We start from the raw sequence: 72,089 nt of genomic DNA, 5'->3' as shown, positions 1-72,089 counted from the left end.
AACTCCTCTTTTTCCCTCTAGAGACACCATCAGAAACTCCTGCACTCAAAAACTCAAACTGAAATCAATATTCTTGTTATAGTAGAATAATATGAAAAAGTTTCAACTTTCATAAATGAATTTTTGAGAACCCAAGAACGCTAATAAAATGAGTCATAAAAGCTAACTTTTTCAAATAAATTATGAGACAATGACACATGCAAATTCATGCTATAATACTTCCTAGAGTATATAAGTATGGCTACAAAAATTTGGAATAATAGTAGAAAAAAATCAAGTTTGAGTCAAAAAATTCAAAATCAGAAAAGGCAAAAGTGAAATGTGATTTAGTTTTGTTTTAGCAAAGACAAAAATAATGTATAGTAAATCTTATGAAAAATGAAATATAGTATCAACTAAATTACAATTACAAGTAAAAATCGTCTAATAATTTTATACTTAAATGAAAATATATATAGCTTATACTAAAAAAAAAAAAGGCCCTCCCATTGATCATCGATTTGCTCGAGTGGGCCCAGTAACGTCTCCATTGGAGACTTTGTTGTTACTGTGTCTGGCATATCGAATACGTCACGGGGAGCTTGCCAGGCTCTGCCATGCGGGCGAGATACTCTCGGTAGCTTGCCGGGCTCTCCAAGAGGGGCAGAGGAATCGAACTCGGGTCGGCCATGTTGGCTGCGTGCAAGGCAAACGCCCTACCGCTGTGTTATCGCTCCAGCCCATAGCTTATACTAGAAAAGTTAAAATTTATGAAGTGAATAAATATAAAGACAAATAAAAGTTATAAGGCATCAGTATAATTTTTATATTAGATGGCACAATACTCATGAAAAAATACTCATTTTAATTCTAGTGGGCCAAATGCAGATATTCATAATGAGAAAATCTAAAATATAACCAAAACTACGTATGAAACACAGATATTACATAAATTACTGTCACTCTATTGTATCCAGAAAAGAAGATTCATGTGGGAACACTAAAATAAGAATTAGATGAACTATCTAGATAAATTAAAAAGTACATAAATTTTTAATGATCCTCACTATTGCTAGAATTTTGTTCCATTCCTTAAATATGAATTTAATATCGATTATTTTAAAATTAGTTGTTTAACTTAGTATATTTTATCTGAAATTTTCAGATAGTTACTATAAAGACAATATTATCTAATCTCAATGAGGGAATTGTCATAGTTATTATACATAGCACATTAAAAAGGAAATCCAATAAGTATTTATTCTAGAATAAAAAAATTGGTTCAAAACGTACTCTTTGAAATAACACACATGAGAAAATAGATGGTAATCTATAGAATTCAGTCAAAGCTGTGCGCAGTAAAAATGTGTGGCCCATGACTTTAATTAAGGCACAGTATTAAAAATAAATGGATTATGCATTTGACTTTAAAAGACAGACAGAAAATAATGAAAAACATATCAATGAATGTAAGTCAGTTCTGTGAGAAAGATCAACAGTTGGCCAAGAAGCACATGAAAAATCGCCATCATTTATTATGAGGGAAATCGAAATCAAGACAACAGTAAGATATCATCTTACACCAGTGAGAATAACACATATCAAAAGTACTGGGAAAAATAACTGTTGGCAGGGATGTACTAATAAAGGAACCCACATCCACTACATCTACTGGGGCAATATTGTCTGGTTCAACCCCTTGAAAAACAGTATGTAGGGTATTCTGTAAACTCAGATATGAATTCCCATATGACCCAGCAATTCAATTTCCAGGTATCTATTACAGAACAGAAAAACATGCATCCAAAAGAAAATATGCAAGCCATTATTCATTGCAGTACTCAGTAAGTACAATAGCTAAGGCTTGGAATCAACCTACATGCCCGATGATAGATAAGTGGATCTATACACAATGGAATACTCCATAGCTGTAAAGAATAATTAAATGATGCAATTTGCTGCAACATGGATGAACTAGAAGACATGTTAAATGAAATAAGAAGATACCATCCTGTGTTTAGTGAGAAGGTCAAGCACAGGATGATATAACTTATGTGTGGTATTTAGAATAAGTGGATGAGGGAATGCAGTATTTTAAAGGGGGGATGGCCAGATCAACTTTGGACCGAGAGTACAGAGAAAAGAAAGAAAGGAAGAAAGGAAGAAAGGAAGGAAGGAAGAAAGGAAGGAAGGAAGGAAGGAAGGAAGGAAGGAAGGAAGGAAGGAAGGGAGAGAGAGAGAGAGAAAGAAAGAAAGAAAGAAAGAAAGAAAGAAAGAAAGAAAGAAAGAAAGAAAGAGAAAGAGAGAGAGAAAGAGAGAGACAGAGATTGGAGGGGAGGGAAAGAAGAGACAGATGAGAGGAAAAATGGGGGCCAGGTCAGGCAATTCAAATAGAAAGGTGGTGGTAAGGAATGAAAGGGCTAAATATCCAAACCAGAGTCAACACGGAATTCAAGAGACAAAAACTTCCAGTGAACTTCGAAAGAGCTGTTGAGAGGGCAGCTGGGAGGGAAAATATGTGGGAACCTGGAAACATTGGTGGAGGGAAGCTGACACAGGAGGTTTATTGCTGCAGTATTGTATGTCGAAATGTCAACTATGAATAACACTGTAAATCATATGCTTTAATGAAAGTAAATTTTTAGAAATTGGTGTGAATTAAAAAATTAAAACTTGTTGAGTCAAATGGGAGCTCAATTTCTAATTTTTTGAGAATCGTCCATACTGTTTTCCAGAAGGGCTGAACCAGTCGGCATTCCCACCAGTAGTGAAGGATGGTCCCTTTCTCACCACATCCACGCCAACACCAGTTGATTTTGTTCTTTTGGATGTGGGCCAGTCTCTGTGGTGTGAAATGATATCTCATTGTGGTTTTGATCTGCACCTCCCTGATGATTAATGATGTAGAGCATTTCCTCATGTGCCTTTTAGCCATTCAGATTTCTTCTTTGAGAAAGTTTCTGTTAATTTCGTCGCTCCATTTTTTGATGGGGTTGGATATTTTCTTCTTGTGGAGTTCAACCAGTACTTTGTATATCCTTGATATCAACCCCTTGTTGGATGTGTATTGGGCGAATATCCTTTCCCATTCTGTAGACTGTCTGTATATTATGGTCACTGTTTCTTTTGGGGTGCAGAAGCTTCTTAGTTTAAGATAGTCCCAATTGTCTATCTCTGTTTTTACTTGCTTGGCCAGTGGAGTGACATCTTTGAAGATACCATTAGCTTAAATGTCATGGAGGGTTTTGCCAACCTTGTCTTCAATGTAATTTATCGATTCTGGTCTGATTTTGAGGTCTTTAATCCATTTTGATCTTATTTTTGTACACTCCTGGGAATATATCTCACAGAGGCAAAAATGTATAGTCAAAGTGACATCTGCACTTCTTTGTTCATTGCAGCACTCTTTACAATAGCTAGAATCTAGAAAAAACCTGAGTGCCCGAGAACAGATGACTGGTTAAAGAAACTTTGGTACATCTACACAATGGAGTACTATGTAGCTGTTAGAAAGGATGAAGTCATGAAATTTACATACAAGTGGTACTACATGGAAAGTATCATGCTAAGCGAAATGAGAAAGAAAGAGAGGGACAGACATAGAAAGACTGCATTCATCTGGGGAACATAAAGTAACAAAATAGGAGACTAACACCTAAGAATAGCCGAAATAAATACCAGGAGGTTTACTCCATGGCTTGGAGGCCAGCCACATACTGTAGGGGTAAAGGCAGCTCAGACAGAGAAGGGACCACCAAATAAAGGGTGTTGGGAAGATCCGCCCAGGATGGGAGATGACGTGCTGAAAGTAGACTACAGACTGAACACGATTGCCACTCAATTCCTCTTTTGCAAACCACAACACCCAAAAGGAGAGAGAGAGAACAAAAGGGAGTGCCCTGCCACAGAGGCAGGGTGGGATGGGGGGTTGGGGGGTGGGAGGGATACTGGGATTAGTGGTGGTGGAGAATGGGCACTGGTGGAGGGATGGGTACTCGATCATTGTATAACTGAAACCCAAGCACAAAAATTTGTAAGTCTACAACTGTACCTCATGGTGTTTCACTAATCAAAATTTTAAAAAAAAATTTCATCCAAATAAATTCTTCAGATCAAAAAAAATTAAAACTTGTTCAGGGAGCAGAGTGACAGTACAATTGCTAGTACTGAAAAAGCACTTGACCAACCCAGGTTTGATTTCTGGCACCCCAGATGGTCCCACCAGGCCCCACAAGTGATCCCTGAGCTCAGAGACAGGTGTAAGCCCTGAGTACTGAAGCGTGTTGCCCAAAACAAAAATGCGTTTATTATCAGGAAAATGAAAATCGGGTTGCAATGAGTTATCATCTCACACATGTGACAATGGTGTGCATTTAAAAGAATGGAAAGAATAGAACTGGTGTGTGGAGCAAAAGGAACTCTAATATATCTCTCACTGTTGGGAAGTGAATTCACTCAGAAACTACTCCTCGATCTCGATCACAGGAATAGAAAACACCAATTTAGATAGATAAAGTATATTTGTTTATTCCAATTCTATTTAAAAGAGGCAAAAAAATCTAGAAACCACCCAGGTGCCCCAAGTTCTATCCTTGGCATTGCATCGACCACAGATCATCAAAGGGGTTGTCCCAGTGGTCCCTAGGATCTCATGGTTATGTACCCAGTAGCCCCTAGCCAAATGCCTGAGCAGCACCATATCACTAAACCTGCAGGTAATGGGCCTGGCAAATCAGATCAGCAAGACTGACCCCTTGGCTTTCTTCATTACTGCTCCACTGAGCCATCAAGAAAGGGCAGAAAGACATTGCTTTTGGGTGAAGCTGAGGCCTGTTGTGGTTTTTGGTTTCAATTGAAAAAAATAATAATGTGAACTCCAAGGCATAACATGGATCTTTTGAGAAAAGGGCTTGAAGTTTTGGGGCCTCATTCACTTAACTAAGTAGACAAAGCCTGGAAAGGCTGAAAATCTTACATTGCCATTGAATGCTCTTACCCGATAACTTTGACTTGTAAATAAAATAATTTATCTTTACAGTGATATTAAAGTCTTTCTACAAATATTACCCATATTTTCTTAGTATTTTAAAAATATAAATGTAAGTCCATCATTTACTAATAAATCCCAATGAAATATGTTTGAACATGAAATAAGCAGCAAACTGTAAGCTACTACATTTTTTAAATATATGTCTACATTAAATTGAAAAATGATTACTCTGGGGAATTTTTGTGAGGGCTAGATCCCAACCAACATATGCATACCACTTTGGGTATGCGGAAAAACTGTTCCTTTATACCACAGCATGAGTCTAATAATTCTAAGTAGTAACTTAGGTAATTAATAAGTTCAAATAACAAGCTATAAATTTGTATACTGTGCCTTAACATTGCTTTGTTTAAAACTGAGCAAGTACCAATGATAATTAACCATTTTGAGTGTGGCTATTGCCACATTGCCTAACTTTATTCTTTAATACTCTTAACACTTTTTGAAGCAAGGACTTCCAAGCTTCAACATATAAAAAGTACAATTTCCAAAGAGGAAATCTGCATTTAAGTCACCCATACGAGGGATCTTAGCTCATAGGTACAAGGCATGTCAGTGATGGTAGTCTCTTCTGAAGGAGATTGTACCAAAATGATAATGAATACGGTCATGTCAATGCAACCACTTCATTGACTCTAAACTTAGTGAGCTAGAAATTTGAAATGGCTTTATTTCTCCCTCTCTGCCTTTCGTCATTCTCTCTCATCTTGTTTCTCTGTACTTCTTCAGGACATCTGTGAACTCATCACAGGGAAGGAGTGAAAGTGTAATTAGCATTTGTTGCAAGAGTAAGACAAGTATGTGAGTGCAATTTTCTTAGAAAAAAATGAGGCGAATCCCTAACTTTTCAAAGTCCTCTACCTAAATATTCATAAATTTTCCCCTTCACCTCTTAGTACAATGCTTTCAAACCTCCCAGTCTGATCTTGGTGAAATAATACAGAATTATTCTAGAGACTTTCTGGAAAACTGAAAATTGGAACAGTGAAGCTGGCACTTGGAGCAGAAGCTCTTAGGTTAAAAAATTGGCTTCGCAACATATTTGTTCCCATTTGGCTTGTTCTTCCCAAAATCTGCAAGTCATCATTCTCTATCTCACTCCTCTCGCTCGCTCGCTCTCTCTCTCCTCTCTCTCTCTCGCCACTCTGTCTCTCTCCTCTCCCTCTCCTCTCTCTTTCTGTCTTTCTCTGTATCTGTCTCCGTCTCCTCTGTCTCTGTCTCTGTCTCTGTCTCTGTCTCTCTGTCTCTGTTTCTGTCTGTCTGTCTGTCTGTCTGTCTCTCACTTTCGCTCTCTCTTGGCATGTTGATTTCAATGTCCTATGAGGCATGTTTTATTCTTGTATGTGTTAGCTCTACTGAAAGCCACTGAAATTTGGGCAGGGAGTTCTGGTTTGTCTTTCTGGATTCAGCCAATAGTCAGCATATACACCTACAAGCAACTGAACATTCTGGGAGTCTTGTTTCTTCAAGAAATTTTTGTAGGTGTCTCAGAGTTATTTTGTTTATTAAAGACTTCAAATCAGACTTAGGGCTCACTCCACCCTGAGTTATTTGTCTGTTCTACCACATAGGTAGTTTGTTGTTGTTTAAATTCTCTTCATGCTACCTGAAAAAATTCTTAGGACCACCAAACTCTGTCTCTGTCTTTAATGTTATTTATTTACATTTATTTATTTATTTATTTATTTATTTGCTTTTTGGGTCACACCCAACAATGCTCAGGGATTACTCCTGGCTCTGCACTCAGGAATTACTTCTGATGGTGCTCAGGGGACCAAATGGGATGCTGGGAATCAAACCCGGGTCAGCCACCTGCAAGGCAAACGCCCTACCCCCTGTGCTATCACTCCAGCCCCTTGAGTGCTATTTTTATATAGAACGAAAACCTTGATATGCCCTAAAGCAAAACCTACTGTGCTAAGGAAATCTTGAAAGCCAAAACAGAGCCTTGGATCAAGCAGAAATACTAATAGAGTGCTTACCTCTTCATACAGAAGTCCCCATGAGTCCACACAAGTCAGCATCAGCTAACTGCAAGAAAATATTCTTGCATCTGGAAAGCGATGCCATGGAGAACATACCTGTCGCACACAGCACATTCCCTCTAGGCTATAATCTTGGCTCCTAGGTACGGAGGATCACAAAACCTATAAATTCTATAGTGACTTTTTCCTTTTGATATGTTTTTTGATAGAACTCAAGTATTTTGGACTTGAAAGAGTGAAGGGGAAAAATAGAAACAAAACTTACACAGAACTCCCAACTGTGAGTTCTGAGAAAGAAAAAGACCTGCTGCCCAACCCTGGGCATGGCTTACTCCAGGCTCTGCACACAGGGATCAACCTTGTTAGCCAGTTGCAAAGCAAGTGCTCTACCTGATGTACTAGCAATCAGACCATGGGAAAGAAAAAGATTTTGAGTTGATTAGAGTATATGTGCCATGAGTCTGATCAAAGATTTTAGTACTCTGTCTAGTCCTTCTGAACCCACTATTATCAGAATTATTTCTATTGTGATGTTTGCAAAACAAACAATCAACAAACACCCAGAAACATGGATTTCAATAGTTTTCTTAGTTACCTAAGTATCTTCATAATTGTAATTAAATGGGGAAAAATTCCAGCCACCAAATTTCTATCTCACAAAACTCTATCCCTTGTGATATAAAATTTTTACTCCTATTTACAAAACAAAAAGAGCTTTTCCTTTTGTAAAAGTAGAAGCATCGTTGCTTATCAATTAATTATAACTATAAAAAACTGCATGGAATTTACAGCAAAGTAACCCTATGTGTTCAGTAAAGCTATTGAAAATGAAGTCAAAACACACAAAGATGAAGTGAATGCCTATATTAATAAAGAGAATGAATAATTAAAAGTAGCATGATACCAAATACAATCATACCAAGAAAAATTAAGTATGAAGGTACATATTTATCAACACATGTAGAAATGGTATGCTACCTTTTTGAAAAACACAGTTGAAAACTATCAAATCTAAATAAATGAGAAACCATAGTTTTCATAGATTTGGTGATACAGTGTCATAAAGTATATCCAAATTGATTTATAGTTTCATGCAAATTTTCATCAGGGGTTTTTGTAGATAGACACAGACAAGCTTATTCTAACATTTGTCTGGAAGTCATTAGGACATAGAATAGCTAAAACAATCTTGAAGTATAAAAATAAAACATGAGGAGCACTAAATATTTTCAAGTATTTTGAACAATTATTTAAGAATGTGAATTACAAACTTACACCTGCCAAACAGAACAATTACCATGAGTTGTGCTTTGTTTTGGAAGGCAGCACTTCAGATGAGAGGTTTGAAGCAATCTGAACTTGAAGATATATTATTCTTCTTATTAAATAAAACAATTACTTCCTTGATATGCAAGGAAAATATTGATATTCCCAGGTAAAATCTTTTCTCTCATATTTTAATTGTATTTTATGCAGTATGTCTACAATAGTATTAACATTTATGGTACAAAATTTTTGGACCTCACTTCCACCAAACTGTCCAAGATCCTCCACCATTGTTCTTAATCTTATTTCTTGTCTTCCTCCACCTTCTTCTACTCTTTCTGGCAGTTTCAGATTTATAATCCAAAGCCAAGTGTCTGTGCTTATTCAATACTGTCTATTCTCCTTTGTTTCTCTGTATACAACAGATGTGTGAGTTCATCCAGTATTTGTCCTCTCTTAAAGAGATATTCTTGAAAATGCAAACTTAAGGAGAAATATCTAAGCAGAAACGAAAGAACAATTATTTGAAAATTAAATCAGTTAAAAACTGTCTTTCCATAAAGTTGACAGTTTATGAATTATTTCTTTTAAATTAGTCATGTGACAAACTTGAAAGAAAACTAAGAGATCACAAACAGAATCTATCTGTATGCTTATTTTAATTTGGTCTTTGTATGGTATCATTAAAATTAATAAAATAAAACTCCATCATCAACAGTATTATGGACTGGAGCGATTGCACAGCAGTCGGGCATTTGCCTTGCACGCAGCCAACATGGCTGACCTGAGTTCGATTCCTCTGCCCCTCTCAGAGAGCCCGGCAAGCTACCGAGAGTATCTCGCCCGCACGGCAGAGCCTGGCAAGTTACCCGTGAGGTACTCGATATGCCAAACACAGTAACAAGTCTCATGATGGAGACGTTACTGGGTCCGCTCGAGCAAATCGATGAACAACCGGAGGACAGTGACAGTGACATCAACAGTATTATAAATCATGGAGGCACAGTAAAAATGAGAAAATTAATATAATTTCTGGTGCTTTAGCCAACATATATTTAAATGTAATTTAGAATTATGTTGGTAAATTAAATCTAGTTTAAAATGTAATCACTTAATTTAAAATACACTTGTCTTCAGAATTACAAAATTTAGGTGTATTGCTTTTATTCTAGCAGTGCTTATTAATCAAAGTTAATCTACGTTATCAGAGAAAGAAAATAATAAACTTTGTCTCACAAAGTTTTTGCTAACTATAGAGATTGGAATAAATTGTTTATGCTGAGACCAGTAATGTCCAAAGAATGTTGGTATGTGAGGTGAACATATTTGAAAGTTAAAAGATTAAAACAAATAATAGAAATCACTAGTATGTAAGAGTAATAATCTCAGAATTTGAATGGGGGTTGAAGGGGACTTGAAAATCATACAAATACCTTTAATATTTATATATTCATGAAGATAAATTATTGACAAGTAATCCACCAAATTATGAGTTAGTAAAGTAAGACACATATAGAAAACTAGTAATGCTGCATGTTGGTAAAGAATATTTAAAGTTAAAGTTAACAATAGGGGATGAAGAGATAGTATAAGGGCTGAAGTACCTGAATTGAAACCATAAATTATGTGTAAGATAATAATAATAGAATCCACTTACTGATTTTAGAAATCTTTGAGGACTTGAGTCCAATGGCAAAGTAAATTTTGATAAAAGTAAGCAAAGAGAACCTCTGACTTTAGTTGAAAACCACAGATGGACTTCCCATGTTTTTTTTTCTTTTCTTTTTTCTCATGATTAATTTGACTGTACAGGATCTTTCTAAGTTTTGTACAAGTTTCAGTAATGTTCTTTATCCTTGAGGAACACCATTTGAATTATGATACAGACTGCAATGAATCTGCATATTGTTTAGAGTAGAAGAACCATTTTAACATTTTAAATTTTCTTATAAATGGGCACTGAATATCACTCTATTTCTTTGTCTTCTATTACTTTTAATAACGCTACACTTTCCTTTGTGTTAGTCTTTTATCTCTGGTTTTCTGCTTATTTTGTTGAATGTTAGTAGTGAGTTTGGACATTTTAATTTTCTATCTGACATTACAGGAAGAGTTTTGCATTTTTTTACCACTCTATCTGTTAGCTTTTATTACAGTGCAGTCTTCAATTTACTTTTCTACATTTGTTACTGAAATTTTATCAAACTGATGTTGATTCTTTTCAAAAGTTTTCGTGCATTTATATGATCAAATAATCTCATCTTTCCTTTAATGATGCATATTACTACATGTGTTAATTAAATACTATGGTGCACATATATATTATACTAGCTAACCTTAAATAACCACCTCACTGCATTTATATACTACATGAATTACTATTCATTTGATATGCAAATTAATTTACTGGCATATGTTGACACATTCTTGCATTCCTGAAAAAAGCCCTACTTGATAAATTATCTTTTTTTTTTTTGGAGGAAGGGGAAGTTAGACTGTTGTCAGCAAAGCTTTCCTGGCAGTGCTTAAGTAATCACAATTAGTGTCTTAGTGCCTGAGATCAAACTGTGGTCAGCCACAAGTAAAGAAGTAAAGTAGCACCTTACCTCCTATACTTCCTCTCTGCCCTGATACGCTATTCTTCTAATGTGTTGTTACAACCTTTTATTAAGATTTGGATTGAGTATCTCATTTTGGGTTTTCTTGGATTTTTTATTTCTCTTTGGGGTTACATCTAGTGTTCCTCCGGGCTTACTCCTGTCTCTGTGGCCAGAGATCACTGCTGGTGATGTTCAAGGGACCACACGCAGTGTAAGAAATGCAACCAGTCTCAGCCAGATTAAAGGCGAGTGTCTTCATTTCTTCTGCTCTAATTTTTATTGCTTTCTTCCTTTGGCAGTTTTTACTTTATTGTTTGATTTTCTAGTTCCTTTAGATGCAAGGCTAGATTGTTTAGCATTTCTATTTTATTTATTTATATTGGTTTGAGCGCCACACCTGGCAGTGCCTTGGGGCTAGAAAAATAATAAATTGCTCTGAGGCATTCCTTATACAAAATGTAGGGGATAACATATCTTTCTATTGTATGTTATAGTTTAAATAATTTACAAATAAATGAGTGTCGTTACAGTGTTAATTCTATCTTTAAATAACAAAATATGATTAAACTACAGAATTTGAACTATATTTCCCATCTTTTTTGTTCTTCAAGATGTCATGATACATAAACAAAAGGAAAATAAATATTCAAATTCAAAATGTCCTTTTCCAAATTTTGTAAATTGAGAAATATTTATTGAACATGTATAAACCATGAGCCAAGGACTTCTGTTAAATGGCAATCCAGCTAGGTAAATCATAGCTCACAGAAGCTTTAAACTGCCAAGTAGTAAGTTGGCAGCTTACAGATATAGCTGTACAGTTTGCTCTCATTATGTTTCTATTTATCTTATTTTCTTATTTAAAATTATTTTACTATATACATAGTTTTATCTTTTCAAACAATCCACTTAGACCTTTCATTCCTACATGTCAACAAAGTCACTGATTTCATTGAACAGCAGAACAGTAACTTCTACTTTTACGTAAGACCATCATTCTCTGTCAGTACACGTGAAATTACTGACTGCTTTTGGTCTCATTATTTTCCATCCCTGGCCTACAATTATAAAAATATCTTACAACAAGAGCTATACTAAGCTATGGTTGTTGTGGGAGTGCGATATTAATGCTAAGATATCCATTGTATTTGCCACAGGGACAATTTTGTCAAGAGACAGAAAGAATAGGAGAAAGAGAAAGATGAGTTGTGAAAACTCAGGACACGATATAAAATGATAATTTGATTTCTAATATAATTCACATTATATAAATTATTTTAGGCTATGCATCTATAGTATAGTTGGTATGTGCATTATACATATGAATACATGTAAATTCATGTATCTAGAAACACAAGGAAATTCTACACAGATGCTTTTCTTTTCCTTTTAATTTATTTTTTTCACAAAGCTGTTCATGATTGGATTTCAGTTATACAGTATTCCAACACCCATCCTCCACCAGTGTACATTCCCCAGTACCAGTGTCCCCAGGTTTCCTCCGATCACTTTCTCCCCCCTCCTGCCACCTGCTTCTGTGGCAGGCACTTATCTTCTCTCTCTCTCCTTTTGGGCACCATGGTTTGCAATATTGATATTGAAAGTTTATCCAGAATATCCACACAGGCACTTTTCAAAAATTAACAATACTGGGGAAATATTGTCATTTCCTCATCTTTGAACCAAAGGAAGTGGTTAAAAACCTTTAGGACAAATTTGAATAATTGATAGACATGAAGAAAGAAATGTAAAAGAAATAGTAGTATTTATGTCAGTAAAATAAAAAATAAGGTGTTGCAGAAGAACAGAGGAAAAAAAAACAAAAACAAACGAATAATCAAGATAGAATCATAATAAGGATACTTTGAATACACTGGAAATACTTGCTAACTATTTAGTCTATCTCCAGCTACAGAATGAGGAAAAAAAATAAGTAATAATTTTATTTCACCATTGTAAATTCGTAAGTAAATATTATGTTTGCTTACATTTTATTTTATTTGTTTAACTGTGGCCTGTAAATATTATTTACTAATAAAAATATCAAAAACTGTGAACAACCAAAATGCCTATCAGTGTAAGTCAATGCAAATCATGCTCTTATCATGAAAGACCTTTTTATAAAAAAAATTAAAAATAAAAATAAACCAAAGCTTTAAGTTAGACAAAATAGGCAAATACCTATGCTTCCCACGTTTTATTGGCCCATGAAAATATCTCCAATTTGATTTATTTTTAAAAAAATAATCAATTACAACAGAGATTAATAAATAGTAATGAGTCCAAATTTGCTTATTTTCTTTCTTATATCAGCAGTCATCGAATATAAACTTTTTCTTAATGGAGAGGGATGCCAAAGAAGGGAAAAATATGACTAGTGTCCACGAGGCATAGATTGACTATTAATGAAATAATATGGTAAATCATATTGTGTACTAATAAGCTACAAAAAATAATCATCAAAATAGGAACGTATGAGACAGTATATAAAAATATCAGCATTTCATTTTATGATAAAAATATGTCTATATGTATACATGTTCATCTAGAATATGGAAGAAATGTAAAATATTAGGCTTTAGAGAGGATAAATTCATATATGAGGGATAAAAGTTTTACAGTAAGTATTTTAATCATTTCAAATTGTGGGCCAATTAAATATCAATTCAAGAATAAATATTTTTGAATACACTCTTCTTAGAACAAAAAACACCAATAATTAACAGCATGTCTCTAATGCATCCTCAAGCACATTTTACAAATTTAAAATCTGTTTAAAATATAACAGCCACAGTTCTCTTTCAAGCCCCATTCTCCCTTGAACACGTGTCTTTGCTTGCCACTTTTTCCACTCTTGAGAACCCCAGGTTTCGTCTTGAATTTATCTCTTGAATGTATTTTCCTCTCAGGTATTTTTAAGTAAATAATTTTGTTCAATTAAAAATTATCCTGCTACACAGAAAGAAAAAGAGATAGAGAGAAAGAAAGAAAAAGAAAGATGGAAGGAAGAAAGGAAAGGAAAGGAAAAGAAAGGAAAGAAAAGAAAGGAAAAAAAATAATAGTTAAACTATCTAGATCATATGCTCAGTAGAGAGTTGAAGACACAAGCATGGTATCTCCAAAAGAACAAATTTAGCCTCAGCACAATTCAAGAGAAACAAGATTTACTCACAGAGATTTAGGTACTCTAGTGACTTGGTGAATTTTTCTTTTTCTCTTTCAAGTTTCCTGTTGTATCTTCAGATTTAAAATGTAGAGTTCACCCCCTCTTTTTTTCTCTTATCAACATGACAATGAGTTAGGAAACATTGGAAAGAGAGGTCATCTTGAAGTTTTCTGTCACCAGAGCTGTGACCTGTTGCAAGTCCTTACAAACTTAGTGATTTTTCAATAAATCCTCAATAAATGTTGATTGGTACTTTTATATCAATTCATTGATGCCAAGAAAGATTGTGCACAGGTAGTCGGTAAAAACACCCTTGCCTCAAACAATGCAGTAAATTCTTTGCTTTACAGTTAGAATAAAAGAATTGGAGCTTTTTGTTATTAATGGACATACTGGGATTTAGGAGAGTAAACATCTATACCCCATGGAACTGTGTCTGATAAACTGTTGATCAAACGATATATCCCACTCTAAGTCTGGAAAAGAGGATTTTGCATGAGAACCCTGCGCCCAGTTTATTACCTGTTTTTATGATTAATATTTATTGAAATTATATTGTGCACTTGATTACATTTTGGTTATAACTGTTTCCATTACAACTATACAGTATAATATTTGTGTTAGAGAGCATATGGTACTCCTTCCCTAAAATATTTCTCAAAAACTCCCTAGTTTCTATTGAGTAGAGAACAATATTCAGAAATAAAAATTTCTAGAAGTTAAAAAAAAAACACCCTTGCCTCACAATATACAAAACTCCTTTGATTTTCCTTTCAAACCTGACAGTCACTTTCTGTTAGGTGCATCGCCAGAATATTTACCCTTTCCATGAGAACATTACATTGCTGCATAGGATGAGAGTCAGAACAGTAAGTTACTGAATTAGATTAAATGTTCATGCAAACGTTCTCCTCTGCTGCAGGGACTTCCCTTCTTCTAATTGATGCTAGTGAAAGGGAGGCTCTATATACACACCTGCCACAGCTTTCTAAAGTTCCCCTGTGTCTTACCACAGCTTTGAATATGTTTTCCAGTTACTATCTCTGGATTGAATGATCAGCTATAGCTTTAGTTCTTGTTTCAGTTCTATTTATTCCTGCTTCTCAAGCCATACACCATGTTATAAATCGTAGTGACAAAGATCCTGTGCATACATTAATTCCCTAGTGGGCACTGGTACACTCCATTTCAGATGTAATTCATTATGGGCTGGAGGGGGGGCTCAAAGGATCAGCACCCATGCTTGCATACAGGAGGTCTGTGTTTGATCCAAACTCTATGTGGTCCTCTGAACACCATTTGGAAAGATCCCTGAGCACTGAGCCAGGAATAGCACCTGAGCACCACAGTTTGTAGTGCAAAACTTAAAAAAAAATATTTACTGGTGAATGGAAAGGCGTTTGATCATTGTATGACCGAGACTTAAACCTGAAAGCTTTGTAACTCTTCCCGCTTCCCTTTTTCTTAAGATTAGTAAGCAACGTTAATGACGAAATTATAAATTGGTTCTATCTAGACTGACTTAACCGTTCATATTCTCAGATCATCGATTTCTTCGATTTAGATTTATCCTGCAATAAACAGCAAACTATTTCCCCCGATAAAAAATAAATAAATAAATTATTAGCATTTAAAAATATTATATTAAATAATGCTACAGGTGTATTTCTAATGTGTTTCACTTAAAAGTAATTGTCCTTGGGACCATTGCAATAGTACAGTAGGTAGTCCATTTACCTTGCAGGCAGCTGGCCTGGGTTGAATCTCCAATATGCCATGTAGTCCCTCAAGCCCACCAGGTGTGATCCTTCAGTGGAGAGCAAGAAGTAAGTCCTGAGTACTGCTGGAGGTGGCCCAAAACCATCTCCCCAACTAATAAGTAAAAGTTGATGATAATCAAAATGCTCAAATGAGAAAATCACTGGGGAGTCATATATATATTAGCTATTTATTGGTTTTGGGAGTACAATTGGTAGTGCTCAGGGCTTACTCTTGGAAACTTGCAAAAGGCCTATCTAACTATCTCTGCAAAAAACAACTCAGTGCTTCATTTTGGATCATTCTGTATATCTTTACTAAGGGCACATACTTCCCCTCCCCCCCTTTAAAGGGATCTATTCTCTATCATCATTCTGCAGTTAAAGTATTCTCTTCTTTCTCTCCTTTCGAAATTCTTTTCTCGGGGATAGACAAGAAACCTAGAAAAGAACTTGGGTGGAGACTGGGACTGCCTGATGCTTTTGCTTCAAAGATTATAACTTCATCTCTATTGGAGAACCATAGCTCCCCCCAAATTCAGGAGATAAAGAGCACTTTCTATGCAAATTATATCACATGCAGCTTGACCGTTGCATTACTGACACTGACAGAACTTGAATGTCCAGAAGCTTGTGAGGACTCACCAGTTCTGATCTACCAGGCCATTTCATCATAGGTCTTAGGGGTTAAGCAGAAGGCTGGCCAATCTCTCTATAGGTGGAACCTCGGAATGATGATGAAGGGAAATCATGATTTTTATTTTACTGTTTTGACTAAGTTATTGGGATTTACAATACTATTAATTATACTTTCTGTGCATACTTTAATTACATCACACCCACCACCATAGTGCCTACTTTCCTCCACCAAGGTCTCAAGTGTCCCTTCCAGATACTGCCCCCTGCTCAGTTCTATACACAAAATTTCTTGTTTTGATGGCTTTTATCATGTATTATTCCTTTACAATGTCTCTTTGATCCTATATATGGGCAAGATCGGTCTGTTTGTTTTCTTTTAATTATTTTTTATTTTTTGATGAAGGTGGCACCACCTACAGAAATATTGATGATGGGGCCTAAGAGAGTACAGTAGGTAAATCTAGGATAATAGGTCCTGAGAGATAGTACAGTGGGTAAGGCAGTTCAATCTCTATACCACATATGCTCCTCTGAACACCTCCAGGAGTAATGCCTGAGTGAAGAGCCAAGACTAAGCCTCGAGCACAAATGAACATGGTCTCAAACCCCCTACCCTCCCAAAAGAATATTCTTAAACATCATTATAAATGAAGATTACCCTGATATGTTATCAAAAATTCATAAATGCATGTCCTTTATTTTCAACCCCCAAAATATCCGGGCTCAGAATTTCTGCAATATTAACAATGACCTAGCATTTTCATTTTTTATTTTTATAAAGTTGTTCACAATAGTTCATAACAAATAATGTTCAAACACCAATTCTACCACCATGCACCTTCCCACCACCATAAGAGGAAAGTGTGTTAACATTGTTGTATTTTACCCTGGAGCCATGTAAGCCCTTATATAAGAGATTACAGCATATATATTAAAACCAAACAGATGTGTGAAACTTTTGGCACATTAGTGGGCTATAGTGTAAGAGGATGTGCGGCCACAAATGCAGCCACACACTCCAGGATGCTCTGTGTTGCTCCATTCTGGGAGCTTTATTTCATAATCTCTGGGTCTTGACCGTTGATGAGATTATATGGTGATGGGGGCAATCTGTGGACGTGACTGCCAAGCTACTGGGAAGCTGCGGAACTGGGTGGAGGAGGCCCCCTCATGTTCCAAGAGGGCTTGGAGATCTCAGTCATGGATCCCATATGTCTGGGTTTTTCTGCAGGTTCTCCTGTAGGTGAAGTTCTTCCCAGCTGCTCGGGAGTGGCCTTGAGCATCACACTTTCATTTTTAACAAAATATTTTACTGAATACTTTTCAGGTGACTGAGAATCACGTTTTGAAAAATATTGACGATAGTTTTCATTGATCATTTGGAACCCTTAATCTGACTACTGCTTCAGAATTTTTAGGTTCTATTTACTCATAAAAGTTCTGATAAGAACATCTTATCAGAACTTTATTTTTATGACATCTTATTGTCTTATTGTCTCATTCCTACTTTGGACAAACTGGCAGGCTATCGAATGCAGCCTGCCCACAGGGCAGAGTCTGGCAAACTCCCCGTGGCGTACCAAATACGCCAAATACCAGTAACAATGATGGGTCTCATTCTCCTAAAGAGCCTTGAATATAATCTCAGGGCTAGGATGAAAGAGACGTTACTGGGGCCTGCTCGAGGCAATCGACGAATAACAGGATGATGAAATGAAAATGAAAATGAAAATTTACTCATAAGGATGGCTGCAGCTGGGTAGTCAAAGGTAAAGGATGATTGCAAGATTCTTCATTGGAGTGAAAACTTGAAACGATAATGCCAATAACCAATATAAGGAAACAAGGTAAAATATGATATCGTTTAGAGAAGAACTTGAGGCTTGGGGCAGGAAATGTATATGGAATACTGGGAGGTCTGAGGGACGGAGGTCAGTGACACTCTAATGTATGACTTAAAGTTCTGAGAAAATATAGGAAGTCATTTAATCCACTTCATTATGGTGGAAATAGATACAATGGCTAGCTTCTGGCTTTGGGGTACCTGAGGGTGGTGAGTATGAGCAGCATCTCTCCTCCATGCTTTCACAACTCTTGGTTTCCAGCTCATAAGAGTTGAGCAGCAATCTCCTTGCCCAGGACAGCAGATCCTAGGAACTCCTCCAGCAGTAGCTTTCCAGAGTAACTTCTCAGAAACTCAGATCTGCACTTTCATACTTTACATATCCCACTCCTTAGCAGTCTTATTTGTTCAGTTATTCTGGATGTAAATGAGCCTATACAGTGACAAACTGGATCAATACTACAATGACCAATCAGATTTTCTCTATAACAACCACTGAGATTGTAGCCTCATTCATTTCCATCATTTCCATTGTAACAACTTAATCATTGCTATCTTTTGGGTTAAAATTTGAAATTAGGCTACATCTCCAGTGGACTTCGTCATACAGAAACCAAGTATTAAGATGCTTTCTTGGAATTTTACCAGGCATCACTCCACTACTTCCATCTACAAATCTGCTATTGCCTGTATGCAAGTGGATACCTTCCAGCTACCTTTTTGTTTGTTTGTTTGTTTTTGGGTCATACTTGGTGATTCACAGGGGTTACTCCTGGCTCATGCACTCAGAAATTACTCCTGGCGGTGTTCAGGGGACCATATGGGATGCTGGGAATCGAACCCGGTTCAGTTGCGTGCACTACCCACTGTACTATCACTCTAGCCCCCCAGCTACCACTTTTCTTTCATCTGCTATCTTGTGTCTACCAAGGTAAATACCAGTCATAACCCTTTACAATTTTTCACTGAGAAGCCTATTATGTATAAGACACACATTTCAGAATGTGTCCAAATGTGTTACTGTCACTAAAATATAAGCACCAGGAGGGCAGGCATCACATCTTGTTTATAACTATGTAATAACATACCACTTAGCATATGCAAAGCTACTAAACAGAGAAAGTCTTAGTTTCCCCTTGCCCACTGTTGCTTGTACTTCCACTTAGCTGAGTTCTACAATTTATTCCTTCAAAGTCCTAAAGTCTATCTGAGATTGGATAGTTTACACACCAAAGGTCATAAACTTTAGCCCAGACCTTGCATTCACAGGAGACTCAAAGAAAATGGGGGCAATAACTGGGCTGGTAGTAAAAGATATAACCTAAAAGGTCTAAAATAAACCACCTGCTTCTGTCAGTGAAAGTGGGAATGAAAGATGTTGATATTTTAGCAACCAGAATAGGCCCTAAATTAACAATAAGTCTCTGGGAAATTAATGGGAATCCTCTGATACTTTGATACGTAACACAAACACCCAGTCTCCCTATTAAAAGCCCCACAAAATCAGTCATATTTTACTTAGTGCTATACTTAGTTCTTCCTCTGCCGGGGAGTTCCTTTCTCTCCTACTTACTTTCAAATAAACTTTGCTAATTCTGAGCATCTATATTACTTAGTACTTTTCATTCTTGAAAATACCGAGGAATATGGGAATCTTGGATGAATACAGCCCTACAGTCATCACTCCTGCTTCACCAAGAACGCTAAGCGACTAGTTAACTAAATAACATGAATTTGAATTACAAAGATCAATTTTGACTTATGGTCAGGAAGATCTTTGTTTATTTGTTAACATTTATTCAAACTTTAAGTTCCAAGTTACCAATGTCAGGTTAAACAGGTTAGGAATGCTTTGTTCAAAATTAGTGTTAAGACCAGCATTTCCAGAGCTATACCCTAGAAAGAAAGAAAGAAAATGAGAGGTTTTTTAAACCCAGTTTGTGGCTTGTCAGATGTCTCCTGTGTTTGCTAATTGGTCTTTCCCAAAATAAATGTTAGGTGTTTTAGTTTCGTGATAGAAGGTAGTTCCACAAGTTTGGGCCTACATACACATGATCATTACATTCTGTTTGTTTGTTTTCAGTCGGGGGACACACCCAGTGGTGTTCCGGGTTTCCTCCTAGCTCCATGCTCAGGATCACTCCTGGAGCTGCTGTGGGACATACATGGTGCAGAATGAGCCAGGTCATCTCTGCACAAGGCCACTTCTCTCTGATCCCCCTTCCCTCTCCCTCTCTCTTCCTCTCCACCACAAGCTTTTTACATGGATAAAGGATACTCCAAGAACCTTAGTGGTAAAGCTAGGCGGTTTTAAGAGGTTTTCGTTTTAAAAGGGCAGAAAATGAATGTGCAATTAAAAATCTTCCAACCCAAGTGCTCTGAAGCAAAGGGATTAAGGACCTAGAGGCAGGGGGAAAAGCCCCTCTCAAATCCGACGTCAGTGATTTCGCAGTTTTGCAATCAGAAACTAGAATCCAGAGTTTGCAAACTGGGATGGGGATTCCCAGGCTGAATGGTGTGGACACCAGCGCGGCCCCTCCTCTCAGCTCTTGTGACCCGGCTCAGGGATCCCCGGGGATCCCCCACCCCCCGCCCCTCCACGGGGCGCGTGCGCAGTTCACCTCGCCTGTCTTCTGACTCCAACCCCGCCCACAGGGCTTCCCCGGCCTCTCCCTCCAGGCGCAGGCGCAGGCGCAGGCGCAGCCGGTCTCTCGGCGTGACGTCAGCGAACGCGCCGGCCGCTCCACGCTAGCGACCGCGAGCGTCCCTAGTTACCGCGGCGCCGGAGATGTGCGAACTTCCGGTTCTCCTGGCAGCTGCCGCCGCGGCCGGGTTCCCGAGCACCTGCCGCCGAGCGGCCCGGCCCGGGAGCTGCTCGGCCTCCCTCGGCCTCGCCTGCCCCGATGGTGCCTCGCGGAGCCCGGGCTGCGGGCGCCGCGGCTCCCGCGTGCTGAGAGCGCGCCCGGAGGACCATGCGGGCGCCGCGCCGCGGCTTCTGCCCGGGTCTCCGCCGGCCCCGCGCCCTGCTGCCGCCGCTGCTGCCGCTGCTGCTGCTGCTGCTGCCGCCGCCGACGCCGACGCGGCCCTGGGCCGAGGCCTCGCCCGAGCCGGGGCCCCCGGAGCTCCGGACGCTGCCGCCGCTGCCGCCGGGCCCCACGGCCGCGCACCCCCCGGGCCGCGCCGCCGACGGCGCCAATGGCAGCAGCCCCGGGGCGGGCCCGGCGGGCGAGGGCGGCGGCGCGGGGGGCGGCCTGGCCGTCAGCCCCAACCCGGCCGACAAGCCCATGACCCAGCGGGCCCTGACCGTGCTGGTGGTGGTCAGCGGCGCCGTGCTCGTCTACTTCGTCGTCCGCACGGTCAGGTGGGTGCGGCCGAGCCCGCGGGCCCACCCGGGCGCGGGCTGGGGGGCTCGAAGGCGTGCCCGCCCGGGGACTCGCCTGGGCCCACCCGGGTGCGGGCTGGGGGGCTCGAAGGCGTGCCCGCCCGGGGTCCTGCCTGCGTGCCCGCCCGGGGACTCGCCTGGACCCACCTGGGTGCAGGCTGGGGGGCTCAAAGGCGTCCCCGCCCGGGGTCCTGCCTGCGTGCCCGCCCGGGGACTCGCCTGGGCCCACCCGGGCGCGGGCTGGGGGGCTCAAAGGCGTGCCCGCCCGGGGTCCTGCCTGCGTGCCCGCCCGGGGACTCGCCTGGACCCACCTGGGTGCAGGCTGGGGGGCTCAAAGGCGTCCCCGCCCGGGGTCCTGCCTGCGTGCCCGCCCGGGGACTCGCCTGGGCCCACCCGGGTGCGGGCTGGGGGGCTCAAAGGCGTCCCCGCCCGGGGTCCTGCCTGCGTGTCCGCCCGGGGACTCACCTGGGACCGCCTGGGTGCAGGCTGGGGAGCTCCAATGTGTTCCCGCCCGGGGTCCTGCCTGCGTGCCCGCCCGGGGACTCACCTGGGCCCACCTGGGTGCAGGTTGGGGGGCTCAAAGGCGTTCCCGCCCGGGGTCCTGCCTGCGTGCCTGCCCGGGGACTCACCTGGACCCACCTGGGTGCAGGTTGGGGGGCTCAAAGGCGTTCCCGCCCGGGGTCCTGCCTGCGTGCCCGCCCGGGGACTCACCTGGGACCGCCTGGGTGCGGGCTGGGGAGCTCAAAGGCGTTCCCGCCCGGCGTCCTGCCTGCGTGCCCGCCCGGGGACTCACCTGGACCCACCTGGGTGCAGGCTGGGGAACTCTCTTGGCTTCCCAACCGGGGTTCCGTCTGAGTGCCCTCCCGGGGACTCACCTGCTTGTCATCCCGGAGCGCCCATTCGGGCGCCAGCCTGGGCCAAGTTGCTAGAAGGCTCTGAACAGCCTGCTGTTGCTTTGGAGAGGTGGAGAACGCCAAGGCGATGCTTCTGCCAAGAATTCTCTCCAGACCCTTTTCTTGTGATCAGGAGCGCTCTGGCCCCGACGTGGGAGGAGGACTCTGGCGTAGGATCCTTGATCCTGCACCGCTAATCGCTCCTCACCCCTTGCACTTTGCCAGTTTGCCTCTGACTGTGCAAGTGTCTTACAATGTAACCAGGTTCCCGCTTCTTAGTAGCCTTTGCAAGTTATACATTTTTCATACGCAGTTGCCACTTAATGGCAAGTTAGCGTTGAATGTGTTATTTGGGGTGTCTCATAAAAAGTTAAAAGGGAAGTTCTTCCTTACCAACACTTTCTTAGTGTGAGCTTTAATTTGCCATTCGATGGTATTACTCAAGGTTTCCTATCTTCTACCCTTGGGGGCCTGGAAGATTAACAGTTTTACATAGTTCTTTGTGTTGACTTGACATTGCACAAGCGATTTCAGTGCAGAATGGTATCATTTGCATGATAAAATGGATTCAGTGATTCAGTTTAATATTTGAGCAGTCGCATAATATTGTAACTAAGCAATATGTCTTAATTTTTTCAAAAGTTGAATTATGTAATGAATGAGATTACACACAATATTATTTTCTAAAATGAATTCCTTAGGATTTTTAAATTCATTTCCAAATTCAGATTTGCAAAATAAGCATTTTTAACCCACAATTACTATAGAAGACTACACAGATATTTGTTTTCTTTTTGAAACACGTTTATTTAGATGATTAAACGTGTTTAATGATATATTTTTAAAAGATGATGTATTTTTAAATAAGAGAAAACTGCCCAAAATAGTATGTGATTGATTTGCCTGCACCTCATTGTTTGGGATTGTTTGGCTTTGGTTTTTTGGTGTACAACCCCAGAGGTGCTCAAGGGCTATTCCTGGTCTGTGCTCACAGGTGCTCTGGGACCATGTGTGGTGCTGGGGATTTGAACTTGGATGGCTGCTATGCTGCCACATGCAAGGCAGACGCCTCGCTCCTGCACTGTCTCTCTGACCCTCCTTCATCTGCCTAGTGATTACTTGTGATGGGGCAATTCTCTGGTTGACTGTTTTTCTCATGAACAAAGAGTCTTTGTTCTGTGAGAATCCTTTTGATGAAGTAGATGAGGTCATTATAAGCAACAAGATAAGAACTGAAATTTCTACCAGTTTCACTGCCTGGTCATGTCATAAATGAGCGAAGTCTTTGTAGTAGAGTTAATCATTGCAATTCTGTAATGCCGTTAATTCGTTTTATAGTCATGAGTGCATCTGTCTAATTCCATTGTTACTGCAGTGAAGCTGCTGTGTGGCATCAGTCACCATACTGAAAACACTCAAGCTGTGTGATGAGACTGACATGCGAAAATCCATATCAGAGACTTTTCAAGGAGGTTGCTTGGGCCCGCTCCTCTGAAGAGGTAACACTTTGAGAAGGAGTGAAATGAAGCATGGGCCTGCAACGCTCTGTCTGGGATGTTCCCCCTTGGAGCTGTGCAGGGATGAGCTGCTCTGATGTTTTCCAAGCAGTCGAACAGCTTATCCCCCATACTAGCCAAGCTCCTTCGTTGAATGTATTTCTTGGGGTTTGTTTTCCATGTTTCCCTTTAAGGGAAGCACTTGTTATCCTCAATGGAAAATTAACATACTTTGGCTTCAGTGCCTGGTTGAAAAAGGACAGGGTGAGCAAACAGCTGTAAGAGAGTTCCTGCTGGGGCTGTGTGAAGGTTCACTAAGCCCTGTAGGATTTATATAGAGTTTGCTGCAACAATGGAGTTTGAAGATCTAAAAAGAACACACCCTCGAACCAGAGACATAGTACAGTGGGTAGGTTCGATTCCTGGGTCAGCACCACATATGGACTTCCAAGCTCCTCCAGGAGAGACACCTGAGTGCAGAGCCAGAAGGCCTGAGTACCTACCGGTGTAAAATAAATAAAAAACAAAAGTGAGACATTCTCTAAAAGACATTTGCGAATATGCTTTCAGATTTTACATCATGACTTAGACAAAAAATTACCTTTTGTAGAGTTTTGGTATAAAATAAAAAGAATAACCATGAGTACCTGGAAACATATTAAAATTTTAGTTCATCTTTTTCCAAATTTATATTGTGTGGTCCTTTTTTTTTTTTCTTCAGTCCTTCAAAAAATGGATTACAAATGAGGAAATTTTAGTTGTTTTATATTTTTTATTTCCATCCTGGGCTGGAGCGGTAGCACAGCTGGTAGGACATTTGCCTTGCATGTGGCCGACATGGCCGAACTGAGTTCGATTCCTCCACCCCTCTCAGAGAGCCCAGCAAGCTACCAAGAGTATCTTGCTGGCGCAGCAAAGCCTGGCAAGCTACCCATGATGTATTTGATATGACAAACACGGTAACAAGTCTCACAATGTTATTGGGCCTGCTCGAGCAAATCGATTAACAACGGGAGCACAGTGACAGTGATCTCCATCCTAATTTTATTCAGGTCAGATATTAAAGACATTTGAAAAAAAACTAGCACTGTAGCACTGTCCTCCCATTATTCATCAGTTGCTCAAGCGGGCACCAGTAGCGTCTCCATTGTGAGACTTGTTACTGTTTTTGGCATATCGAATATGCCACAGGGAGCTTGCCAGGCTCTGCCGTGAGAGTGGGATACTCTCTGTAGCTTGCTGGGCTCTCCGAGAGGGGTGGAGGAATCGAACCTGGTTCGGCCGTGTGCAAGGCTAATGCCCTCCATGCTGTGCTATTGCTCCAGCCCAGAAAAACTAAATGCCATTTTTTTTTCACTAATACTTTCCTTTTTGACAATATATCTCTCATGTGCTTATTATCATTTTTATTTTGGTTTGGAGGTGTTATCCCCAACTCAATGCCCAGTGGGTTAGTGGCGCTTGCTTGGGGACCTTGTAGTGTTGGGCATTGAACCTATCATTTCTTTAATTGATAGGAGGTGGCTCTGTGAGTCTGAGAAGTAGTCTAAAAGTTCCGGAGAGATAGTACTGAATGTCAGGTGTTTACCTTGCACACTGAGACCAGTGTTCAATCCTTAGCACCTCATGTTGTCCCTCGAATTCTACCCGAAGTGATCCCTGAGCACAAACAGTAAACCCTAAGCACTGCCAAATGCGACCCAAAAAACAACTCCCCACCAACCCCCCAAAAAAGAAAAAACAACAAGATTCTCTGTAGAAATTAAAAATCATGCAAAGAACAGAATGGGATTTTAAAGATTAACCTATAACCTCTGTGAAGAGAGTGTTATTCTGAGATAATATACCCAAGACTGAGATAAATTAAACATATGGTACATATTGAATAGCCAGTTACCTAATGTATTACATTCTTGGTTGGTTATTATTTTGGTAGGTGGTGATTTAGAAATGTAAGCTTAATTATTGCCTATTGATGCAACAATGGAGTTTGAAGATCTAAATTAATATTTAGATTCCTGTTCTCTCAGCAAGACCTTTTTGCGATAAAACCAAGCAGGAAAACAAAAATAGGGGTTATTATATATTAGCACATGTAAAGTCCATGCCATTAAGGCAATTTTTGATGTAAACTGGAAAATGGTTTTTGCCCCCCAAACATGAATTTTTTTCCATGCCCTTGCATTGCTTCTTTTTTGTTATGTATGCAGCATGGTGTATTATAGGAGTTCAAGGGAGATATTCCAGCCCTGACACTTTGTCCTCTGTGATCCTTAGCAAATCACTTAACCTAACTTAAGACCTCCTGTGAAATAGTAATACAAAGCTGTTTTATGTGGTGGAGGTGAGAATGAAATTTCATCTGCCGGCCTCTGTGATTCCGCTGCTGCTTAATAGATCTTAGATAATAGCTCTGAGCTAGGTACACATTCCTTCTTTCATGTCCTCATATATGGTGGTTAACAGGGAGAGAAACATTAATGACTCCATACAAGGTGCGAAAAAGGTATGAGAAAGGAAATATTTAGTGAATTATAAATGTACTGTATTCATTTGATTACTGTGTCAATTAGAGTTAAGACATAAGCTTAGGTTTCGTTAAAAGAATCTTCATAATTTAACATTTTGGGGATTTTTATGAACCATCATACTTTGGAACATTTATTGACAGTTTACTTAGATTTCAAGTATTTTCTTTGCAATTTTAATTTAATTCTTGCAAAAAACCTTTGAAAGAGTTATTACTCTTCTCCAGGTGATGAAGTCGTATTTCGTCTAAATAAGTTGCTTAGTTGGTATGTATAAGACCAGGCAAACCTGCATTGAAACTCACCTCTTCCAGAGAGCAACCAAGAGGTGCGTTCATTTGCTGGTAGTCGAGAGAGGTTGGGTGACAGGCAGGAAGTTAGAATGAAATGCATCTGGTTAGTTATTGCAGTTTCTGAAAACATGTGAGTCTGGAAACTGTGTACACTTATTCAAATGAATTTGTCATTGGTGTGTGTTCAAAAATATGTGTGGACTCTTTCTCCATGTGTGTTTGGTGGCCATGAGCCACTTTCCCACCCCGGCCTGCTGCCACCACCAAGAGACCAATAAGGGAGGGAACAGGCCACCAAGCTGGTTGGTGATCAGTCTCCTTGATTCCAATCTAGTTTTCTCTGCCTCTGTCCAGTTTTACTCACTGCCTGTATTCCTCCTCCCCCAGCCCACTCTCACAGTCTTAGTTATAGAAAACAATCACCAAGGGTTGGAGGTAGCAGTTCCATATAGGTGAGATAGCACAATCGGCATATGATAGCCCTTCCTTCCTGGGAAGGTCTTCTGAGACAAAGATCTCATCCTGGTCGGAGATCCAATCAAGGGTGTAGTTTTCCTTTTGCTTAGTCCATAACCATTTAAAAAGTCACCTGAAATTTACTTCTCAATAAGCTTTCTAGTCATTTTGTGTGGACACAGAAATATATTAATATATTAAGCTTATATATAGAGTGACTAGATTCCTAACCCTAGCGGGATCCTTGTCCAGTCACTTCTCTTTGGGTCATGACAGAGTTAGTTGTCCAGGACTGTGCTCTTATTATGGCACTTGGCCTGTCCTGTTTCAATGCCAGTGTAGCTCACAGCTTGTCCTGGGTCCATCTAGTTCTTTTTTCGGGACCCTGCTTTTGGGGTGTTAAGATCTAAGGGTAACTGAGGCTTAAGTCAGATGCCCAGGAGTAAATATATTTCAGAGTCAATTAACTCCCAAGTTACAAAAGCATAGCATTGACTATCTTTCCTTGTCTATACAAAAAGAACATTGTTCTGAAGTAAACTGCAAAGAACATAAAGGAAAGAGAAAAGCAATATTCACTTAAAATACAAAATTCAGAGATCTCTGATAAATCTAACTTTAAAGTCATAGGTTCTGATTAGGGAAGATGAATGATTAATAGATAGAGGAAGCAGAGCACAAAGGAGAAGTTAAAGATGAATACTGAGGAAGTGAGAGTGCTTTGGGAGTTTATAATGGGTGTTACTCAGTAAACCTAAGAGCCTTGCCCTGGAGCAGAAAGGACAAACCAAAGTTATCCTGCAGTTGGTATTCACCTGCACACCACCAACAGCTCACCTGGATGTCTTGCTGCTAGTGGCGGATTAGGTCTTACAGTTGATAAATAACTGGAATAGCCTGAATCTAACCTTTATTTATCCGATTCTTCATTAAAAAAAAATTGTCTTATGTGATCTCCAGGTCTCAACTGGATTTGGTGTGGGGGTCACACTCTGCTTGCTCAGGGTATACTCCTGGCTCTATGCTCAGGGGCCACTCCTGGTGAGGGACACTTGGGACTATATTTAGTGCTGGGATTGAACCCAGGTTTACCACATGCCACGCAAGTGATTACCCTACTTTTCCATCTCCTCAACTACAGAAACATATAAGAGATGAAAATTGTTTTGGAATGTTTGTTGAATTTTTCAGGATGAAAAAACAGCATGAAAATATTTAAATTATAAAGTATAAATCATTTGATAATTAAAATCATGTGATATGATCATGTAATAGTTCTTTTTTGTGAATCACTTGTGTTTCCTCAGTTCTTTTTGAGTGATATTTATTGCTGTCTCTTGAATACTCTTCTCACATAAAAATAAGTAGGTACAGGTGCTAGAGCAATAGTTTACTGGGCAGGGCACTTATCTTGCATGCAGCTGTGACAGGTCTGGTCACCCACAAAAGTGATCTTCAAGTGCAGAACCAGAATTTAAGCCCAAAATATTGCCAGACATGGTCACACTAGGTATAAACTTGGCGATTTTTAGACTTAACATGAAAATACTGAAGTTTCTATTCGATTTGGGTTATTGTTACATGGTGGTCTTTCTAGATAGTCAAACTCTTGTAAGGCTTTCTATGATTTTACTTTAAATATTAGTGTAACAATTTTATTTATTCATTTATGTACGTATGTAATGTTCTAGATAAGTCATACTCTGTTATTATGGTAGTTTTGCTTTCTAGTTTTACTCGAGTTTAGAAATTGATTTGCATTAATTGTATATTTCGAATAGTTGAAAAACTTGTATGGTCATTTATACATGGCTTCTTTGTTTGGTATACTAGACACATCTTGGATTTTTCTAGACTTTGGTAGAGTGTTGTATCAATGTGATCATTTTCCTCACCTGGTTAAAATAGGCTCTCATAAGATACTGGAACTTAGTTAAAAAGGTAATGCAATGTATGTTGTGTTGAGGTAACACAAAATCTTAATCTCAGTGGTTTATTCAAACTGACTATGAAATTTCAACTGTAGACTTGGACTGTTCTCTAAGACAGTTGTTATCTGTGTGGTAACTGAAGCTTGCTGACTGCAATCTTAGTGTTTTACCATCCCTTCAGAGGTTATCAGAGCTACATAAGAGAGAGTAAAGAATGCATAGGGACTTTTGCCTGTGCTAGAAAAGGGCTTAAAGTAGGAAGGACTGGGAAAAGACTGTGCATGTGTATGTGTGTTTTTGCTTTGTGGCTTTGGTCGTATCTGCCATGCACCAAAGTTTATAAGTGCTTTAACTGGAAAAGTGTACAAGTTTCTGCAGAATGCAGTTTGAGGTCTGGCTTTGGCATTGCAGCTGTATTGCTCAGTCCTTGAAGGGATTAATACTGAAATGCTTCCTCTTTAATTGGTGTGAATTTGCATTATATAATATACTCAAAATAATGAGCAATTAAATGTTTTTGCAGTTAACTTGATCAGCACAGTTTTCCAGTGCTTCCTTTTAACATCACTTGACAATAATGCACATCAGTACCCATTGCAAAAATACTTAAACACTTCATAAAAGGAGTGCCAATATATAAAATTAGCAGAATTTGTGGGCTGGAGAGATAGCACAGTGAGTAGGGCGTCTGCCTTGCACGCAGCCGACCAGGGTTCGATTCTTCCGCCCCTCTTGCAGAGTCCAGCAAGCTACTGAGAGTATCTCGCCCACTTGGCAAAGCCTGGCAAGCTCCCTGTGAAGTATTCAATATGCCAAAAACAGTAACAAAAAGTCTCACAACTTGTTGTGAGACCTTAGTGGTACCCGCTCGAGCAAATTAATGAACAGTGGAAGACAGTGACAGTGACAGCAGAATTTACATATTTCTCTTAACTGCCTGTCTTTTTTTTTTTTTAACTGTCATGCAGATTTTGTAGATTTTCATACCTTATTACTTCTGGGTTATTCTCTCTATGAGACCCATCATTGTTACTGGTATTTGGCATATTTGGTACGCCACGGGGAGTTTGCCAGACTCTGCCCTGTGGGCAGGCTACATTCGATAGCCCGCAAGTTTGTCCAAAGTAGGAATGAGATAATAAGATGTCATAAAAAGATGTCCTGATAACATGTCGTCGTGGCCGGGCGGTTCCAGGAGCTGGATTTTATAGTCTCTGAGTCTTGGCCTTTGATGGGATTACACGTCGCCAGGGGGCCAGGTGGAGGGTGTGACCCCCGCCTACTGGAATTTGGAGGATCTGGGTGGAGGATGCTCGACTCCAATCCGAGTAGGCTTGGAGATCTCGGCCCCGGAACCCGCGTGGCTTTGTCCCTCTGCCAGCACCTTCATGTGTGCGGAGAGTGGTCTCGGCATGGTGGTGGCTGGTCCTGGCTGTCTTCTGCTGCCGGATGATGGTCTCATTCTCCTAAAGAGCCTTGAATATAATCTCAGGGCTAGGATGAAAGAGACGTTACTGGGGCCTGCTTGAGGCAATCGATGAATAACAGGATGATGAATGAATGAATGAATGAATGAATTCTCTCTATAGTTTCTCCTTCTCTCCCTTCCTTTTTGTTATTGAATCTGTAGGATAACACTCTTTTGTCCTTCCTCAGGTAGCTTAGGTTTGTCAGGTCACACCCATCTAAGAACACTGAACTTGTATTGTAAGCAATGTCCTTTCTGTGTGGACACAGGAAGACAGTTAATATTATGCTTTGTAACTTGGGAGTTGATTGACTCTGAATAATATTTACTCCTGGGCATCTGATTTCTTGACTCAGTTGCCCTTAGTTCCTAGCACCCCAAAAGCAGGGTCCTGACGAGGGACTGAATGGACCCAGGGCAAGCAGTGAGCTACCCTGGCATCGAAATGGGCCAGGCCAAAGAGCCACGATACTCAACTATAAGTTGAGGACATGACCATGGACAAATGCTGTCATGATCCAAAAGTAAGTAACGACGAGACTAGGACCCTGCTGGAGCTAGGAAGATTTTTTTTTTTTCATGGGTTACATTCTTTTTTTTTTTTTCCCTTTATTTTATTTTATTTTTTTTAAAGTTGTAGATTTACAATTTTTTGTGCTTTGGTTTCAATTATACAATGATCAGATACCCATCCCTCCGCCAGTGCCCATTTTCCACCACCATGGATAATATCCCTCCCACCCCCATCCCCCTATCCCCCCTGTCTCTGTGGCAGGGCAATCCCCTGTGTTCTCTCTCTCCTTTTGGGTGTTGTGGTCTGCAAAAGAGGCATTGAGTGGCAAACATGTTCAGTCCATAGTCTACTTTCGACATGCATCTCCCCTCCTGGGAGGATCCTCCAAACATCCTTTATTTGGTGCTCCCTTCTCTATCTGAACAGCCCTTTCCTCTAGGATACCCGGCTGGCCTCTAAGTTATGGAATAATCCTCCTGGTGCTGATATCAGCTATTCTTGGGTATTAATCTCATACTTTGTTACTTTATATCCCCCAGATGAATGCAATCTTTCTATGTCTATCCCTCTCTTTCTGACTCATTTCGCTTAGCATGATACTTTCCATATTGTACCACTTGTATGTAAATTTCATGACTTCATCTTTTCTAAGAGCTACATAGTACTCCATTGTGTAGATGTACCAAAGTTTCTTTAACCAGTCATCTGTTCTTGGGCATTCAGGTTTCTTCCAGTTTCTGGCTATTGTAAAGAGTGGAACTAGGAAGATTAACCTGGCCTGAGGACTGCGGAATGTATAGTGAGATGTTCTCAGGAAGAACCAAACTAAATTTATATCTCTTACTGTGCTCATACAGAATGACATTGCTAGAAATATTAAAAGTACATTTATTACAACTATTTAAGTAGATTACTGAGGGAAGAACACACCCTTGTTGGGATCCCACCCTTGAGCAGATCTCCTAGTAATCTGGAGTAATCTCTGTAGATGAGATTTTATCCTTGAGTTAATCTCCTGGAGGAGTGGTCTTACCTCTCTTTGTTGATTCGTCAGTATTCAACCCACCTTTATGTCACTGCCTTATGTGACTGCTATATAAACTAAGACGGTAAGTTTGGAGGAGGAGAGTCAGAACGAGAGGAACTCAAGCTTGAGAGAAAGAACAGCCATCCTGATGCAGGCCACACACAGGACTCAAGAGCACCGAATGCAGGCGGTGAGAAAGAGCCGTCCAGTGAGCCCATGAATACACAGCCTTCGGTGTGTTGAGATTTTACAGAATCACCATGAGATACAGAGTAACGAAGTTCTGCATGATTGGGTTTCAGTTAGATAATGTCCCAACACCTGTCCTTTCACCCCGTACATTTCCCACCACCAATGTCCCCATTTTCTCCTACAGCCTCCCCCTAGCCTGCCTCTATGACAATGGCAGGCTCTCTCTCTCTCTCTCTCTCCCCCCCCCCCCACCCTGTGGTTTATAACACAGTTACTGAAATATTATCTGTGTATCACTTTCAGCAATGTTATCTGTATACTTCCTTTCAGCACTCAGTTCTTGTCCAGAGCAATCCTTTCCATGATTGTCATAGTTGTCCCTTTGTCCTAACTGCAATCCCCACCCTCATTTGTGGCAAGGTTCCTACCGTGGACCAGTCCATGTGGCCCTTGTGTCTGCTTTCTTTGGGTATTAGTCTCATACTATGTTTTCTTTTTTTAATCCAACATATGAACGCGATCATCTCTGTCCGTCCCTCTCCCCCGACTCATTTCACCTAACATGATACTCTCCATATTCATCTACATATTAGTAAATTTCATCACTTCATCTTTTCCTAGTGGTTGCTTAGTATTCAGTTGTGTAGGTATACCACAGTTCCTTTATCCATTCATTAGTTCTTGGGGTTTAGGTTTTGGGTTTTTTTTTTTTTTCCGAGCTTATTGCTGTTGTGAATAGTGCTGTAATGAACAGAGGAGTGCAGATGACTCTAAGTTTCAAAAGAAAAGTGTGGCAGTGCAGGCAGGACACAGGTGTTCGATGGCCGGGCACTGCCTCCCCAGGCCAGCCCATGGTGATGGATGGATTAAGGACCGGGGGAACAGAGAAACAGGACGTGGACTTGTCGGTAGTTTATTTCTCTCTCCTCGGCGTCGTTCGATCTCTCCCTTACAGCACAACCATAGTTGTAGTTTCGGTCATAGTCTCAGTCATCATAGTTCCATCATCCTTGTCCTCATAGTCCTTGACTTTCCGTCCCCTCTTACCCCCTTACAGCATAGTTGCATAGGAATTACGAACAGTGGCAAGGTGGGGGTGAACTTTGTCATAACAACAAACAGGTGAAGACACTCCTTCGGGGGATGTTCTAGGAAATTAACTCAAGGACAAAATCTCATCTGAGGGTTCAGCACTCCAGATTACTAGGAGATCGGCTCAAGGGCAGGATTCCACCCAGGGTGTATTGCTTGATCCTTTCCTCAGCTAGTAATCCATTTAAACAGTCAGTAAATTTACTTCTTACTAATATTCCTAGTCATTTTGTATAAACCACCATAAGAGATAGATTGAGCTTAAAGGTTGGCTCTTCCTGGCGACATCTCACTATATATCTCAGACCACAGTCCTCAGGCCAGGTTAGTCTTTCCTGATCCCAGCAGAGTTCTTGTTCAGTTACTTCTTTTTTGGATCATGACAGAGTGTGTTCCATGACCATGCTTTTAACTTACTATACTTATAGTGCTTAGCTTGTCCCCTTTCGATGCCAGGGTGGATTGCAGCTTTCCCTGGGTCCATCCAGTCTCTTCGTTGGGGCCCTTCTTTTGGGGGTGTTAGGAAGTAAAGGCAACTGAGGTTTTAGTCAGATAAATATAGATGGGTGCCCAGAAGTGAATATTGTTTAGAATCAATTAACTCCCATGTTACAAAAGCATAGCATCAACTGTCTTCCTTCTGTCTATACAAAAAGGACGTTGCTAAACCATGCAAGTGACATAAAGGAAAGAGGAAGTCAATATTGGGTTATTAGTGCTTGATGGAATTGGGTGTTCCTCAGAGGCACTCTTGTGGGAGTAACTCAATAAACCAAGGACAACCGGATGTTATTCAACAGATGCCTTGTCTGCATTTTGTTTTTGGTTGCCTAAGGATTTATTTCCAGGAGCAATGTTGCTGGGTCTATAGAAGCTCAGTTCCTGTTTTTCTTTTGTTTGGTTTGGTTTGTTTGGACCAAATCTGCTTTCCCACAGCAATAAATGGTAGTTCCTTTCTACCTGGACCCGCACCGGCACTGGTTGTTCTTATTCTTTGTTGTGTGAGATGTTATCTCATTGTTCTGATTATGTCTCCCTCATGATTAGTGATATAGAGCTTTTTTTTTTTGCTTTTTTGGGTCATACCCAGCAATGCACAGGAGTTACTCCTGGTTCATGCACTCAGGAATTACTCCTGGCAGTGCTCGGGGAACCCTATGGGATGCTGGGAATCAAACCTGGGTCGTCCGTGTGCAAGGCAGATGCCCTACCCGCAGTGCGATGGCTCCAGCCCTGATAGAGCATTTATAGCCTCTGCCTTTTGGCTATTTGTATTTCTTCTTTGAGGAAGTTTTAGTTCATTTCTTCTTCCCATTTTTTTTTATGGGTTTTTGTATTCTTTTCTTGTAAAGTTCTGTCAGTGCCTTATGTATCTTTGATATTAAGACTATCAGATGGGTGTCAGATAATTAATTTTTCTCATTCCATGAGGTGCAGAAGCTTCTTGATTTTATATGGGCCTACTTGTTTATCTTCGCTTCCACTAGTTTGTTCAGTGGTGCTTCATCCTTGAAGATGCTTATAGCTTCAAGATCATGAAGAGTTCTGTAAGTTCTATGTGCCTTATGGATTTCCATCTGATTTGAGGTCTTTAATTCATTTTGATTTGAGATATCTGAGTTTTGTTTTGTTTCGTTTTTAATGCAGCTGCTGAGTTTTCCTAGTACCACTGTTGAAGAGGCTTTTCTTTCTCCACTTCATATTTTTTCATATTTGATAATCCTGTATCAAAGATTAAATTACTATATATTTGAGGGTCTTTGTTAAGATATCCAGCTTTGGTTCTTGAGCTGAGGGTCTGTCTTTGTTCTAATGCTGTGCTGTTTTAAGTTCTGCTGCTTTGTAGTACGCTTTTAAGTTGGGGAAAATGATGCCTCCCATCTTCTTTTTCCCCCAGATTGCTTTAGCTATTCATGAGGGTTTATTGTTCCATATGAATTTCAGAAGTATTTGATCCACTTCTTTGTGAAAATGTCATGAGTATTCTAAAATTCTAATCACCTGGAAAGACCTAAATGGACCAGGTTTGGAGCTGGAAGCTAGAGTGGAAAGGCAGGTTGTCAGCAGGATTAGTCCTTCCACAGTTGCAGGGTAAGGTTTGATTGGGGTCCTCCTGGACTTTATTTTATTTTCGGATTTTGTGTTTTAGTCCACACAGGGCAGTGCTCCAGGCTTACCCCTTTTCCTTTCCTCAGAGACCACACCTTGATTCCTGCTCCGGGTACCTTATGCACTGCCAAGATCCTAGATCAGCCACATTTAGGGTTGTGCCTTCAACCCTATGCTATCTTTCTGGCCCTTTGCTAGATATTAAATAGGACTTTACAGTTGGTAATGAAATAAAGCCATGCTATATGGTTAATCCACTCTCACATCCTGAGCTTGACAGCCTAAGAAAATACCAGGGAATCCATGTGAAGACAAAGGGGAGGTGACCCTGTAACTGTGTGCTGTGCAGTTTCCCCACAGTTAAACTCTTGTCATTTCCCTGGGCTTTCCTTCCACTGAGGTATCCACTACAATACCATCAAACGGGAGACTAAACTCAGCACGGGAACTGACTGTTTATGTCCAGTTAAAAGGTGCTGGGAGAAAAGGATCTTGAGAAATAAAATTGTAGTATTCCAAACATGATGTTGATTTCATCAGCATTCTTGATCTTCTCCTTTTTCAATTTGGGTATTAGCATGAATTACTTTGCTGGGGATTACAGTGGTAGGAGGCTTTGGTGTGACAATCTTTTATTTAATGCTGCACTTGGCCATGATTGTGGTAGCTGACCGACAGAATAATGAATAATAGGAAAAGAAGCCCAAGAAATTTTCCAAAGCACAGTAATCTGAAGGCTTTGACTTGTGATCAACCCTTGCTGAAAGCACTGTCCCTCTGCCTCTGAATGGAGTAGCCGTGCTGGTCCTGACCGAGAGGTGGTGAGAGGGAGAAACCGCTCACTCTTTCCTGTGTGCATGCTCGGACAGAGATCTCTCTATCAAATGATATTTCCATGTTGAATGCTGAAAATTGAAAGGATGGGTCATGAACCTTGCCTTTTGCAGGATGGTTTTCAGTTATTCCCTGTGTTAATGAAGGGTAACATTTACCACACCAAAGATGAAAATAAAACTTCAGAGTATGGAATATAAGTTACATATTTGTGAGCTTAATTTAGATGGTCTTAATTTGGGTAGCAGAGGAGAATTGCCTGTATTCTGCATAAAGCCTTCTAAATGTGTGTACCTTAGAGTGGATGCATGCTAAATAGGCTTAATTATTCTTGTTCTCAATTAGCCTTGAACAAAAGACTATTTTTTACATATTATGATTTAAAAAATTTGTTAGCTCACCTAGATTTTGCTGTGGTATGTTTCTGGAGCTGATGTTCCTTTGGGCTACTTATATCTCAGAGGTGATTATCCGCATATGAAGTTGTTGGTGTCTGTGTTATGCACAGAAAATGCAAAAATACATCGTGGGTATATACATTTTAGTCAAGTTACTGTTTAATAGAGATTTATTAGATTTCTGCTTTATGCATGTGCCTGCGTATTGTGAGTAGAGTGGTAAGCCAGAATATGTCTGTTTCCTGCTCCCTTGAAATGAATAGTATCGTAGGGGAAATTCGTGGTTGGATAAGTAAGTGTGCAAGTGCATTTTATGGTTTTTGGTTTTATTTTTGTTTTTTTTTTTTGGGTCACACCTGGCGATGCACAGGGGTTTGTTACTCCTGGCTCTGCACTCAGGAATTACTCCTGGTGGTGCTCAGAGGACCGTTATGGGATGCTGGGAATCGAACCTGGATCAACCGCGTGCAAGGCAAATGCCCTACCCCCTGTGCTATCGCTCCAGCCCTCCAAGTGTATTTTAAGGAACATCTTTGGAATAGATGTCCACGGGCACTGTGAAAGGCAGTAGCACTTAGTGCTCTGTGAGGTAGCTTTGTTCATCAGGAGTGCCTCCCTGTGATCTTGCTGCTGGAACTGAACAGATAAAGGTGTGGGTCTTAACACAGCAGTGTCGTAGTGATGGGGAATGAATGGCAGAAAGATGGCATGACCCTTAGAGTTAAATGAGAGAAGTCTTCATGGCTGGGATGAAGATTGTGTAAATCAAAAGTCTGGTGAAGAGTTGAAGCCAGGCCAGGGAGATGAGTCCCACCTAGCCAGAGTTGAAGGGTGTGGGCCTTATTACTGTCATGGATTCAGACCGCACAGTAGAAAACCGTTGCTGTTTTCAAAGGATATGCCTGTGGGCACTGAGGGAGGTTAGGGGTGATCGCAGTAGAGAGGAGTAGAAATTCTAAAGTTCTTTCAGAGTCGGTTGGTGAGAGCACTGTTCACCCACAGTGAGCACTGTCATGAGCTTCGGGGAGGGTCTACAAGGACATCCGTCGGCATGGGGCCTGGCCTCCTGCTGCAGTGCTTCTCCGCCTGTGTTCTAGAGCTGTTCCCAGCTGAACCCACCCGGGACCTGCTGAGTAATGACCTCCCCTCAAACGGGGCACCTTTTGTGGAGCACCCTCGCCAGTGGCATCATGTAGGACTTTGAGAAGCTGCCGTGCTTCCTGCACAATTGTCCCTTCGTTCTCTACTGACTTCTAGTTGTCAGAACTCCATCCCGTTGTAGGGTCTCCTGTCTCCTCCCCCACACCCCCGCCTTCGTGCTTCAGAGACCTTTCCCCATGATAAATCTCCTGGTATTCCTTTGCCAGGGCTGCTATAGAGAAATCACACAAACTGAGTGACTTTGAAAGATAAGACAAAGCATTATCATTGCACAACTTTGCATGCTAGGCATCCAAAGAGACATCAGTAGTCCGTTGCTTTCTTGTAGAAGCCGTGCGGGATGCCTGGGACCAAGTGTGCCCCTCCACAATGCGCCGGTGACTCTGAATACAGGATCCGAGGCTATAATGAAGAGCACAGGATGAGCTGCCCTTTCTTAGAGGTGCCTTGGAAGAGAAGAGACTCCGCTCCCCTTCTTGGGCACGCCTCAGAGTCCCAGAGAGAACACAGAAAGGAAAGCCATCTGCATTCCCAAAGAATGCCTGAATGAATCCTAGCTTCTGCAACTTTTTTCTTGGGCTCTCAGTCTGAGAATACGGAATACTTGGTTTGTCTTGTTATCACTCTGAGGACTTTTGTTTTGCATAATTGGTTTTCGTGGGGGTTATGCAGTGGGCCACACCCAACAGTGCTCAGGGTATACTCCTGGTTCTGTGCTCAGGGCTTGCTTCTGGTGGAGCCCAGGGACCATATGCAGTGCCAGGAACTAAAGCAGTTATGCTGTGTGCAAAGCCAGCCCCTAAACTCCAGCATGGCCTCTTTAGCCCTGGCACTGCTGGCGTTTTCCTGTGGTGGCTGGCCTGTGCGGACTTGTGGTGGGAAGGTCCTGTTGCAGGTCTCTTTGGCCTCAGTGGTCTTCACCTTTACTCACTGTTCAGTCTGTCTGCAAGACACTGGTTACTTGGTATTAAGGTCCGTTGTGGTGGTTTTAGCTCTTATTTGTTATTTGAAGCCTTTATATTCTAGTCAGATCACGTTCTGAAAAACTCAGTCTCAGAACTTCAACAAATAATATTGGTTAGGGACAGAATACAGCCATACAGCCCATAATGGATCATCTCTGATTGCATCTCTCCTTTTTTTTTTTTGGTACTTGATGAGTTGTTTGGGTTTTAGCAATGGCTGATTTAGGATCAGTGGTTAGATAAAATGATTTTTACTTGATGCACAGCAAAGCCTGGCAAGCTACCCATGACATATTCGATATGCCAGAAACAGTAACGACAAGTCTCACAATGGAGATGTTACTGGGCCCACTTGAGCAAGTCAGTGAACAACGGGAGCACAGTGCTACAGTGCTACCGTTTTATACATAAAGAGTTGGGTTGTAGTACTTTATTTTTGGCTTTTGGTACCACGCCCAGCAATGCTCAGGAGTGACTCCTGATCCTGTATTCAGGAATTATTCCTGGCAGTTCTATAGTTACAGTATTAGTAACGTCCAAGCAAATAAAACTGTGGTTCAAAAGGATTTTTGTTTTAATGGCATAAAATAATATAGTAAATATTTTTAGTACAATTCACTGTTTTAGGGGTCAAAATAGTCAACAAAAATTTAGTATTTTTTTGCACATTTGCTAATTAATATTTATTTTTCTGTATCATGGTAGCTAATATAAGGACATACCAATATAATCCCTCTCGGAGAGCCCAGCAAGCTACCAAGAGTATCTCGCCCGCCCGGCAAAGCCTGGCAAGCTACCCATGACGTATTCAATATGCCAAACACAGTAACAACGAAGTCTCCAATGGAGACGTTACTGGGCCTGCTCGAGCAAATCGATGAACAACGGGAGGACAGTGACCAATATAATACTCTGTAGGTAATATTAATCTCATCATATTTTGAGTTTGATGTAGGAGAAATCAAGCAATAATATTTTATTAGTCCATACTTGATAATACCTTATTGATACTCAGTTCAAAGAAAACAAAGGTAATAAAACAGACACATATGGCACACTACATTGATCTTTTTTTCATCCTTTCAAAGGGTAGTAAAACGAAATGGAATTTTACTCTGTTGTGTTTATTTTATGTGGCATAATACACTTCCACATAAAATTTTATAAAGCTTACTTTGATGGTTTAGTTTTATTTTTCTCTTGTAACTTTTACATGTTATTTAAATAGAAATCTTACCAAGCTGCATGTCATGGAACACTGAGGAATAGACCTCTACTTTAGATAGCTATTTGAATAATAAATTGAATACCTAGAGGGCATTTACCATTCATGTGTGATGAATGAATATGATTAATTCTATATATAAAATATAGCTATTTTCTTTAAAGCTCTTGGGCCTCCATATTCCCTTATTTTTTTGGTTAAATACAACGAGCGAAAGTTATTGGGTTTATGTATTTTTTAATTATTTATTTTGTTTCTAGGCCACAGCCAGAGGTGCTCAGGATTTACTAGTGGCTCTGGACTCTGGATCACTTCTGGTGTGGCTCAGGGCACCATTTCGGGTTCCAAGGATAGAACCCAGGTCTGCTGCATGCAAGGCAAGCACTCTGCCCACTGTACTATCTCTTCGGTTCAAAACTTGAATTTATATTGCAATTTGCATTATTATAAAATACTAATTTCACGCATGTAATTCTCAACACACAGACAAATTTGAGTGTGATGAGCTGAATGCAAACATTTGTAGGAAAAGAACAGTAACTGTTGGATGAATTTTTAAGCTCACATTATAAAGTATAACACGCATTAAAAGGTAAAACCCCTTTTTACTAGAATTTTAGTATGCATTGTGTATGCAGTCTCCTATCCTCACGCCTGGCTGTCCTCACCGGGGCCCCTTGGAAGGGGGAGGGTTGAGTTTCTCTCCCTGAGGACCTCTGGAGCCAGCCACAGCTATGCCGGGACCACTCTCCACACGTCCGGATGGACCTCATGCATGAAAGAACTGGCAGAGGAACCCAGGCATGCGGGTCCCGGGGCTGGCTGAGGTCTCCAAGCCTACTCAGATTGGGACTGGGCCTTCTTCACCCAGACCCCCCATCTTCCAGTAGGTAGGCATCACACCCACCAGCTTCCGCCAGCGCCAGGTTGGTCCCATCAACGGCCAAGATGCAGCGACTATAAAACCCAGCTCCCGGAAGCGTGTGGCCGCATTCGTGGCCACGCAACTTCTTATTATCTTTCCTTTGGAGAACCTGGCAGGCTACAAAAAGTATCCTGCCTGCACGGCAGAGTCTGGCAAACATCCCGTGGCGTACTCAATATGCCAAATCCCATTAACAACGATGGGTCTCATCCTCCTAATACTGAAAGAGCATTGAAATGACTCTTTTAAAATCTCAGGGTTAGGTAGAAGGAGACATTACTGGTGCCTGCTCGAGACAATCTACGAACAACAGGGTGATCGTGACCGTGATTGTGTATTTTATACCTGATGTCTGTTACTGTTTTAAATGAGAGACTCATTTTATCAATCCAGTAATTCCGGGGTGCCACATCTGGCAGTGCTTAGGGATCACACCTGGCTCCGCACTCCTGGATTGTTTCTAGCAGTGCTCAGGACCATCTTGGATGCCAGGGACCAAGCCCGGGGCTATGACATGCAAGGGAAGCATCCTGCCCCGGACACTATCTGGCCCTTCAGTCCAGTAATTTTAAATCCTGGCAATTGTCTGTTATTTCTTTATAACTACATTTTAATTTATTTGTTATTTATCATATTTGCTGTTTGTGTGGCCTTTGTTTTGTGGTCACACCAGGTGGAGCTTAGTGTCTCTTCTTAGCTCTGTGCTCAGGCGTGACCCCTGAAGGTGTTTAGGGCTGCGTTTGTGCCAGGTCTGTACTGTCTCCAGCCCTGCCTGGAAGAGAGAACTTACATATGCAGTAAAGGGCTATGCAGTCTAGAGTAAATAATGCAGCGTTTATTTTTACTTGGTAAAATAAAAAATATATATATGGTGAATGCCTTGGGAGTGAGAAGTGTCAGCTGACATTAATTTCATAAGCCCTTAGACTCCACATCCATATTTTCCATTTTTACAGACTTGGCAAGAAAATCCGTTACTGGCAATGACCAGGTTATTGCCAGTTATTGTTGTTTCTTTGATAAAATATAGCCTAGAAGAGTCTAGTTTATTTCTAAAACTAATTTGACATGCCGTTAATCTTTTCTTAACTGAAAATGCCAAAATGTTTAGAAAACTTGTTTTTTTTTTTTTAAAGGAGCAACAGACTAAAAAAGAAGTAGAAAAACTCAACTGAATATTCTTAAGATACCAGAGTGTCATCACAAGCCACAATGTTTTCACTTTTATATTTTTGTTTTGGGCCCAGACTCAGCTGTGCTCAGGTTACTCCTGGCTCAATGCTCAAGGATCACTCCTGGCAGATCATGGGACCGTATAGGCTGCTGGGGATTGAAGCTGGTTTGGCTGCTTGCAAGTCAAGTGCCCGGCCTGCTGGTCCATTGCTCTGGCTCTTGTGTTTACTGTTTAGAAATCATATAATTCATAAGGACCATCAAGGAAGTATTTGTCCTTTTACCAAAATTAATACTATCACCATTTCTTCAAATACATACAGCATCTGTTTTATTTATATATATGTAATTTTTGGTTTAACGTAATTATGAAAGTGTTATTGCTTATGGTATTGATGTGTAAAGTTACTCTTTTCTTTGTATTCCATAGATTTATGGCAGAGATCAGCAGATTTTTTTTATTAATTTATTTAGTTGTTCATGATTGGGTTTCAGTCATACAACGTTCGGAAAACCTACCTGTTCTTCGAGGCCAGTGAGCATGTAATTTATTTTTACATTTTAAGCGGTTGTTTGTGTAATCACCAAATGACTAGGAATCCCTCAGCTCTCTCTTGCCACCTGCCAATACCATGGGAGACAAAGGAGGAAACGAGGGCCAGGCTGATTGGTGATCAGTGGCTGTTTATTCCATTCTCTCCACGGGCCTGTTCCAATCTCATTAAGCCCCTCACCCCCCTCTCCTCCTGTCTCCCTCACTCTGACTTACCACTTTGGTCTCTAGTCTCTTCCAACCTCCCAGCATTGGGGGTAGCAACCATACGTAAGTCAGGTAGCATAATCATACCAAAGCCCTTTCTGATCACCTGCAGCCAGGAAACAGGGTGAAATACCACCCAGGGGGTTTTCTCCTTTCCCTAGGCCAGTAACCATTTAAACATTCATCTTAATTCTACTTCTTTATATTAGTTATTTTGTATGGAAACAGTAAGAGAGATATGAAGCTTGTAGGGTGGCTCTTCTGGGAACATCTCACTGTAGATCCCAGACTACAGTGCTTGGGCCAGATTAATCTTTCCGAACCCTAGCAGGGTCCTAAGCTAGTTGTTACTTTTTGGATCATGACAGAATTTGTCCATGACTGTGCTCTTGTAGTTAAGTATTATGGCGCGTGGCCTTGCCCATTTCATTGCCAGGGTAGCTCACAGCTTGCCCACCTAGTTCCTCCTCGGGACCCTCCTTTTGGGGTGCTAGGAAGTAAGGGCAACTGAGGCTTACGTTGAGAAAATAGATGCCTAGGAGTGAATATTATTCTGAGTCAATTAACTCCCAAGTTACAAAAGCATCGTGTTAACTGTCTTCCTGTATCTATAGAAAAAGGACATTGTTCTGAATTGACTATGCAAAGGACATAAGGAGAAGGGAAAAGTAATATTCACAAGTTAACAGAATCTGATTAGGAGATACAGGTGATTGACTGGTTGGGGAAGCAGAGCACAAGGAAAGAGAAATACGGAGGAATGGGCGCAGTCGAGTAAACCTAACCTCCCTGTGACAAGGCATAAAGGACAAACCAATGTTATCCTATAGTTGTTGAAAATGAAAATAAAACAAGTTGAATATGTTAAACAGATCAAATATTTATGGTGTATAAATATTTGGCATCTGAACTTTACAGAAAAATATTAGATCTGTGGTCTTTATGCTGTATGTAGAAGCAAGAACTAATTTACACTGGCACGGTAACCGCAGTTTCAAGATTCTAATGATACTTTTGACTCTACTCTTAGTTTTTGATTCCTTCATTCTACTTTAGCTTTTTAAATAGTACAGTTAAATTTTTTTTCTATTGCTCTTTTGGGTGAGCATATGAATAGATCAGCAGGTAGTATTTAATGGAAATTATCTTTGATTTTATCCCAGATTAAGTATTTTACAGTGTACAGTATCCTCTATGATCAACCACCAAATAACTTGAGTCAGAAATTTTGCAATAGTAATGTAGTACTTTGATTTCCTCCCCTCTCCACACACAGACTTTATATAAACTCCATGGTTTGCAAAGCTGTCCATGATGATTTGTTACAGACACTCAATATTCCGACTCCAATTCCACCGCCACTGTTAACTTCCCTCCATCATCCTCTCCATTTTCCCAAACATCCTTCAAGCCTGACTCTTTATTTTACATTGTTGCCACTAAATGGCTAACAGAATGATTAAGAAATATCTCTATAGAAGAAAACTTGTGCATATTGTTGTATCTCACCATGTGGACATTACGTCCTTGTCTAATGTTTACTGGGCTCTTGTTGGAAATTAAGCCTTCTGTGTTCATCTTTTTGTGAATCTAGATTGGTTGACTTCTGTGTTCCATCCAGTTATGGTGTGCTGGGATGTCAGTAGTTTGGAGATATGGCAAGGCCGCAAAAGCATCGTGCACTTCAGAAAATTAAAAATATTTAACTGGGCAGTCTGACCAGGAGGCAGCAATGGAACGTGGGCATGGCTGCTGGGTCCTCTGGAAGTACAGGGATGTGGGAGTAGGTCTCGACTCGGAGAAGGTCTGACGTTTTGGGGTCCCCACCCCCCCTCCAATGTACCTGATTTTTCAGCAGATTTGGTTCTCTGGAAATCAGTCCTGAGGGGTTGGAGAGCTGGAAGCATGGTGGTAGCTTTGGGCTGTGTGAGCAGCTGCTGGGGCTTTGGTCAGGTGGGGGCTGGCCTGTCCCTGTTCCAAGATCACCTGCAGGTCTCAGCCGGGAGCAGGTATCTGATAGACTTTTGTGGCAAGTAGATCGCTATCACGATTTATTTATGAGTCTCCGGAGCAGGGCCCGTAGATGAGCTACATGGTGGCAGAAGTGGGATGTGGGTTGGCTACTGTGACTTCCAGAAGTAAAGGGAGATGGGGAATACTTTCATTTTTAAGAAAACCCTAGTGTGATTTCAGTCCAGGTGACTGAGCTTCACATTTTGAGAAATAGAGATTATAGTATACACTGTATAATATATACTGTATTAATACAATACTGAATAAGTTAGGAAAATAAGAGCTCGTGTTGACATGAGCACATAGAAGTGAAAACTGAGATAAACAATTTGGAGGAAAAGGTGTAGAACAGTAGGGTTACCTATGAAAACAGTGTAGAGAGTCCTTAATAAACCTAGTATTGAGCTGCCATATGATGCAGCAATTCCACTTTTGGGCATCTACCCCCAGAACTTGAAAACATTCTCTTAAAAGGATGTAAGCACACCATTATTCACTGCTGCACTTCGTACAGTAGCTATGATATGGAACCAGCCTAGGTGCCTGACTACAGAGGAATGGATTATGAAGACATACACAATGAAATAGTATGCAACTGCAGGGAATGGTGAAGTCCTGCAATTTGCTCCAGCTGGGATAGAATTGGAAGATGAGGGAAGTAAGCTAGAGGAAGAAAGCCATACATGGGATAATCTCACTTCTCTGTGGTATATAGAATAACTGGATGAAGAAATATAATGTAGTAGACAGGATACATAGATCTCCCTTGGCCTTAGAGTTTAGGAAGCAGGAAGACAGAGAAGGAAGGGAATCAAGGTGATAAGGAAGATGAGAAAGGGAAGTACTGGAGAGCAGGGTTGGGGCTTTGGTTATCCTGAGGATATGGGGGAGTGGGGGAGTTACATAGTCAAACCACAGATCCAGCAACGTTGAAAACAGTGTCTAAGCTGTAACCACCGAAGCTGAAAAGGATGGGTGTGGGGTATAGGAATACTGATGGAGGGAAGTTGACACTGATGATGGGATTGGTATTGAAACAATAGTTTAAATCGTGGTTCTTTAAAATTTTTAAATGACAATATTTTTTTAAATAGGATTCCAAGTCATGAAACTCTTGCATGTATATAATGAATAATCAGCACACAAACATTTTGATTCCTCGAAGACCATAGTTAAAAGATTTAGATTGTATAAACTCAAGGACTTGGGTTTCTGGGCTGTAACCTCAACTGTTCTCATTGACAAGGGGTGAATGTTCATGGAGATTTGGATTGCAAACAAATTTGGGGATGGGTGTGAGTCTGCAGATGAAGAGAGAATCACTTAGGAATCCGTGATTTAGGACCAGGGCATATTATACTGGAGTCTCCTAGAGAATCTTGACAAAGCACTGGTGCTTTCTTTGGAGGTTTCAGTTTAATTGTGTGGATTTGTGCTTTGGGTGTGGAACTTTGGAAATGCCCTGAGATGCTTTGCCATGTATAGAATTTGGGAATGTGATACACAGCTGCTGACTGGAGGAGAGTTCCTAAGCATCCTTGCATGGTGATAGGAAGGTCTGAGAAGGTGAACAAGGGCTGGAACAGAAGGGGCTGATCAATGTGTGATATTGGAGATGTGGCTTAAAGGAGTACCTGTCACCACTCTAAGTTTTCAGAAGAGAATCTCAGACAGAAGAAATGGTCACGGTCACGGTCATAGTCCTCCCGTTGTTAATCAGTTTGCTCGAGTGGGCCCAGTAATGTCTCCATTGTGAGACTTGTTACTGTGTCTGGCATATTGAATACTCCACGGGTAGCTTGCGAGGCTTTGCCATGCGGGCGAGATACTCTCGGTAGCTTGCCGGGCTCTCCAAGAGGGGCAAAGGAATCAAACTCGTATCAGCCATGTTGGCCGTTTGCAAGGCAAACGCCCTACCCACTGTGCTGTCGCTCCAGTCCCGAAGAAATGGTAATAGCATACAAATATGCAGGAATAGTTTTAGCTCACCAACAGTCTAGGTGGCTTCTTTCTGTAATGCACCCATTCTCAGTATCCTGATTCAGAATTCAGAAACAGGGATGGCTTTTAATTTTCTCTCTCTTCATATATATACACACACAAATATATATGTATATATCATGCATATGTATTATATGTGTGTATATATACACATACATGTTATATGTGTATATATAATTCTATATCTGTATATATAATATGCATATATAATGTACATGACATGACAAAGTAGATAATTTTTATTAAAATCTTATTAATGTTATTTTTGACAGGATGAGGAGAAGAAACCGGAAGACTAGGAGATACGGAGTTTTGGATACTAACATAGAAAACATGGAACTGACGCCTTTAGAACAAGATGATGAGGAGGAAGATAACACTCTGTTTGATGCCAATCATCCTCGAAGGTAAGTGTTGAAGGTTGAGCTGCGTGAATCAGGAGGCAGGTGCCTGGCAAGTAAATTGAAAAGTTAAAATTAAGTGTAATCCTCAAAAAGATGGTGTTTCTGTCCTCTAGACTTGCTTCAGTTCTGTTTAAGGCCGTGTTTGGTGCCTTCCCCCAAAATGGGCTCATTCCTTTTGCTTTATCAGTATAGCAAAAGCAACTTTTTTCCCAGGAGGGAGTCTTTACTGTATAGCTTATCGCAAGGTCTGTTGTTGGAACTGCCAGTTACTGGTGATATGTATTAATCCAAGGTGTATCCTGCCCTTGGCAAGCTCCCTCTGGCGTATTCAGTATGCCAAAAATAGTAACAACAAGTCTCACAATGGAGACATTACTGGTGCCTGCTCGAGGAAATCAGTGAACAACGGGAGGGCAGTGCTCTCGTGCTGTAGCATGTGTATAAAAGAATAACAAACTTGATTTTCTCTTTTGCATTCTGAGTATATTTTCATTTTAGTTTGGCTTATGCAATCTGAAATGCTTCCTTGCAGAAATTGTTGAACTATAGTTGGACTAATGGTCTGTGGTCTGATGGTGTCATAATGTCTATTCACAGATCTTTCTCATGAGTGTTCAGACTTTCCCAGGAGATTTGGATAAGGGAAATTACGCAGATAAAGACTTGTTTTCAATGCCAATTAGATGAGGAAAGGAGGCAATAAAAGATTACACTCCATAGAACAGACGTTATGGAATAGAAGGCAAGTTACTTAGATGGAAGAACAGAACGAGTCCAGACTCAGGTACAAATGCAAGAACACAGCAAATGAATATATGTGAGACCTTAGTTGCTGGCAATTCATCTGTCCCTGGTGTTCTTTTTCGTTCTTGCTAGCCTTCCCCCCTTCCCCCCCACCCCCCAATTTTTCTGATGACCAAGCCATTCCATACACCTGGCTGTGGCTCCTGCCCTTCATTTTTCGCTTCAGTGTTGGTGCTCTGTGGGCTTGCACATCAGGCAGCAGTGCCTCCCCCCCCCCCACCCCCCAGATCCAAGGCTTGCCGGGTTTTGCACTCCTTTCGCTGCAGTGCACGCTGGCTCTGAAGTAACTTTAAAGTTTGATCTATTTGTTTCTCTTTTTTTGCCCTTAAGTCAGATCCCTAAAGGCATTGCAGAAATAGGCGTCATGGAAAATTTTGCCTAAGTTTTTCAGTGTGTTTCACCTTTCCAGCCCTAATAGGAGTTTACTGTTGAATGTAGTATGGAATAGTAGTTCCGTTTCCATTATTTTGTATGTGGATATCCAGGTTTTCCAGCACCACTTAGGGGAAACTTCCTCTGAATTTATTTCACACATTTTATTCCTTTATTATAAAGAGACCACATTTACGAACATTCATTCTTGAACTCTTAGTTTCCCTTCATTGTAAATAGAATAGATAGAATATAATGGCTAAAATATGTATAATGGAATTTGTATTACATACAATGGAAAAAAACTAAGAAATCAGGAATATTTATATGTACTTAACACAGGTCTCATGACTATCTCTTTGTTTTCAGTTTAAAGTTGGAGAATTTGATCTCCCCTTTTGTTTGTTTGCTTGTTCTCAGGATTCCTTTGGTTATTGGGGATATTTTATGACTTCATATGTATTTCAGTCACATTCTGGTAATTGAAGAGTGATGTTGTAAATCTTAGAAATAACGTTGAATCTGTATAATGCTTTGGGTCTGACAATTATGTTAACAATATTCCTCTGGTTCATCTTTATATTTCTTTGAATAGTGACATTGTTTTTAAGATAAAAGTTAACATCCTTTATTAGGTTTCTTCCTATGTATTTACTTCATTTTGAAGTAAATGGAAATGTTTCTGAATCACCTTAGCTTCCATGTTGCTTCTACTTTTACTTGCATTTAACATATAAGTGCGTCATATTTGCATATTGATTTTTGTAGTCTAATGCTTTATTGATTCTTTTTAACCTTCGAAAAGTTTTTTTGTGAAATATTTAGGGTTTTTTGCCTTAATATTAAACTGTCATCTTCAGATGGTTATAATTGTACTTCTCTTCCAATTTGAATTCCTTTCTTTCTTTTTTTTTTTCTTATTTCTTTGGAGCTAGAATATCTACTTCCCTATTGAATGATAGTGGTGAACGTAGAAATCTTTGTCATATACTTGATATTAGAGGTAAGGGTTTTATGTTTCACTTTCACTCTAATATCAGTGGTAAGTTTTTCTACGTTGAGATATATTCCTTCTGTTTCTATTTTGCTGGCTATTTTAATCATAAACAGATGTTTAATCTTGTCAGTCTTTCTCTATTTAATGACCTATGATTTTATCTTTACTTTGTTAATGTGGTTAATTACAATAATTGGTTTACATGTTTGTATCCCTGGAATAAATCCCACTTGGTCGTGATTTATGAGCCTTTGAATATATTGTTAGCACTAAGATTTTGTTTTGAGGATGTCTGCATCTATGTTCATTTACCAGGGATATTGCTTTATAGTTGTCTTTTTGTGATGTCCTTGTCTGCCTTTGGTATCAGGGTAATGCTGGTCTCATAAAATATGTTTGGTAGCATTTCTGTTCAGTTGTTTAGAAGAGCTTGAGGGCACAGGTAATAGGGCATCTGTGAAAGTCTGAGAAAACTCACCAGTAAAATCTGGTCCTGGGCTGTGTAATCACCATGGAATTAGGAAGTCCCGCAGCTCTCTCTCATAGCCTGTGTGTGGTGGTCTCGGGCCACTTCCCCTCCAGGGATGGCTAATGCCAGGGGCGGACAAAGGAGGAAATGAAGGCCAGGCTGGTTGGTAATCAGTTGCCCTTTATTTCGTTCTCCCCATGAGCCTGTTCCATTCTCACTAAGCCCCTTGTTCCCATCTCCTCCTGTCCCCCTCCCTCGTCTCTCACTCGCCTCCTGCCTTGGTCTCTCTCTAGTCTCTCGCCAACTCCCCAGCATCGGGGGCAGTAACCACATACTCCAGCTCAGGTAGCACAATGAACATTTCAAAGCCCTTCCTGGTCACCACTCAGACTCAAGGGCAAAATACCACCTAGGGGATTTTCTCCTTTCCTTTGTCCGATAAAACTTCACTTCTTAATTAACATCTTAATTCTACTTCTTAATATTAGTTATTTTATATGAACACAGTTTTTTTTTTTTTAATGTAGGAACACTGCTGTTTATTCAGCCACTGATTAGCTGATTGAATTGGGCATGAACTCCACCTTACTTTTTTTTTATGATGTTATTAATTGAATCACCATGAGAGCAGTTACAAAGCTTTTGGGTTTAAGTCTCGGTCCTACAATGAAACACCCGTACCTTCACCAGTGCCCATTCTCAACCACCAAAAACCCCAGTATACCCCCATCCCACACCCTCCCCCTACTTGTGAGGCAGATGATTTCCAAATCACTCTCTCTATACTTTGATCACATTCAATATTTTGACACCAGACCCACCATTGTTATTTGGAATTTTACCCTATATGGACACAGTAAGAGACGCATTAAACTTGTAGTATGGCTGTCTTGGGGGCATCTTGCTATAGATCTCAGACTATAGTGCTCAGGCCAGATTAATCTTTCCTAACCTAGCAGCGTCCTAATCTAGTTGTTCCTTTTTGAACATGACAGATTTTGTCCATGACCATGCTCTTTCTTAACTTACAGTTAAGTATTACGGCGCTTTCACCTGGCCCAGTCTGATGCCAAGGTAGCTCACAGCTTGCCTGCATCCATCCAGTCCCTCGTTGGGACCCTGCTTCGGGGGTGCTAGGAAGTAACGGCAACTGAGGCTTAGGTCAAGAGAACAGAGGATTAGGAGCACTGTGGTGGAGTAACCCAGTAAACCTAAGCTCCCTTTGGCAAGGCAGAACGGACAAACCAGTGTCATCTTACACTGGGCTTTTGTTTGGGGGAAGCTGCTAAGATTAGGGTTTCAGTCTCCTTGCTCATAAGTGGTCTGTTTTCTGTTCCTTCATGATTCATTCCTGGGAAATTGTGAGATTTTAAGAATGTGTCTGTTTCTTTTAGATTCTTCAACTTATTGTGGTATGAAAGTGTGTGTAATAATCTATGTTTCTGTGGTATCTCTTGGAACTTTCTTTTCCCATTTTTGATATCTTTGGGACTTTTTCTCCTTTAATGAATTGAGTTAAGAATTTTTCGATCATTGTCTTCTTTTCTTTTGATAATGTTTTGTAGCATTCCTTTGAGTTTTATGTATTTGGGGCTTCAGGGTCACACCTGATGGTACTCTGGGGTTACTCCCGACTATTCACTCAGTAATCACTCCTGGAGGTATTTGGGGAACAATAGGGGAAACCAGGGATTGAACCAGGGTCAGCCTTAGGCAAGGCAAGCCTCTCCTCAACGTACTAGCTCTCCTGCCCCACTGTGGTCAGGATTTATAGGGGTTGCTCAGGCGACTATATATCTAGTGTTCCAGAATGAAGCCAGGTCACCTGCATGCAAAGCAAGTGCCTGGCCCTTGTACTAGAGCTCCAGTTGCTTAAGTGATAATATAATATATACTATTACGTATTTTCAAATGTATAAATTTATATTTATCCTTTAATTTGCCCTCCTCAACTGACCTATGGTTTTACTTGGCCTTTTCCTTTTCCTTGAGGTATGAAGTTAAATTACTTATTTATAGTACACTTATTTCCCAAAGAATTTTTAGATTGTATGAATCTTCCCCTATCGATACTCTTTCTATGTCACATATATTCTTAGAGGTTTATCTTCTGTTTTACTTGTTTCCGGAATCATTTTTTTTACATTCTTTTGATTATCTCACTGACCCAATAATTATCCAGTATCCTGTGGCTTATTCTCCATATATTTTTTATACTTTAGGTTCTTTTGTTTGGGGACCACATCTGACAATGCTTAGGGGTTCCTTGGGAACCACTCTTGATGGGGCTCAGGGGAACACACGGGGTGCTGGAATCAAACCTGAGTTAGTCGCGTGCAAGACAAATGCCTTACCAACTGTGCTATACCATCTCTACAGCCCCATTTCCAGCTTTCTTTATGTGGTTGATATTTTATTTTATTAGAATTCATAGTAATACTGGATATGATTCACTCTTTATGAATTCATTTATACACAGTTTGTATCCCAGTATATGAGGTCTTGTCATTTAAATGTTTCATGTATGCTACAGAAGAGTATGAGAAGAACAAATAAAGAACTTCTGGGGGTGGAGAACCCCCAGAAATGTCTCCGAAGGCCATTCTGTCCGATTCCTCTTAGGAAGCTGTTTGACATTTCATTTTCAGCATGATTAATCTGACCACTGGTGAGGGTGGGGTTTTCAAGTTCCATGCTACTTTTCGTGGTCTGATCCTTTGTGTATTATATTATATTGTGTATTGTTGGTATACTGTCTTTGTCTATTTTTACTTTTTTCAGCTGGAAGTCTCTTTTGCCTTATTTATGTGTGACTGCCCCTGCCTTTTTCAGGCTATCACTTGCCTGTGTGATTGTTACCCAGCCTTTTACTGTGAGTCTCTATCTTTGCATCTGTAAAAGGTCATTTATATAAAGCAGAAGGGTTGCGTTTATTTCCTGATCCCTCTGTCATTATGTGTCTTCTGATTGCTGACTCGAGGCCATTGCTATGTAGTGAAATTGATACAAATATGTTTGTTGGCCGCTTATCTCCATGGCATCTGGTCATATTCTAGTTTGTCTGTGGTGCTTTTTGCACATATATAACCTGATATAAATTTTACGTAGTTTCATTTCTTGTTTCTTGCTGGCTTTAGAATGTCTGTTTTGAAGTTACCATGAGGTTTATCTCTAATTTCCTATGCTTTAAAACTAAAATCAAGTAAACCATGATTTCTGCCTAAATTGACCCCATTATTACTCTTCTCTCCCATATTTCGTGTGTGTGAGTGAGTGAGTGAGTGAGTGAGTGAGTGTGTGTGTGTGTGTGTGTGTGTGTCTCCGTGTGTGTGTCTCCGTGTCTTCCCGTGTCCATGAGGCACAATTGACCAATCTCAGGGGCCACTCTTGGCTGTGCTTGAGGGAACATAATGGGAATCAAACACAGGGCTCCTTATGCAAAGCCTACACCTCACCCCTTGGAGCTATTTCTCTTGCCCTCACACTTCGTTTTTCTCTGTATCCTCTGCCTGCCTGCCTGCTTGCCTGTCTGGTTGTCCATCCATCTTCTCCCTCCCCTTCCTCCTCCCTCCCTCCTTCTCTCCCTCCCTTCCTTCCTTCCTTCCTTCCTTCCTTCCTTCCTTCCTTCCTTCCTCCCCTTTTTTATTTTATTTATTTATTTATTTATTTTTGCTTTTTGGATCACACCCGGCAATGCTCAGGGGTTACTCCTGGCTCTGCACTCAGGAATTACTCCTGGCAGTGCTCAGGCCACCATATAGAATGCTGGGAATCAAACCCGGGTTGGCTGCATGCAAGGAAAATGCCCTACCCGCTGTGCTATTACTTCAGCCCCTTTCTTCACTATTTCCCTCCCTCCCTCCCCTTCCTTCCCTCCTTCCCTCCTTCCCTCCCTCCCTCCCTCCCTCCCTCCTTCCCTCCCCACTGGTTTGTTTAGTGGTGATGAAGTGTTTTAGCTGCCTTTTCTGAAAAGCTCATTACTCCCTCTTCAGACCTGAATGATTAATGCACTCCATTCTGGAGCCAGTTACTTAATCTTCCTGTGCTCTCTATACCATTACATTTCTCTCCCTTCCTTCCCATCATATCTTCTAAAAATATCTAGCACACTGGGGAACAAAAGAAAGCTGAGTGATATCCTAGCCAGTTAGAATTTTCTTGATTGACTATCAGTATGTTGTGTTGCCTGTTCACCCATACGTCCATTCATGCACCCATCCCTCCGATTAGTGAAGATGTGCAGTCACTTATGTTGCAGTTGTTTCCTGCTTGTGGCACAAGAGTAACAGAAAAGTGGGGAAAAAAAAACTTATAATGGGGAAAAGCAAGATGAACAAGTTGAAACTTAGTTTTCATTTTTACTCTGATAGAGTTGATGTTTATTTTTTCTCTAAAACATGTATGCATCACTATTAAAAATAGGAGTAATTTAAAATCTATAAAAAACTTACAAGAATAAAAATGGCACAGAGGGGTAGCAGAGTCGCACAGTGGAAGCATGCTGGGCCCATAACCCAGAGGTCGATGGATAGTAACCATTCTCTGCTATCGGGACTTCTTGGGGCTGGAACAATTCCTGAGTGCAGAGCCAGGAGTAACCCCTGTGCATCGCCAGGTGTTATCCCAAAAAGAAAAAAAAAAATGGCACAGAGAATAACCTACAATTTTATCGTGATTTACTTTCACTTTTACTTCATTTGTTATGTTTTCTTTGTCTTATAAATTAGAGCTACAGAAGAATTTTTCTCCCTAATTTACTTCATCTTACATTTCCACATAACTAAATTCAGGTTATACATCTTTTTATTGGCATACTGGAGATGCGTATTCATCTATCCCTAATGTTTGTGAGAAGTGTAAGGCATTTGTTCAAGCTTTTGTCCAGTTTCTATAGTCTGTTATCTATTCTTTGCCAGTACTCATAAGGAGAACTTTTGAAATCATGAAATTGCCCTGTTTCTCAAAAAAAAAAAAAAATTCCCTTTCTTGGAGCATTCCTTAGAGCATTCACAATTTTGCATGATCCTTAATCTTCGCTATCATAATTGTAAAATAATGGTTTCTCAGTTTATAAAAGCTAAACCAGCAAAACCTAATTTTGAATTCAGAAGATCTGGATCCTTTGAGTTTGCATTTTTTTTTTCAGTTACAAGTTACGCCACAAAGCATAATACACTTTATTTTGGCAGTGTTGGTGGTGTATTTCCACCAACTTCTCAAAACGTAATTATAGGTCAAGAGAGAATTGTGGTGACAATAGGATATCCTTATGGGTGTAGCCATTGGATTGATTGATTTTGTCATTAAAGGCAGTAAGAAGCTGCCTATCTTTTGTCCCCAGTACTGTACTGTGTTCTAGAGGAAACAGACACGCTACATGGCGCCATGTAGTTGAGTCTCTTAGCTATGATAGACCAGAACTGTCCATCAGGAAAGTGTTCAGTGAACTAGGAGTTCACATGACTATTTCTTCACCATGACTAAGTACAGGCTGGAGCGATAGCACAGTGGGTAGGGCGCTTGCCTTGCACGAAGCCTACCTGGTCGGCCCAGGTTCGATTCCTCAGCCCCTCTCGGAGAGTCCGGCAAGCTACCCATGACGTATTCGATAGGCCAAACACAGTAACAACAAGTCTCATAATGGAGACGTTACTGGGCCCGCTCGAGCAAATCGATGAACAACGGGAGGACAGTGCTACAGACCATGCTACTGTGCCTAAGTGTAGACCTTTTCTGTAGGCCAAACCTATCTTTTACCTTTTTTAACATGATTAATATTTCAGGACACCAGAAGCAATGAAGACTTTGTTTTTTTCTTGCATTCTTCTTCAAACAGTTGCACTGTCCCACTGTCATCCCATTGTTCATCAATTTGCTCGAGCAGGCACCAGTAATGTCTCCATTTATCCCTGTCGCGTGCTAGTGTAGCCCAATGGCATCTGCTTGCTCCAGGAATATGAAGTGAGCCCTGTTACTGTTTTTGCCATATCGAATACACCATAGGTACCTTGCCACGCTCTCCGAGAGGGACGTAGGAATCAAACCCAGGTCAGCCGCGTTCAAAGCAAACGCCCTGCCCACCGTGCTATCGCTCCAGTCCAAACAGTATTAAACACTTGCATTGATTCTAGACAAGTAATGTGATTTTTTTTTTCCAAGTTGGGGATTTCTTTTCCTTATTTTGTCTTGACATTGAGGGCACTTCTAATGGACAGCGATTTCAGTCTTCTAATTGCGTTAGGTAGGACTGTCTCAATAAAGCGTAAATTTTATTGAGAGACAGTGTGTTTTCAAGATTATAAAAGGTCTTCTTAGGAGTACTGGTAGAGATGTGTAGTAGAAGTACTCATTTACTTCTGTAACATTTTTTTTCCATAATGCGATTTATAGCACTACCTAATGCTACGAGAAGTAATGCACTTCATTTGAAGCTGATTCAGTGGACAGACCATTTTGTCAGTTTTAGAGCTTAAACATGCCTTTACCGTCAGTTTCGTCAACATTTCAAATCAGTCTTGTTTGAAAGGTGTATCTAGATCTTACTGTATCTCATTTAACAGCAAATGCTAACTGTTAATATATTTGTTTCTTCCAAACAAGGAGGTGGGGGTGGGGTGTGTGTGTGTGTGTGTGTGTGTATGTGTGTGTGTGTGTGTGTCCCTGTTGTGTAGAAAATAAAAGTTATTTTAGGCTCTGGGAGACTTCACCAATGACTTCCCAAGACAGCTGCATACTTGATAAAAGAAACATAAAGAATGAATAATACCATTGGAAGTTCTCTCTGTGGGGATCAGAGCAAGGGTATCATAACCAGTGGAGAGACTGGCTAGAGTTCCAAAGCATAACGACAAAAGGCATGATTGGAGTAGTCACTTGTTACTAAACACCTACATTAGTACATTGTCCATAACAGTGCCAAGCACCTAAGCACTGTATGATGAAATGAAGAATGTATGATGAAACTAAGTTTTTTCAAAGTGATTCCTACTCTCTTTTTACAGGTAGGAAAACGGTGTCTCACAGAGTTTAAATAAATTAGAGTTCTCTTTCTATAATCTCATTGTATATTGTATATATTGATGTCATCTGTACCTTCAGAGAGAAAATTCTAAGTTCAGTGCATCATATCATGTATATAAGCTCTTTCTGTTACTTTTTTGTTTCTGATACTTTGACTTGTCAAGTTTGACTACTGGTAATGCAGAGCCACATTTATCAACAATATAACTGATGATAATTAATGTTGAATAATCCCTTGCTGGTGCTGCCTTCATTGTTTTAAGTGCTTTCTAAAATTAGTTCTTGACTTTTCCAAATTCTGTCCACAGAATAACAGGAAACTAGTCATTTCCAAAGAAGTAAGTGAATTTCCATACCTGGAGTCTAATCCAAGGGTATGAAACTGTCCCTTTTGTAGTCAGATCTTTCTGAGAAGGGTTATTTTTAATGCTGTTTTTAATATATCAGAGTTTTAGTTGTGATTTTTGCACTTAGGAAAGATTGAAATAATTGTTTCTTCTTTTTATTGGGTTGAACTCATATGAAATTGCTAGTATGTGATTTCATCAAAGCTTGCTATCTATCTAGAATATTGTTTTACTTTGTTTAACAAATGGAGCTGAGTTGCCCCAGAAACTCTTGCTCCTCTCTAATGCACAGTGCTCCTGGTTCTCTAGCCTCCAATTGCGGGCTTTGTTTATAGACTGTCACAAATCTCTGTGGTGATCACACTCCGCCTAAGCTTTCTGTGAAAACTGGAGAAGAGCGCTCTTGTGGTTCTTGAGAAAAATTTTTCTTAGAACTCTTGAGAATTAGTTTTGGTTTTCATTTCTATATTCCAGGCCATATGATCATTCCTAAATTAATATTTGGGAAAGAAACTGAATACCTCAGAGGTAATCTAATTTAAATTGTTTACATTATTTGTTTAAACTATTCGTTATGGTTTAACCTAATTCTGCCTAATTTGGGGTTGAATGGCTATTGAAGACGACCATCTCTACTTTGACTGGTAATATCAGTCCATCCAGTTATTGATGACAATACAGTCAGTTGAGGAAATGGATAGATACGTGGAAAAAACAATAAACTTCAAATAACTTATTTTGAATTTGTTGTTGATGCTCTAATTTTGTATACTGTAGTTTAGTTGCCAAAACACTTTGGACAAATGAACTACTAGACTGAAAAAAGCAATTATCAGCTCTTTACTTGCATATAAGATGCATTAGCTTCTCAGATTGGAGCATTAATGAGAAAGCAGAGAATCTACTGACTGAAAATTACTTTTATTTTTCTCAAAGAAATATATTCATTTTTCTCAATACAAATAGTCATAATCAGTTTTTAAAAACAAAGCAGAGGTTTGCAGCACAAAACAAATGAGAACAATATCTTCTTACTGTTCTGTTTGATGTCTGCTGAGTAGTCAAGCCATTATCACCATTGTTATCTTCATTATAGACAATGTTAAAAAAAAGACATTTCACAATCTTGATAACAGCTTCTAAGAGCTAGCACTTCTAGCATTTCAGTTACTGTATTTTTGCCAAATATGTACTTTTTATAATCCTAAATTTCCTTTGTGACTATTTGTATCCCATTTCTGCTCAGTACTCTATGGCCACAGAATATTTTCTGGTTATTAACATCAGCACATCAGAATCAGACAGCAGATTTGACATGTGTTTAACCTGAAAACCTCATGAAGAAAAAAGTCACAATTTGGAAATGGGTTTTGTTTCTAAAATATTGCTTTTAATGTTGAATATAGAAGACAATGCACTGAATTTAGAATTTTCTTTTTGAAGTTATAGATGACATCAATATTTACAATATACAATGAGATTATATAAAGAGAACTCTGATTTTTTAAACTCTGTGAGACTCCGTTTTCCTACCTGTAAAAAGAGAATAGGAACCATTTTGAAAGAACGATCTTACTATCTTGAATGTACTATTTCATCATATATTCTTCATCACACATTCATTATACATTCTTCATTTAATCATACAGTACTTAGGTGCCTGGCACTGTTAGGGACAATGTACTAAAGTAGGTGTTTAGTAACAAGTGACTACTCCAATCATGCCTTTTGTCGTTATGCTTTGGAACTCTAGCCAGTCTCTCCACTGGGTTGTGATACTCGTGATCTGATCCCCGCAGAGAGAATCTCCAATAATGTCACTCATTCTTTGTTTTTGTTTTTGTTTTTTATGATGTATACAACTGTCCTGGGAAGTCATTGGTGAAGTCTTTCACATGTTTTACTTTCCCATGGTCTTTGAGCCTGACTTCTCATGGACTTCTGAATTTTATTAGTTATTTCTAGCTTAACCATTGTCAGTGCAAGATTTTAACAGTTAAAAGTCTTCTTCTATTTATCAGTTTTTATTGTTGAAAAGATAGAGATGAGTTTATTGAAAAGTAGAAGACAAACAAAACTCCCCTGTGAAGGAGGAGCTTTATGTAGGAGTAAGTTCTGTAGTTATCTTTAAATGTACAATGGATAGGAGCCTTATTGTATGTGGAGCAGAGGGCTGGCCTTAATATCCATGTTTGTTGTGGGTTCCTGTTGGACTCCGGGATGTGTGTGAGAGCCACTGAGTAGAGTGTGTTAACGAAGACCATTATGCATCTGGATTTTACCATTTGTAAAAATGATGAAATATTTGCACATTATTTCACAAATATATTCTACAGCACTTTGGAAAGCTATTTTTGAACACATGAAAGATGAATTTGAGATGTGAAGAAACTGAGGTTGAGGAATTTATAACGCCTTCTGTATTTTGGGTGTGGCATGTCAAAAGAGACAAGGGCCAGGTTAAGGAAAGAGGAAGTGAAACAATGACAAGATAATGATGATTGTAAACAAACCCACAGCATGAGAAGTCAGAGGGGAACAATAGATGGTCCCACGGAAGAGTTAGGATGGTAGATGGTGGCATGTTTGATTAAAGATATTGTGAAAAGACTAAATAGCAATTTGCAAAGGTAGATGGTAGAACGTTGATCGAGGATACAGGGAAAAGATCCGAGTATAGGACGAGAGGATGATGTCTGAGTTTAATTCTTGCTTGGTTAAAAATATTCCTAGCTGGGGCATGTAGATAAATATCCCCACCTGAGGTATTGTCGGGTCTTAGCTTAGGCATGCCAAGTAGAAATCAGTTGACTCCATAGCACATATTAGTTGGATGATGGGCTGAAAACATATGAAACGGAGCTGTGGAGGTCCCAGCTCAAGAATTGCAGTGGTCTCAGTGGGAGAAAAGGGCATATGGTTGGAAATTAAGAACAGGTGAAAGAAAATGTTCCTTATGCAAATGTAATAAATCATAATGATTTTCTACATTTAGATACATTTTCAACTTTTTATGAATTTCAGCATGCATTTACGAAACTTTATACTGAATATGTTATGCTCCAGGTACTTCTTAATCATATCACATCTTAACAATATTCACCATTGCTAGTTGCTCCCGAGGTTCTGATTAGGTGATTCAGATTACATAGATTGCTCAGTGATAGAGACGGTATCTGTAAGTTTATAGTGTTACTCTACTACATGTAGTTACAATTTTGATTTTACTGATTGTGTTAAGTATTGTATATAACCGGCTGGAGCGATAGCACAGCGGTAGGGCGTTCGCCTTACAAGCGGCCAACATGGCCTACCCGAGTTCGATTCCTCCACCCCTCTCGGAGAGCCCGGCAAGCTACCGAGAGTATTCGATATGCCAGACACAGTAACAACAAAGTCTCCAATGGAGACGTTACTGGGCCCGCTCGAGCAAATCGACGATCAACGGGAGGGCCTTTACCTTTTTTACCTTTATTATATATAACTATACATGGTGTACTATATTATAATATAAATGATATAATTACAAATTATATTATTTAAAAATGGTCAAGAGCTTTAAGCATGCAAAGAATAAGGATTATTTGAAATATGTTCCAAGTATTATGTTACATTTTGTTAGCCTTCATTATCGCTTCTGAAAATTTTTAAAAATTTTTCAGATTTATCCTCTATTCAAAATATATTAGATATCACTAGTTTATAAAAATTTAGTAAGTAGAGACCTAGCCTGATTGCTTATTGAAAATTTGGGTAAAGTGACATGTATCCACGCCAGATGAAAATCCGGATGCTAATGGTGATTAAAAAGGAAGAATCAGTTAGTGAAATCTGTTTTCTTCTAGCAACTGTATTGTGTTCACTAAATTATTTTCTTTAAAATTATCCTAGAGACTGGAGAGATACAGGTACAGCAGGTAATCTGGCTAACCCAGTTTGGTCCCTAGTACCCCATATGGTCCCTTGGGCCAAGGCAGTAAAACCCCTGGTTACCACTGACTGTGGTCCCAAAACAAACAAAATAGAAAGAATTTTCTAAGAAGTTTGTCAATTAAGAAGCCTTGAATTAAGTTAAAGTACAGCTTAGCATATTATTAAAACAAAGATCAAAATGTCTATGATGAAAATATAACTTAGTACCATAAATGTTCAATAAATTTGAAAAGTACCCCCATAGTATATGTTTATGAAAAACCATGTTTTTTGTGTGGGTAAGTAAAGTAAGTAAGTAAAGGCCCTCCCGTTGATCATCGATTTGCTCGAGCGGGCCCAGTAACGTCTCCATTGGAGACTTTGTTGTTACTGTGTCTGGCGTATCGAATACTCTCGGTAGCTTGCCGGGCTCTCCGAGAGGGGCGGAGGAATCGAACTCGGGTCGGCCATGTTGGCTGCGTGCAAGGCAGACGCCCTACCCGCTGTGCTAATGCTTTGTGTGGGTAAATCTCTTTATTATATTGTAAATCACTGTCACTGTCCTCCCCTTGTTCATCGATTTTCGCGAGCGGGCCCAGTAACGTCTCCATTGTGAGACTTCGTTGTTGCTGTGTTTGGCATATCCAATACGTCACGGGGAGCTTGCCAGGCTTTGCCGTGTGGGCAAGATACTCTCGGTAGAGTGCCGGGCTCTCTGAGAAGGGTGGAGGAATCGAACTCGGGTCAGCCATGTTGGCTGCATGCAAGGCAAACACCCTACCCGCTGTGCTGTATTCTAAGCATATTTGTGCTTCTTCCAGCAATACACACTCAAGTCTGCTTTAACAATCATGTACTTGAAGATTTAGAAATAGAATAAGTAGAATCAGTTATAGATTATTTTTTCAGAAATTATAGAAATAGTGGTACTATAAATGGAAGTCAAAGTGACTTATGAATATTTCATGAGGTTATAACTTTAGTATGCTTATGAAAGTCATACTATCTGCAAATAAATTCCTTTGCAAAAGTTGTAATTCAAAAAATAGTATATGATATAATTAAATATAGCCAGAGTAATTTGTGTCTTATTGATGCCATTCATTAAAATTTATTTAGATTGATTGCTTTTCTTTTTTAATCTTCTTTCTGCCGCACCAATTCTTTGGAAATACTTTTAAATGTGTAGCTTGTTCCAGGATTAGCATTTATGATATTTTTTTTTCCTTGCAGATAAGAATGTGCCTTTTGATGAGAGGATTTCATCTTTCTACAGTGAAGAGAATTTCTATGTTTAAGGAATAAGAAGCCACTTTATCAAAGGGGGAGGGTATTTAAGTTACATATATTATGATAACCTTTAATTTGTTGTTGTAGAAAATACTGTATCTTTTTGTTATGTCTGTGTGTCTAAAAGCTCTTAATGAGCTTGGGAGTAAACTGTACTATAATAGAAATATGTTTGAAAATTACTTTAAGGCGGTGTTTTTTGATCAGTTTTTTTTTATCATATTGTAAATTGTGTTCTAAACTAATCAGTTAATACTAATTACTTTGCTGGCATTGTATTTTAAAGAATAGAAAATATCAACAACCAACTGGTATGCAAAACTAATTAAATATTTTCTTTACCAAGATGTTTCCCCGTTCTTATGGGGAAAAGCCAAAATTATTTGCATTTGTGTTTTTTAAATATTGATAAATATCTGAGTTATTGTATGCAAAACAATAAATATGACTTAAAATCTTTTAAAGTGATACTGAAAGTTTTTTTTACAAAATAAGCCAAGTCTGTGGTATCACAGAGTAACATATTTTATGATTTCTAGAAAAATATGTGAAAAAGTATATTTCATCAACTTGTTAAGGTATCTGCCTGAATTAGATATTTTAGTAACCAGGGAGTGTCATATCCATTTTACTTGTTACCAGTATTTAACAGAGAGAAAGTATGGCCCAGCCCTATGGTCCAAAGTTCTACTTACTGTGGTGTCACCGAGGAATTATAAAACCTGTACAGACTCAGACTCTATAATCAAATAGACCCGGATACAGAGACTGACTTCGTTGTCTCATCAAAATAATTGAACCTCACTGAGTGTCAGTTTTTCACATTTGAAAACCTAGAGAAGTTACAAGAAAAGCATGATTTACAAACTCAGCTGTTTGCCCAGGCTAGAGAAATAATTTAAAGGGCTTTATGCTCATCAAGATAGGTTACATCATTGTGGGAAGCCAAGAGCCCTCTCACAGACCCTGGCCATGGTTCCCATGTTAGGAACTGCTTGGGACAGACATTGGAGACAGTCTCCCAGGACTTCCTAATCTCAGTGGATACCTGATCTACAGCCACATACATCAGACTGACAGCTGTCTTATCTGGCCTTATCTATAGTGACCTCCAGGATTCAGCTACTGCCATAAGACCCTTCCATGTACAAATGTTTACCTTGAATGTTAGGTAAAGCTCTTGTTGCTGACCCTATCATGTATGGTTATATTGCTTCTGCTCTGACTGGGCTGCCCTGGACCCTTTATCAACAGCCTGTATCCCTCAATAAGGTCTGTCCCTTTTCCTCTCTGTTTCTAAGCTGTACTCTGTCTCTTGTGTCTCGTGTTCATTCGGTTGGTCCCTCCTTGCACCAGCGGATCAATCCCCAGGGCCACCTCCGCGGGCCGGAGAGTGGTTAGCGGGGCCTTCCGCACATCATGAAGTAGTAAACGATGGTCTCCAAAGAGTGCGTTGCAGCAAAGATTGGTGCTCACCATGCTCCCCTGAGTCTGTGCTGCACTCTGCTCTCCATGTCTTTTCTCCAGGGTTAAGATTCCGGAGGAATTTCTGCAGAGAATTTGTCTCTGAGCTAAATGCCCAGACCTGGTGAACTGCATGTTAATTTATGGGTTTCTGCTCCCAAATAACATTTAATTTCTATCTGCATTTTATTGACCCAAACAAACCTGAAACCATGTCATAGGTCAAGTTAGCAAGGATGAGGTAAGCGAGACTTTTTGGCCACACAAAAGTTCCACCTGTTCTTACCTCTATGCTGACTGGCTCACTGGTTTGCCCTGATCAGTCAGATTTTCCTGTTTGAACTGGGGAAACAGAAGTAAAATGAAAATACATTTCCTTTCCAAATGAGCCCATTCTGGTCAGTTCTTAGTAATAGTATCTCTGGTTACTCAGTCTTTTTGTTTTAATATTCATGAGAAAACAAGACTCCCTTTGACTTTGATGAGGTTTCCTCATTTTTAAACTTTACATTTTGGGATTAATTGTAGCCGCATACCTTTCATTTTGTTCTATCTGAAAATCATATGGTTATCTTAGAAAATAGTGATAATTGAATCATTGCTCTTATTTCTAAACTAACTTTTTCATTAAACTAAATTGCGTTTGGAATTCAGACTGACTTTTGCATTAAAACTAAATGTGGAGTTAGAAGTCAGTATCTGAGTAGGAATTCTAATAATGAAGATAGCTCAAAATAATGCATTTAATAAATGATCCCTGGGTTTTTTTTAATGATGTTACCAAAATGATTCAGACTTTAGCAGCAATTTTATTAGAAATAAATTATTTTGTTTCATTGTTTTCTAGGTGACTACTTTTAAATGAATTACCTTTGACTTAATATTGAAATTCAGTCTTGTTAAAAATGACTTTTACTGGGAATGGACACCCGTACAGCATGTTAAGCACTGCCTCAAACACAGCCAGTCCAGTTCAATCCCTGGCACTCCGAGGCATGCACCCCCCTCCCCCAGCTCTGCCAGGAGTGACCCCTGAGTATAGAGCCATAAATAACCCCCTGAGCACAGCTAGGTATAACACAAAAAGAGAAATACTTTTATTGTTTTCATAGTTGCTCCAGAATTGCATATTTATTATTATAATGACCATGACAAGCAACACTTGGACCAATAATGCCAGATAATGGGCCACATTTTAGCTTCATCAGATATGTAATAAGCATGCTGATTGATTTCAGTTTTCTTCAAGAAAGCGGAAAACACATTATAAAATATTGGGCAATCCCTTAGGTGTTAAAAGGTTGCTAATTCTTTTGCACTTTTAAATGGTAAGAACATACCCTAGGAATTAGATACCAATGGAGATTGTGTTTGTAAACAGCATGAGAATAAATTGAGGAAAATGGTGTACATTCAGAGTACTTTTGAGATGCTCTAAACTTGAATTGGAAGCTTCTGATCAATTACTAAATGGAACTGAAAATTCAAGTAGATTTTCCCCCACCATCACGTATGTCTCATAACAGTTATATAACCACTACTCTGAAATAAGCCTTTGAGCTGGGATCTGGTCTGGGCCTTCTTTACTCTTAATTCATTTCTGAGTTAATTGCCTAATCAAACACCTAATCTGTTTACTACCTCTTCTTGGCAAAGCCTGGCAAGCTCCCCGTGACGTATTCAATATGCCAAACACAGTAACAACAAAGTCCCACAATGGAGACGTTACTGGGCCTGCTCGAGCAAATCGAACAACGGGAGAACAGTGACAGTGATGGTGACCTCTTCTTGTCATCAGGTGCAGTTTCCACGGTGTTTAATCCTTTATCTCTAAGACAGAACTCACGGCTTACAGCTCTGTGACCTTTGTTCCTTTTCCTCACTGATTCTATCATTATTGCTCATTAATGCAGTTTATCCCAAAACTAGAACAACTTCCTTTGCAACTGTGTAGATTGTGCCTCCTACCCAACCATCTAATGAGAGAGAGAGAGAGAGAGATCAAATTAAATAAACTCAAATTCCCACTGTTTTACCCAGTTGTCTTCTCATGGACCATGAGGTTCTCATAGTTAAATCAGCTAATTTATAAGTAAATTAGTATCATTAGGAAGTCCGGGAGGTCTGCCGATTTTTTTGCAAGCAACATTCCTATGACCTTTGATTACTTTGTTGATCCTAGCGTGTCAGGTTTGTAATGCACAATTTACAAGAACTGTGGCTTTAAGGAATCCTAAGGTATAAAGTAAAATCAGTGGACACAATCTTTGAGAAGAGAATAAATACATTCTGCTACTAATTTTTTCTTTATTGGAATGTGTCGAACTAGGCTCCAAAACTATTCCCATTCTTTGGTTTATCCTTTCTGATTTCAATATTCTGTTGTCATGATCTGTGAATTTTATTTCAAAATATTTCATAGTTGTTCGTTGTTCCAGCTGTTTATGGCAGATTTTGTTAGAAAGCATTATTCAAGCTTACTGATCCTGAAATAGTTTTCAGTTTTTTTAATAGTTTTTATTTAAGTACTTTACCTACCAAAGTAAATAGAAAATTATTCTTGGCAAAACCACCTAATCTGGATATCTGCTCACAGTTTTCCCTACATCTTACTTTATGAAGCACACGGTTTCATAAATGATTCTGTCAAGCCCAGAGATAATACCGTGGGTAGGGTGCTTCATATGCTTGCATATGCTTGTCCTGGGTTCAACCTCCAGCATCCAATACGGTACCCCCAGCACTGCCAAGAACGATCTCTGAACACAGCTAGAAGTAAGCTCTGAGAACTGCCAGATGTGGCCACACAAAAATAAAGATTCAGTCTGGGACTGAAAGCCAAAGGTACTCCAAAGGGGTATTTTCCTTGCACTTTCCATACAAAGGTGAGGAAAGTATTGAGTGGGATTTCACTTCTTCAGGAAATGTGATGTTTCCAGCCTGTGGAACCACCCCTACCTTCTATTTTTATTAAATGATAATTTTTTCCAGGGCTGGAGCGATAGCACAGCGGTAGGGCATTCGCCTTACGCGCAGCCGGCCCAGCCCAGCCAGGTTCGATTCCTCTGCCCCTCTCCGAGAGCCCGGCAAGCTACCGAGAGTATCATGCCCGAACGGCAAAGCCTGGCAAGCTACCCATGACGTATTCAATATGCCAAGCACAGTAACAACAATGTTACTGGGTTCACTCAAGCAAATTGGTGAACAGCGGGAGGACAGTGACAGTGAATTTTGTCCAAGGATATAGCACAGAGGGCTGACCCACATACTTTGCATGTGAGAGGTCCTGTTTTGATGTCTACTATGCAGTGGCACTATGATAGCCCAAAATAAATAAATATACTTTTGCTGGTTCCACACTGAAAAATGCATCATTGTTACTTGTAATAACTTTTTTCAACAGTTTCCTATTTTCCACAGACAGTGTATCAACCACAGTAACTGAACATTGAAGAACCAGATGCTCTAAATCAATTCAATTCACACACTGAGGGACATATTGTCCTCACTTAGGAATATATTATGGTTGTGACTTAGCTGAGGACAATTAGGGTTAAATAGATAAAAGCACTCTCAAATAGAACCTATAGGAAGTCAGATTGACCTGTTGCATATGAATTGGAGAAAATTCTTTTGCTAATGTAAATTCATTTTCTCCCAAAAGGATAGCAATTAAGAAGTGTATATGCACACACATAAACATTAAACTAATCGAGGTGAGGAAATTGAGCTCAGGAAACAAAATGGTAGGGTAAGTTATACCATGGCTGTACTGTCTCATCTATGCTCCAACATCCTGTGCAGTTACTATAATTGTGCCATTTGTGCCACTCCGGCAGAGCTGTTCAGTTGCCGCAGCTATAGAGGCCACAAGAAAATTTCTTTCCAAAGATTCCCAAGGAGTCATCTAAGGCAGTCTTTTGACATGCGAGAGTGAACACTTTCACTGTCCTCGGTATTTTTACAATAAATTCTCAAAGTGTGTCATGTGCATCTTCTAGATATATTAGGAACATTGTGCCCCAGTATTCAGAAAAATTATTTCACGTGCGGGGAGTAATATAAATCATCTGATTTAAATTAAGGGGTAAAATTTAATAACATCTTTTAGGTAGTCTTTATAAAACAACCTGTGAAAATATTATCTCTCCTTGATTCCTTTCGTATTCTCTGTATTTTCTTCTTTACTTGCTTTACCTTCTTTAGTTTGTATTTCTTGCTATTTCTAGATTTCCCGTATCATCTCTGCAGTCTCATGTCGACCTAGGCATAACTAGCCTGTTACCACACGGTATTCTTCCCCCTCTCAATAAAAGAAGTTGCTCTACACAGAGTAATTTGATAAGACTGACTTTATTCATACCACTGAGTTTAAGACAAAAACCACTAAACAAGCAGGAGAGTTTTTAGCACTGGGATGAACTCATTGAAAGTCCGTTTATCACTTTCATTGCAGATCGCTGACCCGGGTTCGATTCCTGGCACCACATATAGTCCCTCTGAGCCCCACCCGGAATACCCCCCCTCCCCCAGGACAGAAACAGGAGAAATTCCTGAGTACAGTCAGGTATGGCCCCCAAACAAACAGAGAAACTATATAGCCATAAGGATGATGAAATGATGCAATTTTCTGCAATTTGGAGGTTATCAGAAGATCTTATGTGAGATAAGTCAGAAAGAGAAAAATGAATGAGTGGTGTTCTCACTAATCTAGGGTACATAGAATGGCATATCCCGGGGAATGGTAGCTATAACAAGTGGGCAGAACATTGGCGCTAGATTCCAGGAACAGCAATGCCCCCGTAGGAGAAGAGTGAAGCTGGGTAGTGGCAGGGGTGGGGTTGGGGGTGCGGGTAGTAAGAACTGGAGATCTGAAAGTAACGTAAGTTCCGGAGTCTGGGCTCATCTGGGGTGTAGAGAGGTGAGGAATCTATTTGTCTAAATTACTAGACCCAACTCTACCGAAAGCATTAGACCCAAATGGCAGTAATTAAAATTTACAACGTATCTGTCAAGTTGCGTGGAAATCAATCTGGGGTGAGCCGTGGAACGGTGGGGTCTCAGGGATCTAGGATTGAAGGTGGTAGCTTTGCCTGCAACCCTATTGTAAATAACTCTGGAAATAATCTAAGAAAGACAGAAGGGGCCTGGAGAGGTCATGTAGCAGTTAATCTGATTGTCTTTCATGGATCCTGCCAGGATAAATCCGCAGCATCAGGCATAGTGGTACGCCCTCGCCAATCCCCCACCCCCCAGTCCAACCAGGAGTGACCGTGAAGCAGCGGTAAGGCATGAGTTCAGCAGGGTGAACAAGACCTCAGGACAAAACTCGAACTTAGAACATTGCCAGTAACAAACATTGCCAAGGTAAAATTTAGTTTGAATAGACATCTCAGAACATAGGTAGAGCCTCAGTCAGACAAAAAGTTCTTTGTGACAATCATGAAGTGTCCAGCAGACTCGTTTGTTTTGAGGGAGCTCAGGGCTTACTCCTCACTGCTCAGGAATCACTCCTGGCGCCGCACTGGGTCTCGATGTGGTGCCAGGGGGCTAACCAGGGTGGGCCATGTGCAAGAGAAAGGCCCTAGCCCCTGTATTTTCCTCTGGCCCCTGCACCAAATAAATTGTTATTATATCAATGACAAAAATGATTACTATTTAGGAAGTAACAGCACAGGGGAAGGGCTTTTATTTTTATTTTTCTGAGCTCATTACTGACCCACCCGATACAGTGTAATTTTTGTTGGAAAAATAACACTTGCTATCATCTATAACAGGCTACTTAACATTCTCTCCACACCATTATTCCAACTGGTCCACATACCTCTTTTCTAAATGTAACATCCCACTCTTTCAGTTACTGCATTCAACTCTAAGTGCAGAAATTGAATAATCTAACCAATGAGACCACTTGCAGTACCTGGTTGTCTGACAATTAATCAGCTGAAACAAATTATCTGCCTCTAAAGCATGCATAATGTTGGAGAAGACACAGATAAGCTGTTAAGAAAATTCAGTTTGAGGAAATAAAAAAATTAAAAAGTTACAGGCAGTAAAACCATGGCCGTTTTAAAAGTGCTGATCAGTAAGAGCCAGAATTTGCTGAACTAGTGATAGATTAGGCTCTGGCTATGAAGAAGGAACTGCTCCCTCCCTTCCTCCTTCTCTCCTTCCCACCTTCCCACCCTCCCATCCTTCCTTCCTTCCTTCCTTCCTTCCTTCCTTCCTTCCTTCCTTCCTTCCTCCCTCCCTCCCTCCCTTCCTTCCTTCCTTCCATGCTAATTTGGAGTAACTTCACTAGAAAAAAGATTTTACTCATTTTATATTTGTATACCTGACTCTGCCCTCTGGGATGATACACAGATAGTATAAATCCTACACACTATGTGGCTCTATCAGAATACGAGATTATTTTTTCCAGTCATTATCTCAGAGGTAACTACAGCTGAAGATTTGATGTAATTACAGTTTTTAACCTTGAAGACTTTTTTTATTGATTGGCCTTTACAATCTTGGCCACTCCCTTCCTTTAACTTAATAAGTAGTGCACTGAGGTGATTTAAAATAGTGTATTTGGGAAAAGGGCAAACCTTTAATCTTATTTTTCCCTTTAGACTAACTGCGCTTGTTGACCGCCTACCAATTTAATCACTTGCTAAAGTTGCTACTTTGCTGGCCTGGCAATGTTTTGTACTTAGGGTGTGAAACATGTTTTTGTTTTTTAAACTTCTGAGGGTCTAACATTATGGAACTCTCACAGTACAATGGTTAGATGATAGGAAAGAATGCTCTCCTCTTTTTGGTACAGGTGTCATTTCTTCAGTTTGTTCTAAGCCATATATATGTCTTCTACTGGGTTTGCTCTAGCTCTTGCGGAATTTTTCTCAAAATGACAATAAAAGCATCACTCACCACCATTCTACTGAATTCCCTTTACGACAGTACAGCTTTTCAATGATTAGCTGGCTTCAAAAAGTCAACTTAGGTGACTTCGACCAAATGGTCTCTATTGTATAGAAATTGTGATTGATTTTCCAGCGTCTAGTATCGAAGACACAAATCTTTCTACTTTCTCCATTATGCCAATCCCTCCCTTTAATTTCAGTTACTTATCTAACAATCTATTTCAAGTCAGAATTACTAAATCAATCCTGGTACTTGTGTGCAATAACAACACATTTTAACCAATTTAGGCAGCAGCAGTTCATAAAATCCCCAGAAGTGCTGTGAAGTGGCATGTGTGTAGAGTCTGGGATGAGTGGGGAAATGGTCTCATAACAATGCGCTAAAAATCAAACCACAGAAACCACTACAACTGCCCCGGGCGGGGGGGTGGGAATCTCAATGTTTATACAGGCTAGAAGATGGGATTCCTCCGCCCACCCAAAGACTAAGGTTTCTCCCTCCTATACCAGGATCTATTGGTGTTGCAAATCTTTCTGGGGACTATAGTACACACACACATATGGGCTGGAGCGATAACACAGCAGGTAGGACATTTGCCTTGCACGTGGCCGACCCGAGTTCGATTCCTCTGTCCCTCTTATAGAGCATGGCAAGCTACCGAGAGTATCCTGCCCACACGGCAGAGCCTGGCAAGCTCCCAGTGGAATATTCAATATGTCAAAATCAGTAACAACAAGTCTCACAATGGAGACGCTACTGGTGCCCACTCGAGCATATTGATGAACAATGGAAGGACAGTGCTACAGTGCTACACACATATACATACATATATATGTATATATGTATGTATGTGTACATATATATATATATATATATACACATTTGTATATGTATTTGGCAATCACATCCACAAACTGCCTCCAGCGCCATGTAATCGCATCAATGGCCAGATCCAGAAACTATAAAACAAAGCTCCCAGAAGA

General features: G+C 40.2%; 1 protein-coding gene across 1 annotated transcript; it reads left to right on the top strand.

The window, feature by feature from the left end:
* Positions 1-21,157: 21,157 nt before the first annotated feature.
* On the top strand, positions 21,158-63,194 carry FAM174A (family with sequence similarity 174 member A). The gene is made up of 3 exons (XM_056112582.1): positions 21,158-21,646; positions 47,394-47,528; positions 62,680-63,194. The coding sequence occupies exons 1-3, from the start codon at positions 21,258-21,260 to the stop codon at positions 62,681-62,683; spliced, it is 528 nt and encodes a 175-aa protein (XP_055968557.1). The 5' UTR covers positions 21,158-21,257; the 3' UTR covers positions 62,684-63,194.
* The last annotated feature ends 8,895 nt before the right edge of the window (positions 63,195-72,089 follow it).

This window comes from Sorex fumeus, unplaced genomic scaffold, assembly GCF_029834395.1.
Source record: "Sorex fumeus unplaced genomic scaffold, SorFum_2.1 ptg000018l, whole genome shotgun sequence".
In the NCBI taxonomy this organism is placed as follows: domain Eukaryota; kingdom Metazoa; phylum Chordata; class Mammalia; order Eulipotyphla; family Soricidae; genus Sorex; species Sorex fumeus.
Note: the sequence above shows the minus strand (reverse complement) of the source record. Positions and strands in the feature narration are given on the sequence as shown.

Excerpts from the sequence above, each read along its gene's own strand:
- FAM174A (XM_056112582.1), top strand. The coding sequence starts at position 21,258 with ATGCGGGCGCCGCGCCGCGGCTTCTGCCCGGGTCTCCGCCGGCCCCGC. Across the intron at positions 21,647-47,393 it reads TTCGTCGTCCGCACGGTCAG|GATGAGGAGAAGAAACCGGA; the intron begins GTGGGTGCGGCC and ends TATTTTTGACAG.